Below are 72089 nucleotides of genomic sequence, written 5' to 3' on the forward strand. Positions count from 1 at the left end.
GCTATAAAGTTATTAGTAAAAGAAATAGTGTGATTTGGGGCCAGCAAATGTATTTGAAATAAAGAAAGATAAATTTGAAAGGAATATAGAAACTAGTAATGAAAGTTTTAAATTATTTAAAACAATGATTGAATAGATTAAAACTGTACTGAGTGTGTTTATATTTATCACACAAAATTGGCTATGTCTAAACCACAATATATTTTATCTGCAATTCAGATTATGTTTATTAGGTAGAGTCTAAGTAGGTAAGTAAGGGGATCATCTGAAAATTGATACATGTAATGCCCAAGATGTTTTTATAAAAAGCAGCATAGTTATGGTTTGAAGTCTAAGGTTTCCATAGAAGTAGAGTTTGCAATGAATGTTTTTAGTGAAAATGCTATTACAAGTGAAAATCACTAGCTTATTTTAGAGCTTCTTCTTTAAAATGTGTCATTATTAAAGTCTCTTGGTACATATTCAAATATTTAAAGAAAAAAATAATCTGCAGTGCACCTGGTTGTATATAATTTTCCTTGATTCTAATAGCAAAATTAGCAGAATTGCTCTTTAAAGACGTTCACATTATAGTCACTGATCTTCTTGCTATTAATAGTTTTAAGCAGTTATATAGCACTTTTATGGTGGCCTGCTTAAAAATATATATTTGAAAGTTGCATATGTTTTACATTATGAATTAGAGACTTGTAGAATTAGACATGTTATAAAGATAGTTTCACTTATTTGCTTGTTCAATTATAAATTATTTTTTATTTAGTTGTGTTCACCTCCATCCTCCCTTAGTCATTATATACTGTACAAAGCTCCTTCCTACTATAAAGCTGTAGCAAGCTCTGAGGCTAATATACTCTTGTTTAGGTCAAAGTAAATGTGTAAAGACATGCTAGTAGGTCAAGATGGGTACTTCCATACACCTCCCAATGGCTGGCTAGTTTTCTCATCTCTGTTTTACTTCTGAGTTGAATGATGGTAATGTGTGGTGGAGGTGCAGCAGGAGCAGGATGGATAACAAATTAGAAGGTGAAGCAGGTGGTAGCCAGAGTAACTATGTAAAGTAGGGGTGAGGAGTAGGGAGCATCGGGTGTCACCTCTCAATTTGTCCACAGGACCCTGATAGAAATATGTTCCCATAGCATCTAGTTTTATTATTCAGATATAATTGAGTTATAACAGTATATAAGTTTAAGGTGTACAACAAGTTAATATGATGCATTTATATATTGCAAAATGATCTCCACCAATAGCATTAGTTTGTACCTCCAACCTGTCACATAATTACCATTTCTTTCTTTCTTTTGGTGAAAACATTTAAGACTTACTCCCTTAGCAACTTGCAAGTATATAATACAGTATTAAAGATTAATAAATATTATTAACTTTAATCTCCATGCTATACATTAGATCGCCAAAACTTATTCATCTTCTGAATGGAAGTTTGAATCCTTTGATCAATATTATCTCCACTTCCCATATTCCTTAGCCCTGGTAATCACCACTGTATTTTGTTTCTATGAGTTTGGCTTTTTAAGATTCCACATGTGATACATACAAGTATTTGTCTTTCTCTATCTGACTTAGTTTACTTAGCATAATGTCTTCAAATTTCATCCATGTTGTTGCAAATGGCAGAAATACCTTCTTTCTCATGGCTGAATAATATTCCAGTGGGGTGTGTGTGTGTGTGTGTATTTATTCATATCTTCTTCATTCATTCATCTACTGATGGATACTTAGGTTGTTTCCATGTCTTGGCTATTTTGCAATGAGCATGGGAGTGCAGACATCTGTCCTAGATAGTGATTTCATTTCCTTTGGATATATACCCAGAAGTGGGATTGCTGTTATAATATCCATATTACCCAAAGTCATCTATATATTCAATGTAATCCTTATCAAAATGGCATTTTTCATAGAAATAGAAAAGGCCGTCCTAAAATTTGTGAGGAACCCCAAAAGCCAAAGCAATCCTGAGAGAGAACAAAGCCAGAGGCATAACACTTCCTGATTTCAAACCTTATTAAAAAGCTATAGTAATCAAAACAGTAATGTACTGGAATAAAAATGGACCCATAGAACAATGAACCATAATCAAGAGCCCAGAAATAAATACCACATGTATGATAAGCTAATATTTGACAAGGCAGTCAAAAATATGCAAGGGGGAAAGAAGAGTCTCTTCAATAAATGGTGTCGAAGGAAAACTGGATAACCTATTTTATACCACTCACAAAAAATTAACTTGAAATGGATTAAATAATTAAACATAAAACCTGAAACCATAAAACATATGGGGAAAAACTACTTGACATTGCTCATTGCAATGATTTTTTGAATATGACCAAAAGCACAAGCAACAAAGGCAAAAATAAACTAGTGGGACTACATCAAACTAAAAGTTTCTGCACAGCAAAGGAAACACCAACAAAATAAAAAGGCAACTTATGGAAAGGGAAATAAATATTTACAAATTGTATATCTGATAAGGAATTAATATCCACAATATGCAAGGAACTTATAAAATTCAATAGCAAAAAACCCAAATAATTTGATTAAAAAATGGTAGAGAAACTGAAGAGACATTTTTCCAAAGAAGACATACAAATGCTTAACAGGTATATGAAAAGATACTCAGTATCATTAATCATCTGGAAAATGCAAAAAGCAACCATGATGAGGTATCACCTCACATCTGTTAGAATGGTTATCATCAAAAAGACAAGAGATAACAAGTGTTGGTGAGGATGTGGAGAAAGGGAACTTTGGTGGGAATGTAAATTGATGCAGCCACTGTGGGAAATGGTATGGAGTTTCTTCAAAAAAGTTTTAAAAAGCACCCAGTTTTAGTTGCTGTGAAAAGAACAGTAATTTGTCAATAACCTTGTATCCTTTGAAATTTTTGTCCTGTAACTTGAAGAACTCTTATCAAACCATTTCATGCACCATTCATATTATCCTGACAGATATGGCACAATGAACTCTATTAACTGGAAGATAATCAAAAGAACTAGAAGACCATCTGGTTATCTCTGTTATTTCAACTAACTAGTTATTTGACAGTTCATTTCGCCAGTCAGAACCATTTGGCCATTAATTAAGTTTACTGCTGTGAGGAAGTCATTCAGCTTCTTTTGGCCTCAGTTTTCTTTTCTGTTAAATGACGGTTTTGTATTTTAGTTGAAATGTTTTTTAAAATACCTTCAAGATCCCAGATCATATGGATGATTTTTTTCCTTGCAAGTTTCCAAGAACCTTCTCTCATTAGCCCAGACTTGGTGGAGACTATTGCTGGGTTAGTGGCATTGTATCTTCAGTGATTCTTTTTAAAATACAGAATTCTAGAGATTCTTAACTGGTAGGTGTAGAGCAAGACTATTTGAAATAGCCCCGATATATTAAGATATATTTAAAAATAATACTCCAGGTAAGTGTGAGACATATCTGAATTTGGGAAACAACTGAACCATTATAAGTTGTGCCATGCATTTGACAGACCTGAGTGATGTCACAGCAGCTTCCCTGAACTGATAGGGCTGCAGAGAATGCTTTGGAGAGTTATGTGTAATCAGTTCAACTTATCCTAGAGCCTTCAAGTATTCAACTAGTAAATTCACATTATATCATTTTTTAAAAGGAAAGTATATTCCCCACATGACTTAACTAGTTTAAATATCAATCCAGGTTTGAAAAAAGAATCAATTATATGACCGTAGCTTTAAGGATGGAGAAATAGAGTGGTAGCTGGTAATTTAATATCCGAGGAGACTAAATGGGTTAGAGCTGATTTAAAATCGGCAAAGGCAGCAGGGACAGATGGCTTCAGCACCACATTTTATGTGTTTTTAAAGGGAAAAATGTTCTATATCTACATGAGACATTTTAATTTTCTTTTCAAAATGCAGAGCTACTTCCTACAACATAATGACACATTCCAGAACAGCATAGATGTATTAGTCCCCAAGAAATGAGGTTCGTTCTTCATCTATGGGACAAATACAGGCCCAGCAGCCACAAGTCAAACTTTCCCCAAGGTCCCATTAACATCATTCAAAACAAACTTGAAGAAGGGAAAGGGCATTTCACTTTTGTGACAATTTAAATCAAACTTCACTTCTAGAATGGTCAGCAAGAACCGGGTGAGGAAGAATTTGTGTGTGTGTGTGTATGTATGTGTCTGTGTGTGTGTGTGTGTGATGAGAGTGTTTCCAAATGAGATCACATTTGTGGTTACCAGAAGTGGGGGGTGGGGGAAGGAGAAGTTGGATGAAGGTGGTCAAAAGGTACAAACTTCTAGTTATAAATAAGTACTAGGGATGTAATGTACAACATGATAAATATAATCAACACTGCTCTATATTACATATGAAAGTTTTTAAGAGAGTAAATCCTGAGTTCTCATCACAAGAAAACATTTTTTTTCTGTTTTTAAAATTTTGTATCTATATGAGATGATGGATGTTCACTAAATTTATTGTGATAATCGTTTCATGATACCTGTAAGTCAAATCATTATGCTGTACACCTTAAACTTATACAGTGTTGTATGTCAATTATATCTCAATAAAACTGGAAGAAAAAATACAAATAAATAAGTGAAATATTTTAGAGAGAAAAAGGATTTACTTGGAAATGAACAAACCTCCCTTCAAGGGGCTCTGCCCTCAGTAATTATAAACGGAAAGTACTGACCTGCTTTAGAGGGTCCTGGCTCTCCTTAACTTAAAATACTGGTAATTATTTAAAAATTTAAAAATACCCTAATTTTCACTAACACAAGTATATTTATAATGTGTTTTAAGAAATATTTGATATTTTAGTGTTACTCTTGAAAAGAACACTTTAACTCCTGTCTAAACCTTATTTTCTCCTTCTGAGTCTAAACTTTTTCAACTATTTCTTTAACAACATTCTCTCTGTCTTCAGCTCTCTTCTCTACCTGATTTAAGTCACTAGTGGCCCCTTAATTGAAAAGTCTACAGAAGGCCTTAGGTTCTCATATTATGTGGCCTATCACAGTATTCAATGATGCAAACAAGCCTTTGTTCCTAAAAGTTTCTCCTCCTTTGACATTTCTTCAATGACTCTCTCCATTCCTCTCTGAATGAAACTCTTCAGTTTCATTTGTTTCTTTTTCTCTATTCATTCTTTAGAGCTCATCTCTCCTAAGTTTGACTTTCATTGCTCACATCATATATTCCCCCTGAACAATCTTATCTGCCCTCTACCAAAAGTGTACAGGTAGTGTTTTCCCTTATGGCCTCCCAGCTGTAAAAGTATGTGGACCCCTTTTTTTGGCAAATGTTGCTGCCAGTGCACTGTAAATGCTCTTTGAGCTAGGCTGTGGTCACTTCTTTTGGACTACCTCTCAAGAAGGTCAACAACATTGATTCTAACTTGGATCTATAAGAGTTTTATTTTTGCTAATGAGTGCACAGGCATTTTTGACCCTGCTTTTGGATGAGAGAGGATGAGGAACAGTGTTGGAAGCCTGTTTGATATTGTAGGGAGTGAGACTGAACTCTGTTGGGTATGGCTGCTGGGAATAATGGTTCCTGATCATCATAAGCCAGTGGGACACTTTTAATATTGGTATTCATCACCCAGGCTAGCAGCTGGCACTTGTGAAATTTCTGGTTCCAGACTGAGAAATTCCAGAGTTGTTCCCCATCTCCTGTGTCACAGAGCTACAAAACTCTTCAGATTTGGGATTTTTATTAATCAACAAAGTTAGAATGAGGGTTAGTTGTGAACCACTGGGATCATCAGTCATCTCACTCTTTTTTACCATGTCTAACCATAGTTTTATATTTGCTTCCAGTAGCTGACCTTATAAATCTTAATTAAAGGCTTTCTCAGACACTGAGTTTAAGCTGTCACCTATTATAGCTTCCTTGAAATGTCCATATCCATTAAAACCTTATCAAGATGCAACATCTATTACCTTTGTAGCTCATGTTGCATTTATCTCTACAAGTGTAATGTGGGGAGGGTGGATATACACCACCAGCATAAATTTCCCTGACAGGTGGTGGTGAGCAACAATGGCTGGCTTTTTCCTCTCCACAGCCTTAGTTTTATCTTATAATGTCCTAGAACTGTGGTTTGCTAGGTACAGGATATCTAGAATAGGTCAAAAGAGACAAACTTTTGTTCTCATTCTGAGTCATGAAGGGATATTTTTCTTAGATATTTCATGATATTTTTCTTAGATCATTCACATTTTAAGAGGCAAACGGAAATAATAAGTTTAATTTATTGGCATGATCTAGCTAAGAATTTGCAAGTTTAAGAAAAAAATGCTTATCTAAATTCATGAACAAAAGCAATGTGTAGGAATGTGTGCTGATTCTAAATTGTGCTTCTGGTATTTTCTTTTAGAAACAGATGTAACTTAAATCCAGTATGTCTGCCTTGGCTTTATTGCACAGTGTTTTAGGTATTTGCTTTCTATAACTGGATTGACTAGGAAATGAACCCGAGAAGGTGAGAATTTCAGATGAAGATCTAAAAGTATGACTAAGTGAGAGATTTAAAAGTAGAGAGCTCAAAATTATGTAAGATAAACTTTCAGAATACTGCAACATCAAATATTACCACTTCAGTGACACCAATAAAAAACATTGTCAAGTTCTTTAGTCATGGGAAATAAAAGGATCAGATAGAGTACTCAGATGTAAATCAGTGACATGTTCCAACAATAAACAATTTAGATACTATTAAAGTTTCCTGGTTGCTGCCAGGCAAGTTGCAGTAAGGGTTAAAACACTTACCGGTTATGACAGTCTGTCTTGATAACCTTGTTAATCCTTCAGAGGCACTAGAGGAAATAGCTAACAACTGAGAACAAGTTATAACTAATATGGATGTGTTTCATCCAGTTGCAATCCCTTCTCAATTATTCAAGGAGCTTTTTCAACTAAAATCTTTCAGATCCTCTTGTGTATCATTCATCTGCAAAAGTGTTGGCTGTATTTCTGCTGATTCCAAGGGGGCAGCAGGTAAATATCAATTCCTCCTCTCCTCTTCTGTCCAACTATAATCAGAAGCACTTCCAGCACGGGGCTTTCTTGTTCACTTGCTTCACCTACATGACTAGTACGAGGCACAGGGCCCTACACAGAGGGATTTGTAAATACAGTTGATAATATTGGTGGAAATATTTCTGAGGACACATTTGTGAATGAGGGAGTAAGAAGACTTCTTTTTCATTCTTTGGAAAGAGTATGATCTTAAGGCTTAAATATGTATTACCTAATCTAATACATCTATCTTTTAGTGATGTTTTTAACAGAAAGAAGGCTGCCATATTTCTCTGAAATCATGTTGTTTATGCTGGTAGAAAATACATAAATTGTACTGTTTCTCATAAATTTCAGAGTAATTGCTATATTTTAATAGTTATTTCACTGTTTTCAAAACATTTTTAAAGAGATCTTTACATAATGCTAGGAGAGATGTCTATACAGAGGCAGTAAATACATACAATGTATTATGCTATCTTTATGTAATAGAGCTATGTTAGTTTTATTTAAAGAATAATTACTGTATAAATACTACTGTTACCTCATTCATTTATTCATTCATTCAGTGAACAAGGATTCATTCTAAGTTTTGGGTGTAGCAGTGAATAAAAGTGCTCCTTTCCTTCATAGAATTAATATGCTAGTGGGTAGGAAACACATGATAACCAAAATAAATAAAACATATAGAATGTAAATTATGGTAATTTCTGAGGAAAATATAAAGCAGATGAGGGTGATAGGGAGCTTCAGGTACAGTAGTTTTACACAGGGTAGTCAAAAAAGGCTTTATGGAGAAGATGACATTTGATTCAAGACCTGAAGGAGGTGAGGAATCTCACCATTCAGCTCTCTGGGGGACGAACATCCTGGGCTGTGGACCACGAAGCACTGAGAGGTAAGAGCTATTTGACAACTAGCAGAGACAACCAGCAGAGGCTGGTGTGGCTGGAGCTGAGTGAGAAGGTGGAGAGTAGAAGAGGTAAGGTCAGATAGGCAAGGAAGGTGGTTGTGTAACACCATGTTGTCCATTTCAAGAACTTTTTTCTTTTATTCCAAATGAGGTAGGAAGCCACTGGATGGTTCTGAATGTAGGTTATATAGGTTGAAAATATGGTACATTTTAATAATTCAGAATAACTAAATATAGTAGCTTATTAAGTCAACAGAGTTATTAAGGAAGGGAAGATTGTTTAGAACCAAAACCTTAATTCTTTGGAATTCTTGGGTATGATGCTTTATTATAAACTTCCCCTGGTATTACTATCAGAAATAGATTATATAGAATCTCTTATATATTTTATGCACAACTTAGATGTAATAAAATTTTAAAGGCCTGCCATATACAGATAATATTGTTATTTTTTCCTTTATTTTAATAGGCATAATGTGGATCAAAATATGGAGGGTCCTAAATGGAGTGCAGTAGATGATCTAAAACAGGGGAGCCTCACAGACTCAAGTATAATAGAAGCCCATTTTCTTTCCTGGGTGCTGGCTTAGACATTAGCACCAGCAGCCCCCTTTGGAAAGGATTGCTAATGATTTGATAACAGCAACTGAAAAGTGTGGCCAGTAGTCAATCCAGAAGTTTTACATTTTGAAGGGAAGAACTTTGGAATCATAGGAATCTATATTCTTGTATTCACTAAGTCTGTGACAATGAGTGAATTCCTTAACTTTCTTGAACTATAGTTTTCTCCTTTCTAAAAAATGGAAATAATAATTTATTTCATTATGTTGTGAAGATTCAAAAAAATAATGTAAATGAAAGCTCCCTGCACAGTACTGGCACTGCAAAGCAAACAACAGATTTCAGTTTATTTATTCTTCTCATTCTGACCATCTTTAAAAAATTTTTGTTTTAAAGTTTTGTTTATTGATGTATAATTAACATACAACATTCCATTAGTTTCAAGTATACAACAATGATTCAAATTTGTATACAAATTTGCAAGATGGTGACATAGTAAATCTTCTTATCATCTGTTATCATAAAACATTATGGAAATTTTTCTCTTGTGATGAGAGAAACTTTCATATTTGTAATACAATATTATGGTTTATAGTGACCATGCTCTATATTACATCCAATGACTTATTATTTTAAAACTGTAAATTTATACCTCTTGATCCTACCCCCCTCCTATCTGACAACCACCAATCTGTTCTTTGTATCTATAAATTTTATTTTACTTTTGTTCATTTGTTTTATTTTTAAAATTCCATATATGAGTAAAATCTTACAGTACTTGTCTTTCTTCCTGACTTATTTCACTCAACATAAAACTCTCAAGATCCATCCATGTTGTCCCAAATGGCAAGATTTCATTCTTTTTGTTGGCCAGTAGTATTCATATATATATATGCATGCCACATCTTTTTTATCCATTTATCTGCTGATGGGCACTTAGGTTCTTCTGTACCTTGGCTATTGTAAATAATGCTGCTATGAATATTGGTGTGCATGTAACTTTTCAAGCTAGTGTTTTTGATTTCTTCAGATATATACCTGGAAGTGGAATTCCTGGATAATGTGGTAGGTCTATTTTTAGTTTTTTTAGGAAACTTCATAATGCTTTCTATAGTGACTGTACCATATACATTCCCACCAACAGTGAACTAGTCTTCCCTTTTCTCTACATCCTTGCTAACATTTGTTATTTGTTGTCTTTCTGATGATGGCCATTCTGACATGTAGGAGGTAATATCTCATTGTGCTTTTGATTTGCATTTCCCTGATGATTAGTGATGTTGAGCATTTTTTCATGTGTCTGTTGGCCATCTGTATGTCTTCTTTGAAAAAATGTATATTCAGATCCTCTGCCCATTTTTATATCATATTGATTGGATTTTTTGTTATTGAGTTGTATGAGTCCTTCATATATTTTGGATATTAATCCCTTATCAGATATATGATTTGCAAATATCTTCTCTCATTAAGTAGGTTGTCTTTATATTTTGTTGATGGTTTCTTTCACTGTGTGGAAACTTTTTAATTTGATGTCCTAGTTTTTATTTTAGTCTTCATTGCCATTGTCTTTTGGGGCCAGATTCAAAAAAATATCACCAAGTGTGATGTCAAGCAGCTTCCTGCCTGTTTTCTTTCAGGAGTTTTATGGTTTCTGCTCTTAAATTCAAGTCTTTAGTCAATTTTGAGTTTATTTTATATATAGTGTAAGATAATGGTTCAGTTTCATTCTTCTGTATGTGGCTGTCCAGTTTTTCCAACATCATTTATTGAAGAAACTGTCCTTTCTCCATTGTATACTCTTGTCTCCTTTGTCATAAATTAATTGGCCATATATGTGTTGGGTTTTTTTCTGGGCCATCTATCCTGTTCCATTAATCCATGTGTCTGTTTTTATGACAGTACCATACTATTTTGATTATTGTAGCTTTGTAATATAGCTTGAAAACTGGGAGCATGTTGCCTCCAGTTTTGTTCTTCTTTCTCAAGATTGCTTTGGCTATTTGGGATCTTTTGTGGTTCCATACACATTTTAGGATTGTCTATTCTATTTTTGTGAAAAATATCATTGGAATTTTGATAGAGATTGCATTGGATCTGTAGATTGCTTTGGGTAATACGGACATTTTTTTTCAATGCTAATTCTTCTATCCATGAGTACTGAATATTTTCCTATTCATTTGTGTTTTCCTCATGTTCTTTCATCAATGTCTTATACAGGTCATTCACCTCCTTGGTTAAGTTTATTCTTAGAAACTTTTTTTGGGATGAAATTGTAAAGGGCATTGTTTTCTTAATTGTGGTCAGAAAATATGTTGGATATGATTTTCATCTTCTTAAATTTATTGAGACTTGCTTGTGGCCTAGCATGCAATCTATCCTGGAGAATGTTCCATGTGCACTTGAAAAAATGTGTATTCTGCTGTTTTTGGATATAATGCCCTATATAGTCCAACTGGTCTAATATCTCATTTGACTACTGTTTCCTTACTGATTTTCTGACTGGATGATCTGTCCATTGATATAAGTAAGGTGTTAAAGTCCCCTACTATTATTTTGTTGTGTCAATTTCCCCCTTTATTTCTGCTATTATTTGCTCCTGTATTGGATGCATATATGTTAATGAGTATAATATTCTTTTCTTGTATTGATACCTTTATCATTATGGAATATTCTTCTTTGTCTTTTGTTATAAACTTTGTTTTAAAGTCTACTTTGTCTGATATGAGTATTGCTACCTGAACTTTCTTGTCATTCCCATTTATGTGAAATATCTTTTTCCATCCCCCCACTTTCAGTCTGTATGTGTCTTTAGCTCTGAAGTGAATCTCTTGTAAGTGGCATGTAGATGAGTCTTGTTTTTTTATTCAATCAGCTACCCTATGTCTTTTGGTTGGAGCATTTAGTCCATTAACATTTAAAGTGATTATTGATAGTTATGTACTAATTGCCATTTTGTTACTTGTTTCCTGGTTGTTTTTGTAGTTCTTCTCTGTTCATTTCTTCTTTTAGTTTCTTCTCTTGTGGTTTAATGATTTTCTTTAGTTTGATGTTTATATTTCTTTCTCTCCATGTTTTTCGCTTCACTGTTTATGTAGTTAGAGTTAATTTTACAATTTTTTTTTATCTTTTAATCTTTGTACTAGCTTATTTAAGTGGTTGATACACAGGCTTTGCTATATATTTGCCTTTACTAGTGGGATTTTTCCTTTCCTCTATATTCTTGTTTCTTGTTGTAGCTCTTTGTTTTCCACTTACAGAATACCTTTAGCATTTCTTATAAGATCAGTTAAGTATGAATGAACTCTTAGTTTTTCTTGTCACAGAAACTCTTGATCTCTCCTTCAATTCTAAATGATAATCTTGATGGATAGATTATGCTGCGTTTCAGGTTTTTCCCTTTCAGCACTTTAAATATATCATGTCACACCCTTCTGGCCTGCAAAATTTCTGCTGAAAAATCAGCTGAGAGCCTTATTGGAGTTCCCTTGTTATGACTCTGTTTTTCTCTTGCTAATTTAGAATTCTGTCTTTATCTTTAAGGTTTGCTATTTTAATTATGATATGTCTTGATGCTGATCTGTTTAGGTTCATCTTGTTTGAAACCATCTGTGCTTCTGTACCTGGGTATCTGTTGCCTTCTTCAGGTTCAGGAAATTTTCAGCCATAATTTAATCAAATACATTTTGACCTCTTTCTCTCTCTTCTCCTTCTAGTACCCCTATAATGTGAATTTTGTATGCTTGATGTTGTCCCAGAGGTCCCTTAAACAGTTTCACTTTTTAAAATTTATCTTTTTGATGTTCTGATTGTGTGTTTCATGTTATTCCATTTTCCATATTACTTATGCATTCTTCTCTATCACCTAGTATGCTGTTCATTCCTTCTAGTGTGTTTTTCATTTCAGTTATTGTATCCTTTAGTTCTGACTGGCTCTTTTTTATATTTTCTTGTTCCCTCAGTGTTCATCTATTCTTTTTCCTGATTCAGTTAGTATTTTCATTTCTAATGCTTTGAACTCTTTACCTGGTCCATAATTTACTTCTATTTTATTAGTTGTTTCTCAGGCTTTTTTTTTCCTTTTATTTGAAATAAATTCATCTGCCTTCTCATTTTGCTTAACTTTCTCTGTGTATATGAAATTAAGTGAAACAATTACCTATTGCAGTCTTGAAAGGATCTTCTTGTGTAGGAGTGTCCCTATACAGTCTGTGCCCAGTGGCTTTAATGGGAGAGCTGGATCTAAGGTGAGCACAAGTCACATCTTCCCCCATACTGTGCTGACAGCTATCACCTTGATAGGAGTTGGAGCTGGAGATGGAGGGACTAAAGCCAGACCCAAGTGTGAGCTGTGGCTTCTCTTCTGTTCAGTGGCCAACAGCACTCTATTGGGGGAAGGGGTGGGTCACAAGTTGCTAAAGAAGAAACCCTAAGGGTTGGGTTTGAGCTGTCTCCATTTCCTCTAAGTGTATGCTCTGCTCACCCTCCCGGCACTGGAAACTTCACCCTAGAGGGGAGCAATGCTGGAGCAAGAGGGGCTGGAGCGAGCACTCAGAATGGATCAGGTGTGACTCTGGTGGTTCTGGCACCAGTCAGAGTTCCATATTACTCCTGATCCATTGCCTCCATAGGCACCAGCAGTGACCACCCTGGCCCTGTTCAGATGCTGTTCCCGGTCTGAGCTGGCTCTTTACTTCACAGCTGTGCACTCCCCTCAGCTACAGCAGCCCTTGCCCTAGTATGGAGCTTCACTGTGGAGCAAGAGGGGCTGGAGAGGGCCCTTGCCTCAGGCTGGAGTGTGTGCCAAGGTAGTCACAGCAAATTTCAATCTGCTTCCTCTGGCTTGTTCCCAGGAGTAAGCAAGCAAGTGGACACTCTTCATGAGCAGAGTCTTGGTATCTTACAGGTCCTTTGTCAGTCTCAGTTCAAACCAACAAAGGGGAGTCAAAGCCCTGGTGTTGGACCCCAGGGCTAGGGAGACCATGGTTCAAACAGCTACTCCTCAGGGAAGATCTATGAGTCCATGTAATCCCCCTGTTCTTCTGTGTTCCCTCCCAGGGGTGCAAGTCCCAACATGATAGCTTCTCTTCCCTTCCTACCCAATTCTGTGTGGATCTTTCTTATAGCCTTGGCTGTGTAAGAGTCTTTCTGCCAGTCTCCAGTTTGTTTTCAGTGAAAATTCTCCATATGTAGATATATTTTTTGTTGTGATCATGGGAGAAGATGAGCTCCACATTCTCCTACTACATTTTCTTTATTCCATCCCAGGCTGATGTTTCTTTATTTATTTTCTGTCTGGATGATATATTCATTGATGTAATTTGGGTATTAAAATCTACTATTGTATTACTGGAAATTTCTCCCTTTAGGTCTGCTAATATATGCTTTATGTAATTAGGTGCTCCTAGGTTGGGTGCATATATATTAACAAATGTTATATCTTTTTGTTGGATTGACTCTTTATCATTATGTATTCTCCATCTTTTTCTTTTTTTAGTCTATTTGCAGTGTATTTTTTTCCAAGATAAGTATAGCTACACCAACTTTCTCTTGGTTTCCATTTGCATGAAATATGTTTTTTCCATCCATTCACTTTCAGTCTGTGTGTATCCTTATATCTGAGGTAAGCCTCTTATAGGGAGAATATAGATGGGTCTTTGAAAATTTAACCCATTTAAGGGAGGAGCTTCAAGATGGTAGAAGAGTAAGACATAGAGATCACCTTCCTCCCCACAAATACATCAGAAATACACCTACATGTGGAACACCTACTGAATGCTGGCAAAAGACTTCAGACCTGCCCAAAGACAAGACACTCCCCACGTACCTGGGTACAGCAAAAGAAAAAAGAAAAGACAGAGACAAAAGAATAGAGACAGGACGTGCACCAGTGGGAGGGAGCTGTGTAGGGGGAAAGATTTCCACACACTAAGAAGCCCCTTTGTGGGTGGAGAATGTGGGTGGTGGAGGGGGAAGCTTCGGAGCCATGGAGGACAGTGCAGCAACAGGGGTGTGGAGGGAAAAATGGAGAAATTCCTGCACAGAGGATTGGTGCTGACCAGTGCTCACCAGCCCGAGAGTCTTGTCTGCTCACCCGCCAGGGAGAGTGGGGTCTGGGAGCTGAGGCTCCAGCTTCAGGGGATCCCAGGGAGAGGATTGGGGTTGGCTGCATGAACCCAGCCTGAAGGGGACTACTGCACAACAGCTAGCCGGGAGGGAGTCCAGGGAAATGTCTGGAGCTACCAAAGAGACAAGAGAATTTTTCTTGCCTCTTTGTTTCCTGGTGTGCGAGGAGATGGGATTAAGAGCACAGCTTAAATGAGCTCCAGAGATGGGCACGAGCTGTGGCAATCAGTGCAGACCACAGAGATGGTCATAAGATTCTAAGGCTGCTGTTGCAGCCAGCAAGAAGCCTGTGTGCAAGCACAGGTCACTATCCACACCTCCCCTCCTGGGAGCCTGTGTAGCCCACCACTTCCAGGGTCCCGTGATCCAGGGACAGCTTCCCCAAGAGAACACAAAGTGCACCTCAGGCTGTGGCAACGTCATGCCAGCCTCTGCTGCTGCAGCATAGCTCCACACTCCATACCACTCCTTCAACCCAGCCTGAGTGAGCCAGAGCTCCTGAAGCAGCTGCTCCATTAACCCCACCCTGTCTGAACAGGGAACAGACACCCTCAGATGACCTACATGCAGAGACAGGGACATATCCAAAACTGAAACCTGGGAGCTGTGAGAACGAAGAAGAGAAAGAGAAATTTCTCCCAGCAGCCTAAGAAGCAGTGGATTAAATCTTCAAAACCAACTTAATGTACCCTGCTTCTGTGGAATACCAGAATAGACAAAGAATCATCGCAAATTGAGGAGGTGGACTTTGGGAGCAATGATATCTCTATATCTATATCTATATCTATCTATGTATATCTATCATCTATCTATCTATCTATCTATCTATCTATCTGTATATATATATATTTCCCTTTTTCTCTTTTTGTGAGTGTGTATGTGTATGATTCTCTGTGTGATTTTCTCTGTATAGTTTTTTTTTTTTTTTTTTTTTACCATTTGTCCTAGGGTTCTGTCTGTCTGGTTTTTCTTGTTTTGTTTTGTTTTTTTTTTTTTAGCATGGTTTTTAGCACTTGTTATCATTGGTGGATTTGTTTTTTGGTTTGGTTGCTCTCTTCTTTCTTTTTTCTTTCTGAATTACTCTTTAAATAATTATTCTTTATTTTAATAACTATTTATCTTGTTTTATTTCATTTTATTTCATTTTGTTTTATTTTATCTTCTTTCATTCTTTCTTTTTTTCTCCTATTTTTTTCTGAGCTGTTTGGATGACAGGCTCCTGGTGCTCCAGGCATGTGTCAGAGCTGTGCCTCTGAGGTGGGAGAGCCAAGTTCAGGACATCGGTCTACCAGAGACTTCCCAGCTCCATGTAATATCAAATGGTGAAAATCTCCCAGAGATCTCCATCTCAACGCCAAGACCCAGCTCCATTAAATGACCAGCAAGCTACAGTGCTGGACACCTTATGCCAAACAACTAGCAAGACAGGAACACAACCCCACCAATTAGCACAGAGGCTGCCTACAATCATAATAAGGTCACAGACACCACAAAACACACCACCAGATGTGGACCTGCCCACCAGAAAGACAAGATCCAGCCTCATCCACCAGAACACAGGCACTAGTCCCCTCCACTAGGAAGTGTAAACAACTCACTGAACCAACTTTAGCCACTGGGGGCAGACACCAAAGACAATGGGAACTAGGAACCTGCAGCCTGCGAAAAGGAGACCTAAAAAACAGTAAGTTAAGCAAAATGAGAAGACAGAGAAACACACAGCAGATGAAGGAGCAAGCTAAAAACCCACCAGACCTAACAAATGAAGTAGAAATAGGCAGTCTACCTGAAAAATAATTCAGAATAATGATAGTAAAGATGATCCAAAATCTTGGAAAGAGAATGGAAAACATACAAGAAACGTTTAACAAGGAACTAGAAGAACTAAAGAGCAAACAAACAGAGATGAAAAACACAATAAATGAAATTAGAAATTCCCTAGAAGGAATCAATAACAGAATAACCGAGGCAGAATAATGGATAAGTGACCTGGCAGATAAAATAGTGGAAATAACTATTGCATAGCAGAATAAAGAAAACAGAATGAAAAGAATTGAGGACAGTCTCAGAGACCTCTGGGACAATATTAAACATACCAACATTTGAATTATAATGGTCCCAGAAGAAGAAGAGAAAAAGAAGGGGACTGAGAAAATAATTGAAGAGATTATAGTTGAAAACATACCTAATATGGGAAAGGAAATAGTTAAGCAAGTCCAGAAAGCACAGAGAGTCCCATACAGGATAAATCCAAAAAGAAATATGCCAAGACACATAATAATAAAACTTTCAAAAATTAAACACAAAGAAAAAAATATTAAAAGCAGCAAGGGAAAAACAACAAATAACATACAAGGGAATCCCTATAAGGTTAACAGCTGATATTTCAGCAGAAATTCTGCAAGCCGGAAGGGAGTAGCAGGACATATTTAAAGTCATGAAAGGGAAAAAACTACAACCAAGATTACTCTACCCAGCAAGGATCTCATTCAGATTTGATGGAGAAATTAAGACCTTTACAGACAAGCAAAAACTAAGAGAATTCAGCACCACCAAACCAGCTTTACAAAAAATCCTAAATGAACTTGTCTAGGCAGGAAACACATGAGAAGGATAAGACCTACAAAAACAAACCCTAAGCAACTAAGAAAATGGTAATAGGAACATACATATGGATAATTACCTTAAATTTAAATAGATTAAATACTCCCACCAAAAGACATAGACTAGCTGAAAGAATACTAAAACAAGATCCATATATATGCTGTCTACAGGAGACCCACTTCAGACATAGGGACATATACAGACTGAAAGCGAGGGAATGGAAAAAGATATTCCATGCAAATGGAAATCAAAAGAAAGCTGGAATAGCAATACTCATATCAGAGAAAATAGACTTTAAAACAAAGACTGTTACAAGAGACACAGAAGGACACTACATAATGATCGAGGGATCAATCCAAGAAGAAGATATAACAATTGTAAATATTTATGCATGCAACATAGGAGCACCTCAATATGTAAGACAAATATGAACAACCATAAAAGGGGAAATCGACAGTAACACAATCATAGTAGGGGACTTTAACACCCCACTTTCACCAATGGACAGATCATCCAAAATGAAAATAAATAAGGAAACACAAACTTTAAATGATACACTAAACAAGATGGACTTAATTGATATTTATAGGACATTCCATCCAAAAACAACAGAACACAATTTCTTCTCAAGTGCTTATGGAACATTCTCCAGGATAGATCATATCTTGGGTCACAATCAACACTTGGTAAATTTAGGAAAATTGAAATTGTATCAGATATCTTTTCTGACCACAGCACTATGACACTAGATATCAATTAAAGGGAAAAATCTGTAAAAAATACAAACACATGGAGACTAAACAACACAGAACTTAATAACCAAGAGATCACTGAAGAAATCAAAGAGGAAATCAAAAAATACCTAGAAACAAATGACAATGAAAACACAATGATCCAGAACCTATGGGATGCAGCAAAAGTAGTTTTAAGAGGGAATTTTATAGCAATACAATCCTACCTTAAGAAACAAGAAGCATCTCAAATAAACAGCCTAACCTTACACTTACAGAAATTAGAGAAGGAAGAACAAAAAAACCCCAAAGTTGGCCTTCCCTGGTGGTGTAGTGGTTGAGTCTGCCTGCTGATGCAGGGGACATGGGTTCATTGTCCCGGTCTGGCAAGATCCCACATGCTGCAGAGCTGCTGGGTCAATGAGCCATGGCTGCTGAGCTTGCGTATCTGGAGCCTGTGCTCCACAACAGGAGAGACCACAACAGTGAGAGGCCTGCATACTGAAAAAAAAAACCCCAAAAAAACAAACAAACAAACAAACAAAGCAACCCCAACGTTAGCAGAAGGAAAGAAATCATAAAGATCAGATCAGAAATAAATGAAAAAGAAATGAAGGAAACAAGAGCAAAGATCAATAAAACTAAAAGCTGGTTCTTTGAGAAGATAAACAAGATCGATAAACCATGACCCAGACTCATCAGAAAAAAACGAAAAAGATTCAAATAACTAGAATTAGAAATGAAAAGGAGAAGTAACAACTGACTCTGCAGAAATACAAAGGATCATGAGAGATTATTGCAAGCAACTATATGCCAATAAAATGGACAACCTGGATGAAATGGACAAATTCTTAGAAACACACAACCTTCCAAGACTGAACCAGGAAGAAATAGAAAATATGAACAGACTAAACACAAGCACTGAAATTGAAACTGTGATTAAAAATCTTCCAAACAAACAAAAGCCCAGGATCAGATGGCTTCACAAACGAATTCTATCCAACATTTAGAGAAGAGCTAACACCTCTCCTTCTCAAACTCTTCCAAAACATAACAGAGGGAGGAAAACTCCCAAACTCATTCTACGAGGCCACCATCACCATGATGCCAAAATGAGACAAAGATGTCACAAAGAAAGAAAACTACAGGCCAATATCACTGATGAACATAGATGCAAATATCCTCAACAAAATACTAGCAAACAGAATCCAACAGCACATTAAAAGGATCATACACCATGATCAAGTGGGGTTTATTCCAGGAACGCAAGGATTTTTCAGTATATGCAAATCAATCAATGTGATACACCATATTAACAAATTGATGGAGAAAAACCATATGATCATTTCAATACATGCAGAGAAAGCTTTCGACAAAATTCAACACCCATTTATGATAAAAACCCTCCAGAAGGTAGGCAAAGATGGAACTTTCCCCAACATGATAAAGCCCATACATGACAAACCCACAGCCAACATCGTACTCAATGGTGAAAAACTGAAACCGTTTGCACTAAGATCAGGAGCAAGACAAGGTTGCCCACCCTCACCACTATTATTCAACATGGTTTTGCAAGTCTTAGCCACAGCAATCAGAGAAGAAAAAGAAATAAAAGGAATCCAAATCAGAAAAGAAGATGTAAAGCTGTCACTGCTTGCAGATAATATGGTAATGTACCTAGAGAATCCTAATGATGCTACAACAAAACTACAAGAGCTAATCAATGAATTTGGTAAAGTAGCAGGATACAAAATTAATGCACCAAAATCCCTTGCATTCCTATCCACTAATGATGAAAAATCTGAAAGAGAAATTAAGAAAACACTCCCATTTACCATTGCAACAAAAAGAATTAAATACCTAGGAGTAAACCTACCTAAGGTGACAAAAGACCTGTATGCAGAAAATTATAAGACACTGATGAAAGAAATTGAAGATGATACAAATAGATGGAGAGATATACCATGCTCTTGGATTGGAAGAATGAACATTGTGAAAATAACTATAGTACCCAAAGAAATCTACAGATTCAATGCAATTTCTATCAAATTAGCAATGGCATTTTTCACAGAACTAGAACAAAATATTTCACAATTTGTATGGAAACACAAAAGACCCCGGATAGCCAATGCAATCTTGAGAAAGAAAAACAGAGCTGGAGGAATCAGGCTTCTGACGTCAGACTATACTACGAAGCCACAGTAATCAAGACAATATTGTACTGGCATGGAAACAGAAATATAAATCAATGGAATAGGATGGAAAGCCCAGAGATAAACCCAAACATATATGGTCACCTTATCTTTGATAAAGGAGGCAAGAATATACAATGGAGAAAAGACAGCCTCTTCAATAAGTGGTGCTGGGAAAACTGGACAGCTACATGTAAAATAATGACATTAGAGCACTCCCTAACACCATGCACAAAAATAAACTCAAAATGGATTAAAGACCTAAATATAAGACCAGCCACTATAAAACTCTTAGAGGAAAACATAGGCAGAACATTCTATGACATAAATCACAGAAAGATCCTTTGTGACCCACCTTCTTTTTTTTTTTTTTTTTTTTTTTAGAATCCTACAATGAACAACACATACCTCATCTACACTACGGAGATGTAGTAGCTGGGAAGAAAATACTTATCTCTGCTCTAGGAAGAGAGGAAAAATGATACAAATCTTGTGTGGTCTACAGAAGAACAAATCTCTTTAGATCCTGTGTCTAGTATATATAAAGGTGGGTTTTATACACAAGTTTTTTGTTTATTTGTTTGTTTTTAGGACACCAAAACACTGAGGGATCATGGGAGGAGGAGTCCTTCAAAAAAGCTTTGTATCACCAATTGTCCATGTCTTTTGTATGTTCTTCTAAAGATCTTTTATTTTTTTAATTTTTTAATTTTTTGCTTTATAACAAATTTAATCAGTTATACATATACATATGTTCCCATATCCCCTCCCTTTTGTGTCTCCCTCCCACCCTCCCTATCCCACCCCTCCAGGCGGTCACAAAGCACCGAGCTGATCTCCCTGTGCTATGCGGCTGCTTCCCACTAGCTATCTACCTTACGTTTGGTAGTGTATATATGTCCATGCTGCTCTTTCACTTTGTCACAGCTTACCCTTCCCCCTCCCCATATCATCAAGTCCATTCTATAGTAGGTCTGTGTCTTTATTCCTGTCTTACCCCTATGTTCTTCATGACATTTTTTTCTTAAATTCCATATATATGTGTTAGCATACAGTATTTGTCTTTCTCTTTCTGACTTACTTCACTCTGTATGACAGACTCTAGGTCCATCCACCTCATTACAAATAGCTCAATTTCATTTCTTTTTATGGCTGAGTAATATTCCATTGTATATATGTGCCACATCTTCTTTACCCATTCATCCGATGATGGACACTTAGGTTGTTTCCATCTCCGGGCTATTGTAAATAGGGCTGCTATGAACATTTTGGTACATGTCTCTTTTTGAATTATGCTTTTCTCAGGGTATATGCCCAGTAGTGGGATTGCTGGGTCATATGGTAATTCTATTTGTAGTTTATTAAGGAACCTCCATACCGTTCTCCATAGTGGCTGTACCAATTCACATTCCCACCAGCAGTGCAAGAGTGTTCCCTTTTTTCCACACCCTCTCCAGCATTTATTGTTTCTAGATTTTTTGATGATGGCCATTCTGACTGGTGTGAGATGATATCTCATTGTAGTTTTGATTTGCATTTCTCTAATGAGTAAAGATGTTGAACATCCTCTCATGTGTTTGTTGGCAGTCTGTATATCTTCTGTGGAGAAATGTCTATTTAGGTCTTCTGCCCATTTTTGGATTGGGTTGTTTGTTGTTTTGTTATTGAGCTGCATGAGCTGCTTATAAATTTGGGAGATTAATCCTTTGTCAGTTGCTTCATTTGCAAATATTTTCTCCCATTCTGAGGGTTGTCTTTTGGTCTTGTTTATTGTTTCCTTTGTTGTGCAAAAGCTTTTAAGTTTCATTAGGTCCCATGTGTTTATTTTTGTCTTTATTTCCATTTCTCTAGGAGGTGGGTCCAAAAGGATCTTGATGTAATTTATGTCATAGAGTGTTCTGCCTATGTTTTCCTCTAAGAGTTTGATAGTGTCTGGCCTTACATTTAGGTCTTTAATCCATTTTGAGCTTATTTTTGTGTATGGTGTTAGGGAGTGATCTAATCTCATACTTTTACATGTCCCTATCCAGTTTTCCCAGCACCACTTATTGAAGAGACTGTCCTTTCTCCACTGTACATTCCTGCCTCCTTTATCAAAGATAAGGTGACCATATGTCCGTGGGTTTATCTCTGGGCTTTCTATCCTGTTCCATTGATCTATCTTTCTGTTTTTGTGCCAGTACCATACTGTCTTGATTACTGTAGCTTTGTAGTATAGTCTGAAGTCAGGGAGTCTGATTCCTCCAGCTCCATTCTTCGTTCTCAAGATTGCTTTGGCTATTCGGAGTCTTTTGTGTTTCCATACAAATTGTGAAATTTTTTGCTCTAGTTCTGTGAAAAATGCCAGTGGTAGTTTGATAGGGATTGCATTGAACCTGTAGATTGCTTTGGGTAGTAGAGTCATTTTCACAATGTTGTTTCTTCCAATCCAAGAACATGGTACATCTCTCCATCTATTTGTATCATCTTTAATTTCTTTCATCAGTGTCTTATAATTTTCTGCATACAGGTCTTTTGTCTCCTTAGGTAGGTTTATTACTAGATATTTTATTCTTTTTGTTGCAATGGTAAATGGGAGTGTTTTCTTGATTTCACTTTCAGATTTTTCATCATTAGTATATAGGAATGCCAGAGATTTCTGTGCATTAATTTTGTATCCTGCAACTTTACCAAATTCATTGATTAGCTCTATTAGTTTTCTGGTAGCATCTTTAGGATTCTCTTTGTATAGTATCATGTCATCTGCAAACAGTGACAGCTTTACTTCTTCTTTTCCGATTTGGATTCCTTTTATTTCCTTTTCTTCTCTGATTGCTGTGGCTAAAACTTCCAAAACTATGTTGAATAAGAGTGGTGAGAGTGGTGACCCACCTTCTTGAGAAATGGAAATAAAAACAAATTAAACAAATGGGACCTAATGAAACTTAAACACTTTTGCACAACAAAGGAAACCATAAACAAGACCAAAAGACAACCCTCAGAATGGGAGAAAATATTTGCAAATGAAGCAACTGACAAAGGCTTGATCTCCAAAATTTAGAAGCAGCTCATGCAGCTCAATATATTAAAAAAAAAAAAACCCAATCTAAAAATGGGTAGAAGACCTAAATAGACATTTCTCCAAAGAAGATATACAGATTGCCGAGAAACACATAAAAGAATACTCAGCATCATTAATCATTAGAGAAATGCAAGTCAAAACTACAATGTGATATCATCTCACACCGGTCAGAATGGCCATTATCAAAAGATCTACAAACAATAAATGCTGGAGAGGGTGTGGAGAAAATGGAACCCTTTTCCACTGTTGGTGGGAATGTAAATTGATACAGGCACTATGGAGAACAATATGGAGGTTCCTTAGAAAAGTAAAAATAGAACTACCATATGTCCCAGCAATCCCACTACTGAGCATATACCCTGAGAAAACCATAATTCAAAAAGAGTCATGTACCAAAATGTTCATTGCAGATCTATTTACAATAGCCTAGATATGGAAGCAACCTAAGCGTCCATCAGCAGGTGAATGGATATAGAATATTTGACACATATATACAACGGAATATTACTCAGCCATAAAAAGAAACAAAACTGAGTTATCTGTAGTGAGGTGGATGGACCTAGAGTCTGTCATACAGAGTGAAGTAAGTCAGAAAGCAAAAACCAAATACCGTATGCTATCACATATATATGGATTAAAAAAAATGGTCATGAAGAACCTAGGGGCACGATGGGAAGAAAGACACAGACCTACTAGAGAATGGACTTGAGGACATGGGGAGGGGGAATGGTAAGCTGGGACAAAGTGAGAGAGTGGCATGGACATATATACACTGCCAAATGTAAAACTGATAGCTAGTGGGAAGCAGCCGCATAGTACAGGATGATCAGCTCCGTGTTTTGTGACCACCTAGAGTGGTGGGATTGCGAGTGTGGGAGGGAGGGAGAAGCAAGAGAGAGGAGATATGGGAATATATGTATATGTATAGCTGATTCACTTTGCTATAAAGCAGAAACTAACACACCATTGTAAAGCAATTATACTCCAATAAAGGTGTAAAAAAAAAAAGAGGATTGAAGGTAAAAAAGAAAAAAATTAATCCATTTAGCCACTGTATATCTTTGTATTGGAATATTTAGTCCATTAACATTTAAAGTAATTATTGATAGGTATGTCCTTATTACCATTTTGTTCATTGTTTTCTGGCTGTTATGTAGTTCATCTCTATTCCCTTATTATTTTGCTTTTCTGCTTTGTGGTTTGATAATTTTCTGTAGTGTTATGCTTAGATTCCTTTCTCATTGTCTTTTGTGTATTTATTATAGGATTTTGCTTTATGGTTACCATGAAGCTCACATATATGACTCTATTTTAAGTTGATAGCAAGTTAAGTTTGAATGTATTCCAAAACTCAGCATTTTTACTCTCCACTCCCTGTGTTTTATGGTTTTGATGTGACATTTTACATCTTTTTATTTTGTGTATCCCTTAACTAATTCTTATAGTTATAGCTATTTTTACTATTTTTGTTTTTAACTTTTACCTGAATGTCTGTTTCCTTTCCTATGTTACTTTCATTTTCAGCCATTATTTCTTCAAATAAGTTTTCTGCCCCTTTCTCTCTTCTGGGACACCTATAATGCAAATGCTATTCCATTTGATGTTGTCTCATAAGCCCCTTAAGCTAGCTTCACTGTTTTAAACTCTTTTCTCTTTTTGCTGCTCTATTTGGGTGAGTTCCACTGTCCTGTCTTCCAGATCACTGATTCTTTCTTTGCTTTATGCAGTCTGTTTTTGTACACTTCCAGTGTATTTTTCAGTCCTGTTAATGTATTCTTCAGCTCTGTGACTTGTGTTAGATATTTACTTATGTTTTAGTTCTCTTTGCTGAAGTATTCTCTGTGTTCATTCATTCTTCTCCGGAGTTCAGTGAGTATATTTATGGCCATTACTTTAACTCTGTATCAGATAAATTACTTAGTTTAGGATTTTTTCTGGGATTTTAGCTTGTTCTTTCATTTGGAACATATTCTTCTACTTCCCCGTTTTATTGATTCTCTGTGTTTGTTTCTATGTATTAGTCAAGATAGCTATCTCTCCCATTCTTAAAGGAATGGCCTTGTGTAGGACATGAACCTTATTATTTAGCTTTGTCCAGTTTTTGGTTGTCTCTCAAATTGTCTCTCCCATTGTTTAAGACCTATGGGGCCCAGAAATGCAATTTCCCCTTGCCACCACAGCCTGATGCTCAAGGGACATACGCTTTGTTGGTTGCATAAGCCTACCACCTGTGGAGGGACCTCAGAAGCATCTTGGAGGGTGGAGTGCTTGTCCATTACCCTTGGAAGGACCTTGGGAGTAGTGCAGGGAGTGGATCACTCACCTGTCTGCTCTAGCTGGTTATAGTGAGAATGTAAAATTGGTGCCTACCAGCAGTGGTGCTAGCAAGATAGAGGGAGCAGGTAAAATTTCTCCTGCCAACACCTCTGTCCCTGGAGACAGTCCTATATAGGCTTCTTACCCTCTTACAGACACTTTAAGATTAGCCATTGAGTCTCCTTCACACATGATCTAGGTTCTTTTCAAACTGGTGCTTTTGCACAGTATTCCAGGGTGAGTGACTCTGAATGAGCCCTTCAAGAGTCAGATCTTTATTCCCTATAGAGAACAGAGGGCTTTGATGTAGGCACCATTGGTTTTCAAAGTCAGATGGTTAGGGGCTCATCTTTCCAGTGCAGGTCCCAAGGGTTGGGATGCCGTATGTGGAACACAAACCCCTCATCCCTCAGGAAGATGCTCTATATTTGTGAGATCTCTCCCACTTGTTGGTTGCTGTGTCAAGGGTGGGGTTTTGGTAACACTGTATCTCTGCCTCTATTGTCTCAATGTGTCCCTTCCATTCTTTTTTATGGAGTAGCTGTTAGCTAGTTCTAAGGTTCCTTTCAGAGGGAATTGTTCCATATGTAGCTGTAGATATTTTGTGTAAATGGGAGGAGGTGAGTTCAGGATCTTCCTATGCCACCATCTTGAACCACATCTCTCCTTACAACTTTATTTAATCTTGTGATGGGGCATTATTATCTCCTTTTTTTTTCCCACCTTATTAAGATACAATTGACTTAAAATATTGTATAAGTTTAAGATGTACTGTGTAATTATTTTATAGATGTATATGTTGCACAATGATTTTAATAAAGTTAGCTAACGCATATATCACGCCAAGTATTTACAAGTTATTTTGTTTTGGAGAATTTTTAAAATATAGTCTCTTAGTAACTTTCAAATATAAAATGTAGTATTGTGAACCATAGTCACCATGCTACACGTTATATCCTCAAGACTTATTCATCTTATAATTGAAGTTTGTAGGCTTTGACCACCTCAACCCATTTCCCTCACTGTCAACCCCCTGCCTCTGGCAACCACCAATCTGTTCTGAGTTTGGTTTATGTTTCTATTAAATTTTATTGAAATATATTTGATTTACAATGTGTTAATTTGAGATGTACAGCAAAGTGATTCAGTTATATATATATATATATATATATATATATATATATATATATATATATATATATATATATTCTTTTTCTACATTTTCTTCCATTATAAGTTAATACAAGATATTGAGTACAGTTCTCTGTGCTATACAGTAGGTCCTCATTTGTTCTCTATTTTATATATAGTAGTGTATATATTTTAATCCCAAATTCCTAATTTATCCCTCCCCACACTTACCCCTTTGCTAACCATGAGTTTGCTTTCTATATCTATGAGTCTATTTCTGTTTTGTAAAGAAGTTCATTTGTATCATTTTTTTTCTTTTAGATTCCACATATAAGTGATATCATGTGATATTTGTCCTTGTCTGGCTTACTTCACTTAGTATGATAATCTCTAAGTCCACCAATGTTGCTGAAAATGGCATTATTTCATTCTTTTTTACAACTGAGTAATATTCCATTGCCTATATATATACCACATCTTCTTTATATATTCCTCGGTCAATGGGCATTTAGGTTGTTTCAATGTCTTGGCTATTGTAAATAGTGTTGCTATGAACAATGGGGTCCATGCATCTTTTTGAATTATGGTTTTCTCCAGATATATACTCAGGAGTGGAATTGCAGGATCATATGGTAGTTCTATTTTTAGTTTCTTAAGGACTCCATACTGTTCTCCATAGTGGCTACACCAGTTTACATTCCCACCAACAGTGTAGGAGGGTTCCTTTTTCTCCACATCATCTCCAGATTTATTGTTTGGAGACTTTTTGATGATGGTCATTCTGACTGGTATGAGGTGAAACCTCATTGTAATTTTGATTTGCATTTCCGTAATAATTAACAATGTTAAGTAACTTTTCCTATGCCTCTTGGACATCTGTAAGTCTTCTTTGAAGAAATGTGTATTTAGCTCTTCTGCCTATTTTTTAATTGTTTGTTTTTTTGATATTGAGTTGTATGAGCTGTTTGTATGTTTTGGAGATTAATCCCTTGTTGGTTGCATTGTTTGCAAATATTTTTTTCCCATTCTGTAGGTTGTCTTTTTGTTTTGTTTATGGTTTCCTTTACTGTGAAAAAGCTTTTAAGTTTAATTAGGCCTCATTTATTTATTTTTGTTTTTATTTCTGTTACTTTAGGAGACAGATCTAAAAAATATATTGCTGTGATTTATGTCAAAGAGTGTTCTGTCTATGTTTTCCTCTATAAGAGTTTTATTGTATTCAGTTTACATTTAGGTCTTTAATCCATTTGAGTTTAGTTTTCTGTATGGTGGTAGGGAAAGTTCTAATTTCATTCTTTTACGTGTAGCTGTCCAGTTTTCCCAGCACCACTTATTTGAAGAGATTGTATTTTCTCCATTGTATATTCTTACCTGTTCAATCATAGATTAATTGACCATAGGCACATGCATTTATTTCTGGGCTTTCTATTCTGTTCCACTGTGCCATACTGTTTTGATTACTGTAGCTTTCTAGTATAGTGTGAAGTCAGGGAGTCTGATTCCTCCAGCTCTGTTTTTCTTTCTCAGGTTTGCTTTGGTTATGCAGGGTCTTTTGTGTTTCCATACAAATCATAAAGTCTTTTGTTCTAGTTCTGTGAAAAATGTCATTGATAATTTGATAGGAATTGCATTGAATCTGTAGATTGCCTTGGGTAGTATAGTTATTTTGACAAATATTGATTCTTCCAATCCAAGAACATGGTTTATTTCTCCATTTGTTTGTGTCATCTCTGATTACTTTCATCAGTGTCTTAGAGTTTTTGGAGTACAAGTCTTGTCCTCCTTAGGTACGTTTATTCATAGGTATTTTATTCTTTTTGATGCAATGGTAAATGGGATGGTTTCCTTAATTTCTCATTCTGATCTTTCATTGTTAGTGTGTAGAAATGCAACAGATTTCTGTGTATTAATTTTGTATCCTGCAACTTTACTGAATTCACTGATGAACCCTCTTAGTTTTCTGGTAACATCTTTAGAATTTTCCATGTACCCATCAGCAAACAGTGAGAGATATACTTCTTTTCCGATTGGATTCCTTTTATTTCTTTTTCTTCTCTGATTACTGTGGCTAGGACTATGACTTTTGTTTTTAAAGATTCTATATATAAGTGAAATCATACAGTATTTGTCTTTCTTTGTCTGAGTAATTTCTCTTAGCATAATGCCCTCAGAGTTCATCCATGTTGTCACAAATGACAGGATTTCCTTCTTTTTTATGGCTGAAAAATATTCATCTATATCTATACTTATATCTTCCATATTTTCTTTATCCATTCATAGGTTGCCACTTAGCCACTTAGGTTGTTTCCATGTTTTGGCTATTTTAAATAATACTGAAATGAACATAGGGTAAAGATATCTCTCCTTGACAGTGATTTTGTTTCTTTTGGAATTATACCCTGAAGTGGAATTGCTAGGTCATAGGGTGGTTCTATTTTTTAACTTTTTGAGTAATCTCCATATTGTTTTTTATATTGGCTATACAAATTTACATTCCCACCAACACTATTCAAAACTTCCTTTTTTCCCCACATTCTTGTCAGCACTTGTTATTTCCTTTCTTTTTGATAATAGGCATTCTAACAGGTGTGAGGTGATATCTCATTATAGTTTTAATTTGTATTTCTCAAGTGATTAGTGATGTTGAACATCTTTTCATGTATCTGTTAGCAATTGGACATTTTAATATCTTCTTGGGAAAAATGGTTATTGAGGTCATTTGCCCATTTTTAATTGGATTTTTATTATTTTTACTATTGTATTTTATGAGTCATTTATATATTTTAGATATTAACTCCTTACCAGATATTTGGTTTGCAATTATTTTTTCCCATTTCATTCATCCTGATCACATTGATTCTTCACTTTTCATATGCTTTTTGAGAACTATGGCATTTATGTCTGGAAGGAACTATAATGGTCTTCTATTCCAACAATCTGTCTGAAGCTTAGCTGCCAACTAAATTCAAATTATAGTTTTGTCATTTTTGAACAACACCAGAGATTGAGAACTTGACTACTTTTATGAGGTTGTCCATCTCACTTTTGGAAAATTGAGACAGTCCACTTTAGCATTAACTTTGTATTCATTAGGCCAAAGCCTATCTTTTGGGGCCAGTCAGAAAATAAAATCTAGTATCTTTTTTTTTTCTTTTTTGCGGTACGCAGGCCTCTCACTGTTGTGGCCTCTCCCATTGTGGAGCACAGGCTCCGGATGCACAGGCTCAGTGGCCATGGCTCATGGACCCAGCTGCTCCGCAGCACATGGGATCTTCCTGGACCGGGACACGAACCCATATTCCCTACATTGGCAGGCGGACTCTCAACCACTGTGCCACCAGGGAAGCCCTCTAGTATCTTTTAGACACAACAGTCTTACAAAGTTTGAAGGCATCTAAGATATTGGCAGAATTTCCTCTTCTGGCAAGTATCTTCTCCTTCAGCTAATCTTCGTACAACGTGGCTTTGATTCTCTTCATCTTCTTGGTGACTCTCTTTTGAATGTACTGGAGTTTACCTCACTTCTTGAAGTGTGTAGCTTCAATGTGGTTTGTTATAGAGGCATAATAGAATGGAATTATTATTTCCCTGATCTGGACCAAATATTTTATTATTGCAGCCAAGAATTGCATTAGCCCCTTTGGCATCCACTACTCAGTGTTGATTTATATCAAGCTCCCTGTCACTTAATCCTACTGGGACATTTAAATTTATATTCTTGCTAAGTTATGCCTCTGAGAGCCATATGTTTAGTTGATGTTTGGAATAAAGAAAGTGGTTTTACATTTTTTCTAATAAAATTTTATCTAACAAGGGCATTGTTCCATTTTGGGGGGTCTTTCTGAATCTTATTCCATCATCTTTCAGGAATTAATAGCTTTACAACTGAGCTCAAATAGCTAGTAATGTTCTTTTAAGGACTAGTCTTTCATACATTGCCTTCTGAAAATATAAAGAAACTTTAAGTGATGGTTAACTGTAGAGGTTAAAAGAGCAGATCTGGGTAGCAGCCACGCCTGATTTCAAGGCAGTTTCCAGCTGAATTCATTCACTTAGTTAAGAGATTGACCTGTGTAACACACCATCCTAGGGACCTAAGACACATCAGGGAATAAAATAGACAAAAATATTTGTCCTTTAGGAGCTTAGAGCCTAACAGGAGGAGAAACCTTGGAAAAATAAGATATACTCTCCATACCTAAGTTTTCTCAACTGAAAATTGGGGACAAATGTACGATTTCATAAGATGGTATATTTGTAAGGGTTCACCAGAGAAACAGAACCAATAGAATGTATATATAGTTTAGGGTGTATATATATGTATGTATGTATGTATGTGTGTGTGTATATATATATAATATGAGTTTAATATATGTGAATAATTTATTATAAGGAACTAGCTCATGTGATTATGGAAGCTGACTAGTCTCTAGATCAGCAGTCAGCAAGCTGGGGATAGAGAAGATTCAATAGTGTAGTTTCAGTCTAAAAGCTGACAGGTTCAAAACCCAGGAAGAGCCAATGTTTCAGTTTTTATCTGAAATCAGGAAAAAGTTAATGTCCCAATTTGAAGGTAGTCAGGCAAGAGTAATTCTCTCTTACTTGGTGAAAAGTCAGTCTTTCTCTTCTATTTAGGCCTTCAACTGATTGGATGGGGCTCACCCACATGGGGGAGAGCAATTTGCTTTACTCAGTCTACCAATTTAAATGCTAGTATCCAAACACACCCTCACAGAAATATCTACAATTACGTGTGACCAAATATCTGGGCATCCTGTGGTCCAGTCAAGTTGACATATAAAATTAACCATCACAAATAGTAATGAGGATTACAGGAATTACTGTACATAAAGGGTTTAGCATAGTGAGCTCTCAAGAAATGATAGTTATTATGTGCATGAATTATTTTTTCAAACCACCTCTTCAATATTAACAATGGAATCATAGCTCCCTGATGCTGAGACAGTAGTTTTGGCACGCTACTAGAGACTCCATTTGCTCTTTGATATTGGGAAGCAATCAAGTTCATGTAGCATATGGTTGCTAATAGCTATTTCTCTGCTAGTGCACATTTCAAGGAGCTGTGAAAACCTACTCACTGTCTCACGTGTGTGAGGCAAGGAATCAACTACAGACACCTTGCTGCCATCTGGACAAGCCTACAGTGATGAAATAGTAATGAAGATGTCTGGTTCTTTCAATATTTTTTGGCAATATTTCCTTTTTCAAGAAAATATAAGATTTAGAAAGGTTTAAGAAAGACTGGAAAGTAAGATTTTTGCTTTTTTTTAATACCTCTCCTTCAAACTCACTGCAAGAGTAGTTTATTTTACTTACATTTAGCTCAGTAATTAACTATAGTTTCAGGGTAAGACTGGCTCATAATACTGGCAAATAATTCATACATGTAAAAATGGCAGTTGTCTCATTTATTTGCTACGCCAACAGTTGTCAAACTAAGCAATAGATTTCAGCTCTGTTAAATGTTGTTTAAATGTGGGGGATCTAAAATGAAATTGAAGCACCCTGTATCTGATAATAAATCAAATAGGAATTTAATACTTTACTCAAAGGTAGCATGGTTAGTAAAGCTTGAAAGTAGAAATGACAGATTTTATGCTTTGACAGTGATGAGGGTTTAATTGGAATTCTGATTGTCTTTTAAAGGTTGAGATCTAATGAATTTTAAGAATAACATATGAGAAAAATATTTTGGAGTCAATTACATTGAACAATGTTAATAGTGAAAATATTTTAAAGAAAAATTACTCCTAGGGGAAAAACATGTATTTCCAATTCATAAGCTTTATATTTTGTTTTAATTTTTATTACAAAAAATTTCAACCTTATCAAGGATAGAAGGAAGAGTGACGTCATATTTCCATTGCCTATATTAAAATAAAGAAATATATAAAAGTATTTTGCAATATTTGCCTTATATATTTTTTTGAACTTCAGTTTTAAACTTCTGTCTGCATTTTTAAGGCATATCTTAATTAGGTATAAAAGAAATCCTACCTTTACTCAGTGGATTTCTGTAAGTGTGGAACTATTAAAGGCAAAAAATATTTTACCTTTTTTTTCCCTAGACACAGGTACACACTCACCACAGTTGAGCAATATATGGAAATTGGTAGACTCTACTGCCATTTTTTAATGATTACTGAGGAACTAGACGGTTTCTACAGTTTTCTCTGGATGTTTTCTCTAATTTCCTACCCATAAACATACATTCTTCCCAAATAGGTGAGTGTGCGTAATAAGACTCTTAATAAGCAGAAGCAAGATATAATGCTAATCTAGGAAAGAATTTGACAAAGATATTTCCTGTGTACAGAAAGCAAATGAGATCTAGCTGACTGTGAAGATAGGAGAATTTATGGCTTCTAGTGGAGGGTGAGGTAGCATCGCGAGGGCCACACGGATGACATAAATCCTGGGTCTGATTCTTACTAGTCATGAGCCTATGGGCAAATCACAGCTTAGCTAATTAGGTGTCTCCACATGTTTAATACAATTATAATAATGTCTACCTCACAGAATTATTTTCAGGCTTATCTACATAGGTAAAGATTTGTTTTGAATACTCAGTACTAGCAGCTAGTTGAGGTTGTTTTTTGAAACAGTATGACAGGAAGTTCGTTCATGAAGTTTGGAAGACGTGGGGAGGTGGTATAAAAGTCTATCCTGCCCCGTTTACTCCCTGTATGTCCTTGGGCAAGTTCCTTCGTCTCACAAGACCCCCGGTGTCCTTGGCTGGTAACTGGCTCTAATCGTATTCACAGCATTGTTTTGGGATTCAGAATTTCACACTCTACTGGAGTGAGCCAAAACTCTAGATTTAGATAATAATAATGTTGTTTGCATATAGCAGATTATTAATAACCTATTATTGAAAGTCTATTCCTGAAAATCTCTTTAATTGACCAGTTTCAAGCTCTCAAGATAAATTTGCAACTCAATGATATGTGGTTTAGTCTTCTTGGTATATTTTCCATAATTTTGATAAAGATATAAAAGACAAGCATGTCAAATTTAGACCAGAGAGCTAAATTTAGACTAGAAAGTTCTCAGTAGGTTAGAACTATGGGTTAAAAACAGCAAAATAAAATTTACAGAGGAAAAACTGTTCAACATAGTAGATTTAGCTGACTGTAATTTTCTTATGAGTCAAACTTGTGACTGGATATTAAAAAAATAATGTATTCTATTTTAGGCTAATTAATTCAGGTATGCATATGGGTTAAGGAATGTAAAGGTTGCTCTGTATTCAAATTGGTCAGACCACATCTGAAATTTTGTGCTTTTACCAGAATTCCACATTTTACAAAGACATCAAAATGCTAGGCAGGGTTTCTCAACTTTGGAACTATATTGACATTTTGGATCAGATGATTCTTTGTTGCTGTTCTGTGCATTGTAGACATTTAGGAGCATCTCTGACCTCTACCCACTAGATGCCAATAGAATTTCTACCTAAACCCTCCTTCTTGTGTTTAACCCTCTTGTCCTTTCCTTAACTGGATGGAAAATATCACTCATTAACATATGGCTTTCTAGACTTGAACACTGTTAGATCCTTCTTCTTGACTGTAAAGGCCATGAGAAGCTAGAATACATTACTGGGGGAATTTGAATGTGATAAAGTTAACTTTTCTTCAATGTGAAAATCTGTTGGCATTTATTTCAAATCATCATAGTCTCTGATACCAAAGTTATCTTTAAATGAGAAGCATTTATTCATGCTATATCCCTTCCATATAGACTTTTTAAATGTGGGGATTAATTTGAAATTCATGCTATTTTCCCAAGGATGAGCAAAAAAAAAATCAATTTTAAATATTTATTAAACACAAAGATCATGGGGCTAATTATTTAGGGAGGTCAGAGAAGGCCTAAAGAGATCCATGTGGGTACTGATGGGTTTCTTTTGGTGACTTAGGTGTTTATCTTTACTCTTCATCTTTTAAGTAGAGTTGCCAGATTTAGTTAATAAAAATACTGGATGTACAGTTAAATATGAACTTCATATAAACAGAGAATAATTTTTAGTATAAATATATCCCAAAAACTGTACATGTATAATAAAATATTATTTGTTGTTTATATGAAATTTAAATTTAACTGGACATCCTATATTTTATCTGGCAATCCTAGTTATAATGGGAGCACACGTGGATTAACCCTGAAGTTAATGTAGCTTAAGTTTTTAGGGCTCCTCACTTGAAGGCTTTTTAAAAAATCTAATGTTGTATTTGTAATTTGCAGTTTTTTCTTTAAAGAGTCTTCTCCCTAATTATATAAACCTTAGGCTCCACAAAATCTTGATCTGCTCCTGAAGGGCAGTAAACAAGAGAGAGTGCAGACAAGGTGAAGGAACAAATACATTTAGTAGGTTTGAGAGGATGATTGATGCCCTTGTCACATTTGGAAATTATTTTCCAGGAGACAATTAAACAATCACTGGGCCTTAAGACATCTTTGTAGTTGAAACTTCACTGTTACCATGTAGGCAAGAGACAGAGGAATACGTTTTATACTGTGTTGATATAGGCTCAGAGTGAGTAATCTAAATCATCTGAGAAATTTAGTGAAACTTATTTTTCCATGGATACAGTCAGCAAGTAAAGAATCAACAGTTTCTTTTTGATTCACCAAACTAATTCACCTCTTCAGATATTGTAGACTTTCATGCTTAAAGGAAATTTCAAAACAAAAATGAGAAAAGTGAAAGAGAAGTGGCCTCTAGAGGAGCATATCTAGCTTGGTGTTCAGATCCATCTACAGGAAAGGCAGAGCTCAACTTTTGTCTCTCTTGTTGATGTAATGTGCTGCTTTGTGTGATAAATTACAGAAGAAATGACTGAACTTTGGTGTGTTTAAGAGACCATGAGGGTGATAATCCTTTTTAGTCACTCCAGACATTGCCTGGTTCTCAGAGCCTACAGTATGGGGTCACTGAAGGGTTCTTGACAGGCTTTTCAGATCAAATTTGTGGCTTCAGGGAGGACACAAAGTGTGTAGAGAATCCCCGCTCAGTGTCTGATATCCATTAAGTAATTGTGTAAGGAAGTTCTCAACTCCTCTTTATTGAAGAAATTACTTCAGTAAATGTTGGTTGTGTGTCTCCTGTATGCCAGACACTGTGCTAGGAATAGGATTACTTTGAGTTTTCAGTATTCACCTGTGAACTGATTGAGTTAGCCAGTGCTTTTAAAGTATTTACTTAGGCTTTTAGACTATGTAAGTGAACAACACATATTTAGAAAAATAGAGCTCCCTCTACTCTATGAGTAATATGGTACCAGATGATTGTTCTTGATTTTTCATTCCTTTGTCTGTGCCATGTTCATGCCTCCCACTACTATATGTGAAATATATACCACAGACCTATTGACTGGGCTTGACCCTGTGACCTGCCTTGGCCACTGGAATGTCAGTGGGCATGATGCAGCAGAAGCTTCAGATGTGTTTGTGTGGTTTGTCTTGCCTTGTTGTACTACTGGTCATAGAAGAATGATGAAAACACACATGAGAGAAAAATCAGTGGTTGTGGTTGTAAGACTTTGGGACTTAGAGTTGTTTTTTATGCAGCACTAGAATGGTGATAGTTGATTAATACAGGCAGTAAGACAGATATACACATAATGTAACACAAGTTAGGTTGAGATATTTTTAGGAAGAGATACAGAATACAACATGATTTTCAGTGGTGGGAAATCATACCTTTGACTGGTATCAGCAAATGCTTAGGAGAATCAGTGTCTGAGCCAGGCCTTGAACAATTTCAACAGGCAAAAATGTCATGGGGATTAATGAATTGTTCAAGTAATCTGCATCTGTGGATGGTGCAGAATTGGTTCATCTATCAAAGATCTTTCTGTCCCAAGAAACTGAATATGGTGTGACATCCCGGGGAAGCTGTAAAACGTGCCTGAGTATGTTAGGAGTCCCTATTTGACTCAAGCCTCCAAAGCTATCTCAGAGTCTCTCCAAGATCTTCCATTTATTCATGGATGGGGGCTGGCAGGAAGTATCAAATAGCTCAATGCTGTTTGCTCATATACCCCAGCAGTCTGCGGCCAGCCAACAGAGCTGTCAAAAACTTCCTTGGCCCATTCTGCTCCATCTAAAGAACCACCAGTTCTCTCAGATGCAACAATCATTTATTCAATGCTTCTGTCCTGCTGTTTCTTCTTCATATAGTTTCTTCCTTATTCTGAACAGAGACCTTTTGACATCAGTGCTATCATTTCTATTTTACTAGTGATGGAACCAAGAACCAGAGAGGTTAAATGACATGTCACACATCAACTGAATGACTGGGTTACACCAGATCATTAGTTACCCAGTCTTTAATAGTAACCTGGTCTTATTCAAGATCATTATGGAAATTGTCTAGAAACAACTTCAAAGTATACAGGATGTTTCAATCACCTTTATACATAAAAATAGTAATTATGAAAACTAGATTTGTTAAGTAAACTTAGATTTTCCAAGGAAAGCTCCAGAAATGAGTGGAGTAATATTATCCTGAGCTAATCTGTGCTCACTGGTTTTGCTTCCAAAAATTCTAGCCCACATAAGTCTCAATTCACCTACTAAATTATTGGACTTGGCCTAAAATTTGATTAGTTTTCAAATCATTTTTACAATTAGAGAGTAAAGAAAATTATTCACCAATTGATCTGCTGACTTATTCATTCCTAGAGTCATCAATCTGTTCTATTTATTTGCTCCCAGTCACAGTGCAAGAGTTTCATTCATTATATTCTATAATGTTTTATCTTCTTCACCTCAAATAATATCTCTCCCTATGCAGGCTGCTGTAAGCATTATCTGTTAAAGCCTACCTTAAAATAGAAATTCAGAGCCTGGAAGCAGGGGGTCCTTTATAGGTAGCCTAGGACTTTGAAATTAGTTTTTCCCTATGATTCAACAAGCCTTCAATCTTGCAACCTTGATTTAATGTTTATTGAGCTCCCACAAAGTGCTAAGCCTTCAGAATGCTGGATAAATTCTATATTTTGGATTAAGTTTTCACCTGATTTAATTTGTCTTGTTTATATTTATTGAAGTACCAGCAATATTGTTGCAGGTATACTGATAGATCCATTTCACATGCAGCAGGGTCAAGTAACGACTGAAAAGAAAAACCCACACACACTCATGCACACAACTATGAATGTTCTGCAGAAACATTGACTTGCCCATTGATTCCATAGAACCTACAGCTCACCTTTTTCCTTCTACTGGGAAGACTATAAGAGACTGATGATGCTTTGGTGTCCAATTTTATTCTAGAAGGTTAATAACGACAGTTGAGACTACACAGATTTCCTATTATTATGCTAATCAACAAAACTACTTTAAGTCCATTTTGAAAATGACAGGTGACAGGTACTTCTCTAGATGCTGGGGATAAAGTAGTGAACAAAGATAAACAGCATCTTTATTATGCTTAAATTCTGAAAGATACAGAAAAACAAGTATATAATAAAAGATAGGTATAAATTTTTTTCACAAAATTCTGATTAACTAATGTGATAAAGTGACTGTGTGGTTAAATTAGGTGGCAAAAATAAAATCTAAAAGAAGAGAAGGAACCAGTCCTACAAAGACCTCAGGTAAGAGCATTCCAGGTAGAGAAAACAGCTAAGTCCAAGCACTAAAGCAAAAATAAACTGGTTGTGTTTAAGGAATAGTAAGAGGCTGGAGCACAGTGAGAGAGACAGAACCATGGAGCAAGATGAGATAGACTGGTAGGCAGGGTCCAGGCTGCATAGGGTGGACCAACCAGGTGAAGAAATTTACTTTTTGTTCTGGTGCAATGGGAATTCCTTGAAGAGTTCTAAATGGAATTATGATACGTTTTGAATGAAGTTATTGTATTTTAAAAATCACTCTGCTCCTTTGGCAGGTGGATTATAGTGAAGCAAGTAATGGAACATAGAAACCAGTTAAGAGGGTCTTTTAATGGTTCATTCAATAGACAATAATGGCTTGAATTTTGATATTTGTGGAAACGAGAGAGTATACACATGGGCTCTGAATATGCCTTTGAGGTTGAATTGATAGGATTTGTCAGTGTATTACATGGTTGAGCATGTGTGTATGTGCACATGCTGATGCACACGCATATGAGAGCATTCACACTTCGAGATGGACACAGTTAAGGGTGCACAAAGATGATTCCTAAACTTTCAGCCAGAACAATTGTGGGACAGGTAGTGAAGTGCAAAGAAAACCGAAAGACACTAGCATCACAGCATCCAAAATGTCAATGCATTTCGGGGCCAAATATGTCCCAAACTGTGGAGGTCAAATAAATTTAAAAGGAAGTTAATATAAGTTGGAGATGGAGGTCATTGCAGACCTTGATGTAAAAAAAAAAAAAAAAGTCTTCAAGGAATGTTGGAGGCAATGCCCTCCTTCTCTACTTCCTCATTTGTCTTGTAGAATGTAGTTAAAACCAAGTGTAGAGGGGGAATTTATAGTCTTAAAAGCACATATTAGAGAAGAAGCTAAAAGTGATTAGTCGAGCATCCATTTAAAGAATTTAGGAAAAAAAGCAAGGAAACAAGTCTAAGGAAAGCAAAGGAAGGAAATGATAAAAGAACAGAAATTAAAGAAATCAAAAGGCAACTTGCAGCAGAAAGAATAAACAAAGGTAAAAGTCGTTCCTTAAAGCTAAAGACATTGACAAACTTACAGTGAGACTGACAAAGGAAAAAAAAAAACAAAAACAAAGGAACGAGTGACCAATATTAGGAATGAAAATATATTGCAGAAACACTAAAAAGAGAAGGAAGGTATTTTGAACACCTCTGTTTTGTAAACTTGAATACTTTGATGAAATAAATAAATTTATAGACATAAGTATAGAAAAATTAATGTTCCTTAACTATTGAAGAAACCAAATATTTGAAAACTAATGTGCAAATAAAACTTTACAGATGATGAAATAATGAACTGTCTCACTGAGTTTAGGAACATGGCAATGATGCACACTTTCACTGTTTTTAACTATAACTCTGTTCAGTCTTATTTAGTACAGTATTAAGAAACAACCATAACTAAGGATTGGGATGGAAGAAATAAAACTTTCATTAATATAGATTAAATGATTGTATACACAGAAATTTCAAAATAATTCATAAGTAAATTATGAGAAACAATAAGGGAATTTATCAAGATTGCAGGTCCAAGGCCAATAGTCACAAATATATTCTGAAAACCAGAAGCAAACAGAGGCAACCATGGGGAATATTAAAACTTCACAAAAGCAGCCGAGGAGATGTTGTCAACACCCCAGCCAGGGCAGAAGTAGGAGATACTGAGTCAATGAAAATGGAGACGAAGCTCTGAGTTAGTGGGGCCACCATTTTCAAACCAAAAAAAGTGATTCAGCTGCCAGGAGCTGAGATTAAGTCAAGGTTTGGGCGAACTTCTCTGAAGAGGACCCATCTGCTGAGTAGCCCATTTTAAACTTTCTCAAAATTATTCAGAGATGGTTCCTGATTCTAGTGCAGTTGTCAATATGCAGATTTTCTCATCTCTTTCTTGCTGACTATATCAAATTCATTAAGATGCCTTGATTGTAAGACAAGGTACTCCATTATTTTATGCACTAATAATAGTGATACATGCTAATTAAGCAATGTCACATGTTCTATTTTCAAAGTAGAATTTTGTTGTTTACTCATTGAAGGAGTTCTCTTAGATTTATTTGGTCACAAATTTTTTTTAAAAAAATATATCACTCTTGTGCATATCTAAAACCAAAAGTTACAAGTAAAGAAAATTGGTAAATATTCCTAAAACTTGCTCACATTTGGAGGCCAACTCTTTTGTATCACATTTCAACTCATCAGTGTCCTCTGTATTCTTGCACATGGTTTTATAACATATGCTATTAAGAGCACTGTAGCTTTTCTCAAAAGCACTTTGAAGTTTTCTTCCAAGTTACTAACATAACTTCTGAGGCTGGTATTTTTTTATTTGACTAATTTATAGCTTTATTTTATCTTCACTGAATCATATATCACTAGGTGTTAAACAGCTTCTGTTCAAAATCAGCATTAAATTTCTGACAAACTGATGTTTTCTGTCTTAATGATCCTTTTACATGATTGGTTGATATCAGTCATACCAGCCCTTGGTTGTTTTGAAATGTCTTTCATTGATTTTGATGAATTTTGCACTTTGTCTTGCCTTCAGTTGTATTGCTTGGCCTATAGTACCAACAGTATACAATTCATTTGAATGTATGGCAATACATACTACTATGACCTAGTTTGCATGCACATACATAGACAATGGCAATTTGTAACGATTCTGCCTGGTCCACACAGTTATAAACTCCATTGGTCTCAGAAATGTTAGAATGTTAAAAGTTGTATTTTTCAATCCATACCAGATGTATTTACTGCTTCTGTTCTAGCTCCCTTTGCATAGGAAGAGTTCCACATGTAACAACATATTTATTGCTTTGCAATGATATTATTGCCTTATTTACTAAACATGTATTAGCTATTTTATGTTACAGAAACACATAGCAAAGCAGGATCTGTTAACTTTCCCAGTTTTCCTTACAACTAGTAATTGGCCATGTGACAATTCTGTCCAATGAGATATAAATGGATTTCTGCTCATGTTTTCTGGGAAAGGTTTTGCATTCCAAAGTGACATATGAAGCTGGTACAGCACCTACCCCACTTATCTGGCTTTGAATATAGACAAGTTGTCTGGAGCTTCTGTGTCATCTTTCAACCACTGGGAAACATGTATGTGAATAAGAGACAATACAAGATTGTAGAGCAGAATGAAAATATACTGGGGTCAAGGTAGTTTCAATGAACAGACAAAGTAAACCCAACAACTGCCCACCTCTGTTTTTATGTGAGAAAAAGAAACTTTTCTTTGTTTAAGCCTCTATTAGTTGTAGTATCAGTTATCCATAGTTAACTGTTCTGCTAATACAACTTGTCTTTTGAACATGTTCAAAGCACTGGGTTTCTGCCTTGGTTTCCACTCTTAAATATAACCATGTGCTGTGCCTTGTTCCTCCTTCTTCCTTGGACCTGTTCTTCCTGAATTACTCTTATAACTCCTCTTCTTTGGGAGGTTTTTCCATACCAAATTGCTAGTCTTAGGCTCTCCAGGTCTTGCCTGCCGTAGTAACCCAAGTCCTGTGGATTGACAGAAAGCTCAATTCCCTGTCACACTGATCCATTCATCTGATTGGAAGCATTGGGATTAACCATTTCCAGAGTTGTTTTATACTCCTCAACTTCACTGCATATCGTTTTCTTACTTGTAAGGAATAATCTCTCATGAAATTTATTTCAACTGACCAATGTGCAATCTGTTTTGCCTTCTCTGGAATACTGAGTGAGCAAGATGCCCCCAAATAAGATTGTAGTGGAGAGTCTTAGATTCAATACAGAAAGAATTTCTTCAGGTAAGGTTGAAATAAAAGTCTCTAAGGTGGACCACTAAGGTGGCTATTCCTGGGAGAAACACCAGAAAGCAGAGAAGATTGAGATTCTGGTGTGAGCAAAATAAATTTCATTGCCTTCAGGTCAGAGTGGATCAACATTCACGGTGGGCTTTATTATTGTTCCATGACCTGGGACAAGTTCTTGGTGTGTAACTCTTCCAATGAAACCTCTCAGGCAATAGGTAAATGCACAATGGTAACTTCTTACATTTGCTGACTAAAATTGGAATTTTACAGTTTTAAATTTAATTTCACAGAACTTATGTTGAGATATTTATTTCAGTTTTCTCCTAATAAAATCAAAATTCTCTTGACATTTTTCTAATTTTCTTCTGTTAATAAAGAGGAAAAATTGAGAAAATAATATAACTCAGAATTATTTTATTATTTACATTTATCTCCAAGTAGATCTAGATCACAGTAATAATAATAAGGTTTTAAGAACTTAAATTTGTCTACACAGTTTTAAAGACCATAAGTAAAATGGAAAAATAATACTAAGTTTGGACATTGCTGTACTTGTCAACATGGAAGAGCTCTGGGCTACTAGAATATCTAAACAATGTATATACATTTAGAATATTAAAAGTCCTGGGGTTTCTTCAGTTGCATGGCTACTTGAGAAACTCTGGAATTCTGGAATGACCGATCTCTTTGATCAGAGACCTCTTGGGTGAGAGAATGAAGAGAACTGTGGCATTCTTTGTTGGGCTTTGTAACACAGGGATTAAAATAATTGAAGTACAAGAATGAATGATGGCTAAAGGATCAAAAGACTTGAATCACAAGGAGGAATGATGACTGACGCTAAAGAAGGAGGGCTGCATTGAGCCTATCCTGCCTGAAGAGAGTTGACATGTCTAGTTCAATGTCTGTTAAGAGAACAAAGTTTGTAATTAACAGAGTAGGACACTGAGGTGCCAATCAGCTCTACTCTAACCGAACTCCAGGCAATCCCTGATCAATTATTTAATGTAAGTGGCTGGAAAACAATCGAAATATTAAGAGTATCCTTTGGGTTTGTAAGTCTAAGGGGAATGAACTCTTTTCCATCTTACTAAGTAGAAAGAAGTCAATGTTAGCAACAATGGAAGAACAGGTAAAATATCACCAAGAATAAAATATATAAGCCATTGGCTCCCTCCCAGGAAAAGGAAGGGCCCCTGTGAAGCTTGGAGGGGTTTACTTGGAATGGAGGAAGAAATCAAACATGGTTCAAATTAACAGCATTCTGGTTTCATCTCCACGTTGTCTGGGGAATTAAAAACAACTTTTAACTCTTTGTTAGAATAAAGTGTACCTCTAAGAGAACATTTATCTCTCTTTAAAAAAATCTATTTCTTGCCTACATGTTATATATAATATCTATTTTATATTACCATCTTAATATATTACTATTTTAATCATGTTGGCCAATAATTAATTTTTTTCTTTTCAAAAGATAGAAAAAGAACCTCCAGTTTAGGAGAGGTAGTCGAGGTAGGAGACTGCTTTTCAAAGTCAACTTTTGCCCCTGAAGAGACCCTTTTAGTCTCTGAAGCACACCACCTGTGACAGTATTAGACTGCCCCAAGAGAATAACAAAAGGGAGATTGTTTTGAGAAGTAAACACCAAGATCCTCCCAATCAACTTTACTCTCATAATTTACTGACATTTTATTGAAAGGGAATTGGATTTTAAGAAACAAATGCACCATTTTGGAGGGCGCTACATCCTTTCCTTATTCAGTTATATAGCAAAGCAATTTTGATAAAGGCAAATATAGAATAATCTCATTAATATCTTAATATCAAAGGATAAGTTTCTGATCTACTTTTTATGAAATGAAAATGTATTTCAGTTAATACATAATCAGCTTCCTGACAATGTAAACTAGGTATCTTACTGTATATATATATCTTACAAAAGTTAATTTTTATCCTTCAAGCTGATGGCACCGATTTGACAGCATTCAGCAGTTTTTGTTTTAGTATCTGACAATAATAGCTGACTTAGTAATTTAGGGGACTTAAATACTCATAGTACACTTCTCACAGTTTATTCATGGTAACTGTGGGCTCAAGACATTCTTTTCATATAGATTATTTCTCTGGAACACTATTTGAACCAAAAGAAAAAAATGTCTGCTCTTTAATTTATCACCACAGTATAATATTTTTAAATGAAAAGATATTGGTAGAGCCTAAGGAAATTTTACTTGAAAAGCAAACTAGACAATCATAAGATAAATATTTTAGACGAGGTGTAAGGAATCCATTCCACCCTTCAATTTAATTTACTCTTCAGTATTAATTTGCCAGGGTTTGTTTATATACGTAATTTTATAAAAGAAATCTTACGAATATAAAGTTAAATAAGAGTGAGCACTTTCTAGTTCTGTAAATGACTTAATGATGTGTACATTTTATTGTACTTCAATTGTTGAATTTTCTGGGAAATATTTTAGTAGAACATTAACAGATTGTAGTCTGGCTTTACCTCTTCTCCACCTAAGCAGACCAGAAGGCTAGATATACTGTCTCTTGTTTCCATAAAGAAAATCAGAGAAATAAAGCAGTGTAAGATTATTCGACACACTTTCTCCTCCTCTTTTTTAAAAGTAGGAATTCTATTGAATCCACTGAGAGGTTGTAGAATCAGTGATCATAGCCAATGATAAATAGAGGTGTGGAGACATTTTTCCTACTTGTTTTGTACTGTTTGTACAAAAGATATCAAATTAATCTATATTGATGACTAGCATGTTGTTTACTTATCTTTGTAAGTCTTTAAACATATCCCTATATTTTGTAGATTTTTATCTCTCCTTAACTTTTTTAAACTGTAATGCTGTCTAATTTTAAACACTTGACAAATCATGCCAGACTTAAAAAAGTGCTACAAAATTTTATAAATAGTGATCTGAGTAGTGAGTACAAATACTTATAAACTCTCATAACTAATTTCACAAAGAGTTTCTGTAAAAGAGTGCTAGGCACTGATTACCCCACATTTAAAAAGGAATATCTATCTATTTTAATTTCAGCCTACTACTTTCTGGATCAAATGTTTACCTATTAGTTTTGACAACCATAAATGATTTTCTAACTTCATCAATCCTTCATATTCATTAGTTAATATTTTGCTGTAAAGAAGCATTTTTCCATTAATTAATTAATATCTCCATGGACTCATAGATTCTTATTTCATCACATATATTGGAATGCATTATATCATTATGTATCTTGATGCTCACATTTTTATAAATTTGTCCTACATCTGAAAATAATCAAGAGAGTAGTTACTTTTTCTAGTGATTATATAAAGAAATGGTTATGGCAATTGAAAAGAATTAAATATAAGTAGGCTTTCTTATGACCCTAGAACTTCTAATTTTCCTAAAACCAATAACAACCCATTAAGAAAACTTCAGCAAGTAAGGAATATTCCATAAGGGTTCATCCTCATTTAAGCCTCAGCAGTTTACATATTTATAGTCATTATGTCTTACTTGACTCAACACTTAAGTAAGATGTTTTCTCTTGCTTTTTTTCTTCACCAAAATGTTCTAAATTCCTTTATGTTATATTACTTTTAAAAACATGAATCCTGGGGAATATAATGCTGCAGAAGTTTCAGCCCCTCAGTAAACTCCTCATGGATACTTTGTACATAGGTATTGACCCTCATATTGAGAAATATGATTTTAAGAGACAATTATTTTTACATGTTCATTTGTCTGTGTCTGAAAAGATAGACAAGTTATTAATAGTCCCTCCCACCCTGTGTACATGTAGATTTTATTTGGTTTATTATTGCAGTTACTTTCAGTAGAAAAATCAACTTTTGATAGGTAAGTGAAAAAAATGATTTGTGGTCTCAATAGTTAACATCAAAATGGTTCTGGAATGTTAAAAAATTCATCCTCATTTTTAACACCCCATCTCCTTAAATTTAACATTTAGGCATTGGTAAAATTATTAGAGAGCTGTAAAAATGCAAATGTTCCTGAGTGTAATATTCTTTAAGATTTTTCTCCAGCATGAACATTCTAGAGCGAATGTGATATGGAACTGCTTTCTATGTGTTGATAATTGAAATTAAAGAATGCAAGATATGGGCTAGGAGATCATTTTTTGATAGGTGTTGGGGGTAAATTTTGATATTCCTTAAATTTTCCAGGTAGAAAAGATAAAGTGGAATGAGGGTAAGAATTGACCTGAGGATATTAGAAGAAACCAAATGCATATTTTAGGATTGATCGCCTAAAGCAGAAATAAGGTTGGGGCAAAACATCAGGAGAAACAAATGAGGTACAGAAGGCTGAAACTGAAGAAACCTTCACCCACCCCATAGTTTTGCCTAGGGCTGATCTTGTTCTTTTCATATTTGACTTCATGATGTGCTTGAAGTCTTTGCTTCAGTAGAACTACTCCATCTCTGGTTGCTGTGTGCAAAGTTATTGGCCTGGTTTATTGTTCCTAATCTGTGTACTGCTCTGATAAATAGTTCAAGTTGTGATTGAGTCCTTAAATCATTCCTTTACCAGCTGTTTCACTGCAATTATTAGTGGATCCCTTACTTCAACCTTATCATGGTGCATGTTCTGTCTAAAAAAAAAGTATTGTTATTATTACTGTCATATATTTGAAAGTTGCTGAGAGTAGATATCAAAAATTCTCATCACAAGACAAAAATTGTAACTGCGTTATCATGATAAACAGTAACTAGACTTATAGTAGTGATCATTTCTCAGTGTATACAAATACTGAGTCATTACATTGTACACCTAAAATTAATATAATGTTACATGTCAACTTTCTCACAATAAAAAATAGAAAATGTATTATCAGGGATGTTAGACTGGTTATATTTTAGGACCTCAGTCATCATCCTCAATTTTTAAGAAAAATGTTAATATGACTTATCAACATGGTAAGAATGGATGAATTAATAACTGTCCAAGCTGATAAATATACTACAGAGAATTCCAACTGAATTTTTATTTGAGCTTTACAGATTGTTGTGAAACTGTCTTAACTAAATGTGATAAATTTGGGGGAGGGTTGATGTTTGCAATCAGAAGATGGTTTTCAATCTAGAACCATTGTTTAATAAATGAAATCTTTTGGTGACAGATTTTGTAACCACTTTCCTAGCTTGGTGCCTAGTGCTCACTAATTTGCTGAGGAGGAAAATAAAATAATTAGTACAAGAGTTGAGTAGCTTTTAGCTTTAGTCACTGTAAAGAAAAATGATTACTATTTTAAAGATATTATGCTGAATTTCAAAAAGCACTTTTAGGAATATAAATTAAGTACAAAATAAAATGCTGATGGTTTAGCAACAGAAAGGGATAAAAAGTTTGTTTGAAATTAATAATGCTTTGTGTTAACTGCAAAGTAGCTACTTTTCAGTTACATACATTAAAATTATTTTTATTTTTAAATGAATTTGAAAGGAAACAGATTTAACAATATGCAGATATATTTTTGTCTTTGGAAATGGCATTTTTTGCTAAAAAGTAAAGGACTGAAAAGACTTGTTAGAGGTTGGGCAAAGTACCAAGTTATTAGGATTTTAATGTTTCTTAGAACAAGAAAGACTGTGTTCATATCTGTATTATTTTCATTGTTTAGCATAAGCAAAATCAAGCAAGTTAGCTATTCCTTTCAATTATATACTCTTTTGATATTTTGGTGAAGTTACTTACATTTAATAAGACCAGCATATTGTATTTTCCTTGAAAATCATACAACATTAATAAAGATGATATTTATAATATGTTTTAATTACATGACATTAGGATTTTATTGGATTGTATATGACCAAATTGTTAAGTTTGGACTTCTAAGTTTATATAGGTAACTCTGAGATAAAATGTGTGGATAATCTGTAAAGAACAAAATTGCCTTCAACTCTACTTCATCCCATTTCTGTATAGACAGAATCACAGAATTAAAACTAAAAAGCAACAATCTTTTAGACATTTATTCAATTAATAAACATTTGTTGAAAGCCTCCCAAGAGTTAGCCATCTTAATCATATTTTAACTCTGGAATGATCATATTTATCCCTCACTGGTACTATAGGGTATTGCTATTTTTAATTTGAGTATTATAGTCCTCCAACCCCACCCCAGGAATGCAGTGTAATTTTAGTGATCAGAATTTGGTGATTGTAGATAGATTCTAATATATTTGAGACCCTATCGCCTTTGTATCCTAATATACCACATTTTAGCTTCACATGTGTAGTTAAGATAAAACATTATTTTCCTATGTTTAACCATCGTCTGCATGTATGTATGACCTGATTCTCATCTTTTTCAGTACGTGTAGCAATGGCAAGTAAAGCATAAGCATTCACTGATTGGCCACTGTATCAATTTCTATGGAGAATTCCAAAGGATGCATGTATTAGTACTGATAGACAACAAAGGCACAATAAACACAAATGAGCAAACAGATGGACACATCTCTGTAAACTGAGTACATGCATGCAAGAATTGCAGCTGTACAGAGATGATATTCCTGAATACCAAATGATTCTTGGAGTGCTTATTATAGGTGACCTTGAGGCTTGTTAGGGTGTGTTAAGAAAACTTGTATGAAAGAGATAAATACTTTAAGAGAGCTGTAAAATAAAGGGACTGAGAATCATAATGGATGAATTGAGCACATAAATCAACACAGATTGTTAATTCAGTTAATGATGCAGATTTGCTTGACAATAGTGGAGACTACAAAATCCACATAAATACACAAGAGCAGGGCAATTTGGGGAAAGAATAATTTATGAGTAAACAATGACTGAAAACTAAGCTGGAATTCTGCAATGGAGAATGACGATATCAAGAGGCCTTAGAGAAAGTGATTTTTGTTCTTCGTTTATTTAGGCTTGGAAAAGAGAGTCTGGAAACATAGAAGGCAGTTAATTTGGATGCAACAGGGGCTATGGAATTGGACAGACCTTGGTCCAAATCCCAGGCTGTTTACTACCTAAAGGCTTATGGGGAAGGGACAACAATTTCCATGTGTTTCAGTATCTCAATTTGTTAAATTAAGGATTATGTATACTTTTTAAGATGAGGTTTAGAACTTAACATGTATATGATGCTCTTTGTGAGCATCTCTTTTGTGATTAAAATCAGATCAGCTCATGATTTATTTTATGGCTTTGGAAATGATAGAAAGGTAAACATTTGAGAAAGTTATGAACCATGAAATAAGGGGTTAAAACACCCAAATATGGGGGCCTCCCTGGTGGCGCAGTGGTTGAGAGTCCGCCTGCCGATGCAGGGGATACGGGTTCGTGCCCCGGTCTGGGAGGATCCCATATGCCGCGGAGCGGCTGGGCCCGTGAGCCATGGCCGCTGGGCCTGCGCATCCGGAGCCTGTGCTCTGCAACGGGAGAGGCCACAACAGTGAGAGGCCCGCATACCGCAAAAAAAAAAAAAAAACCAACACCCAAATATGGCAATAGTATTATCCTGTGTAAATGGAGTAACCCTGTAGCAGTAAGCATATCAGGCAAATTGGAACAAATTGTTAGATGATAAAACAATGGTTTATATCCCATAGTTTATAAATATAGATTTAATTGATATGTAAGACTGAAACATAATTGCTCCTGGAGGCCTCCAAAGGCTTTGTGTGTATAGTGGAATCATTGAGCTCTCAGGAATGAGTAAGTCCACTGTTATGTTCTAGCATCTCCGAATCTCTTCAAAGTGTTAAAGAGTTTTTATTTAATAAGTTTCTATATCAATTCTCTTCATTTTGCATGTATTTGATATTTAAGCTATATTAGATCTGTGAGTTATGAATGGTTTGTATAATTAATTTGAGTTTTAATTTACACACTCCTAACTATTGAGTATTTTCCTGAATTCTTTTGGCAAAATGTATTTTTGTATAGATTGCAAGTGTGTTGTGCTGTTTGCTGTTTTACTGATAAGGCAATTTGTTGCCTTATAGCTTCTGCTCAGGCTAAAAATCAGTACTCATAGATATCATTGAACTGTTGCAATATTCTTTTCCTTTTTTTATTATTGAAGATAGTTGATTTATAATGTTCTTAGTTTCAGGTGTACAGCATAGTGATTTGATATTTTTATAGATTATACTCCATTTAAAGTTATTATAAAGTATTGGTTATACTCCTTGTGTTGTACATTGCATCCTTGTACCTTATTTATTATATACCTCTTAATCCCCTTCCCGTATCTTGCCCTTCCCTCTATTTCTCCCCACTGGTAACTACAAGTTTGTTCTCTGTATCTATGAGTCTGCTTCTCTTTTGTTATATTTCTTTTTTTAATTTTTCAGATTCCACATATAAGTGAAAAGATACAGTATTTGTCTTTTTCTGTCATCAATAAGCATAATACCCTCCAGGTCCATCCATGTTGTTGCAAACTGCAAAATTTAATTTTTTTATGGCTGAGTAATATTCAATTATATACATATCTTCTTTATCCATTCATCTGTTGATGCACACTTAGTCTTCTTCTATATTATGGCTATTGTAAATAATGCTGCAAATAACATTGGTGTGCATATATCTACTTTAATTAGTGTTTTTATTTTCTTCAGTTATATACATGAAAGTGGAACTGTTGGATCATATGGTAGTTTTATTTTTAAGTTTTTGAGGAACTTTCATAATGTTTGCCATAGTGGCTGCACCAGTTTACATTCCCACTAACAGTAAACTAGTTTCTCTTTTCTCCTCATCCTTGCCAATGATTATGTCTTTTTGACAATAACCTTTCTGACAGGTGTGAGGTGATATATTGTTCTGGATTTGATTTTCATTTCCCTGATACTTAGTGATGTTGAGCATGTGTTCATGCGTCTGCTGGTTACCTGCATGTCTTCTTTGAAAAAATGTCTATTTAAGTCTTCTGTCCATTTTTAAAATTAGATTGTTTGTTTTTTTGATATTTAGTTGTATGAGTTCTCTGTATATTTTGGATATAAACCCCTTATCAGACATATTAATTACAAATATCTTCTTGTATTCAGTAGGTTGTTTTCTTGTTGATGGTTCCCTTTGCACTGCAAAAGTTTCTTAAGTTTAATTAGGTCTTATTTGTTTATTTTTGCATTTGTTTCCTTGCCTGAGGAGAAAGATCCAAAAAAATATTGCTAAGACTTAGATCAAAGAGCATTCTACCTATGTTTCCTTCTAGAAATTTTATGGCTTCTGGTCTTACATTTATGTCTTTAATCCATTTTGTGTTTATTTTATTGCACAATGTGAGAAAATGTTCTAATTTCACTGTTTACATGCAGCTGTTCAGTTTTCCCAACATCATTTATTTATTTATTTATTTATTTTTTTTACTAGCCATGTCCCTTTATTTTATTTTTTTTTAAATTTTTTGCCTTATAACAAATTTGATCAGTTATACATATACATATGTTTCCATATCCCCTCCCTTTTGCGTCTCCCTCCCACCCTCCCTATCCCACCCCTCCAGGCGGTCACAAAGCACCAAGCTGATCTCCCTGTGCTATGCGGCTGCTTCCCACTAGCTATCTACCTTACGTTTGGTAGTGTATATATGTCCATGCTGCTCTTTCACTTTGTCACAGCTTACCCTTCCCCCTCCCCATATCCTCAAGTCCATTCTCTAGTAGGTCTGTGTCTTTATTCCTGTCTTACTCCTATGTTCTTCATGACATTTTTTTTCTTAAATTCCATATATATGTGTTAGCATACAGTATTTTCTTTCTCTTTCTGACTTACTTCACTCTGTATGACAGACTCTAGGTCCATCCACCTCATTACAAATAGCTCCATTTCATTTCTTTTTATGGCTGAGTAATATTCCATTGTATATATGTGCCACATCTTCTTTATCCATTCATCCGATGATGGACACTTAGGTTGTTTCCATCTCCGGGCTATTGTAAATAGGGCTGCTATGAACATTTTGGTACATATCTCTTTTTGAATTATGGTTTTCTCGGGGTATATGCCCAGTAGTGGGATTGCTGGGTCATATGGTAGTTCTATTTGTAGTTTTTTAAGGAACCTCCATACCGTTCTCCATAGCGGCTGTACCAATTCACATTCCCACCAGCAGTGCAAGAGTGTTCCCTTTTCTCCACACCCTCTCCAGCATTTATTGTTTCTAGATTTCTTGATGATGGCCATTCTGACTGGTGTGAGATGATATCTCATTTTAGTTTTGATTTGCATTTCTCTAATGAGTAAAGATGTTGAGCATCCTTTCATGTGTTTGTTGGCAGTCTGTATATCTTCTTTGGAGAAATGTCTATTTAGGTCTTCTGCCCATTTTTGGATTGGGTTGTTTGTTTTTTTGTTATTGAGCTGCCTGAGCTGCTTATAAATTTTGGAGATTAATCCTTTGTCAGTTGCTTCATTTGCAAATATTTTCTCCCATTCTGAGGGTTGTCTTTTGGTCTTGTTTATGGTTTCCTTTGCTGTGCAAAAGCTTTTAAGTTTCATTAGGTCCCATGTGTTTATTTTTGTCTTTATTTCCATTTCTCTAGGAGGTGGGTCAAAAAGGATCTTGCTGTGATTTATGTCATAGAGTGTTCTGCCTATGTTTTCCTCTAAGAGTTTGATAGTGTCTGGCCTTACATTTAGGTCTTTAATCCATTTTGAGCTTATTTTTGTGTATGGTGTTAGGGAGTGATCTAATCTCATACTTTTACATGTCCCTATCCAGTTTTCCCAGCACCACTTATTGAAGAGACTGTCCTTTCTCCACTGTACATTCCTGCCTCCTTTATCAAAGATAAGGTGACCATATGTCCGTGGGTTTAACTCTGGGCTTTCTATCCTGTTCCATTGATCTATCTTTCTGTTTTTGTGCCAGTACCATACTGTCTTGATTACTGTAGCTTTGTAGTATAGTCTGAAGTCAGGGAGCATGATAGCTCCAGTTTTGTTCTTATTCAAGGTTGGTTTGGCGATTTGGGGTCTTTTGTGGTTCCATACAAATTTTAGGATTGTTTTTTCCATTTCTGTGAAAAATGTCATTGGAATTTTGATAGGGCTTGCATTAAGCTTGTAGATTGCTTTGGTATTATAGATATTTTAAAAATATTAATTCTTCAAGTCGATGAACATGATATATTTTTCCATTTATTTGTATTACCTTCAACTTCCTTCATCAATGTCTTATAATTTTTAGAGTATAGGTTTTCACCTCTTGGTTAAGTTTATTCCTAGGTATTTTATTCTTTTTTTTTTTTTTTTTTGCAGTATGCAGGCCTTTCACTGTTGTGGCCTCTCCCATTGTGGAGCACAGGCTCCAGATGCGCAGGGTCAGAGGCCATGGCTCACAGGTCCAGCCGCTCTGTGGCATGTGGGATCTTCCTGGACCGGGGCACGAACCAGTGTCCCCTGCATCAGCAGGCAGACTCTCAACCACTGCACCACCAGGAAAGCCCGGTATTTTATTCTTTTTGATGTGGTTGTAAATTAAATTGTTTTCTTGTTTTTTCTGATAGTTTATTATTAGGTTATAGAAAAGCAACAGATTTCCATGTATTAATATTTTATGCTGCTACTTTACTGAATTCACTTACTAGTTCTAATAGTTTTTTTGGTGGAGTCCTTAGGGTTTTCTATATATACTAGTATGACATTTGCAGATAGTGACAGTTTTAATTTTTTCCTTTCCAATTTGGATGCATTTTATTTCTTTTTCTTGTCTGATTGCTGTGACTAAGACTTTCAATACTATGTTATATAAATATAGAAAGAGTAGGTATCCTCGTCTTTTTCCTAATTTCAGAGGAAAAGCTTGCAGTTTTTTTTTTTTTTTTTTACCACTGAGTATGATGTTAGCTGTGGGTTTGTCATAAATGGTCTTTATTGTGTTGAGATATGTGCCCTCTATGCAAACTTTGTTGAGATTTTTCATCAGGAATTGACAATGCATTTTGTCAAATGCTTTTTCTGCATCTATGAAAATGATCATGTGATTTTTATCATTCATTTTGATAATATAATATATTACATTGATTGATTTGCAGATATTGAACCATGCTTGCATTCCTGGAGTAAATCCCATTTGATCAAGGTGTATTATCATATTTATATATTGATGAATTTAATTTCTTAATATTTTATTGAGGATTTTATATATTCATATATATATATTTATATATATATATTCATACATTCATTTGTAGAGTCTTTGTCTGGCTTTGGTATCTGGGTAATAGTGGCCTCATAGAATGAATTTGGGAATATTCCTTCTCTTCAATTCTTTGAAGTAGTTTGAGAAGAATAAATATTGACTCTTCTTTATATGTTTGTTAGAATTCCCCTGTGAAGCTGTCTGGTCCTGGACTTTTGTTTGCTGGGTGTTTTTTGATTACTAATTCAATTTCTTTACTAGTTACTAGTCTGTTCAGATTATCTATTTCTTCCTGATTCAGTCTTGGAAGGCAGCTGTGCTCACCACTATGCAATCAACCCTGCACTACCTGATTCAGTCTTGGAAGACTGTAAGAATTTATGAAATACTTTCAGATAAATCTGATAAAAGTTGTGCAGAAACTACAAAATATTGCCAAAAGAAATTAAAGTAGATCTAATTAATGTAGTGGCATCCCTTGTGGTTGACTGGAGGAAAAGGGGGTTTTCAAAGAGGAACATGAGGAATTTTCAGGAGGTGATGGATATATTGAATGTTTGATTATAATGATGGTTTCATAGGTTTATACATACATGAAAAGATCAAGTTGTATAGTTCAAATATGGGTAGTTTATCCTATGCCAGTTATACCTTAATAAAGTTATTATTATTATTAATTACAATCAGATTTCTTCATTGAAAGACTTGCCTTAATCACTGGAGACCAGAATTCAAAACACTGAAAATATCCACCATTTACTGCCAACTTCTGACACTACTGAGACTCTTTCAAAGTAGCCTTTGGTGCCATGAGTAAGTGGTAAACTCAGCTTTGGATAGTTGACAATTTATTCTGGTGGTCATTTTGAATAACAACCTTTTTTCTATTATGTACATTGCAAATATTTTCTTCTAGACCAGGGGCTACGAATATTTTAGGGATTGTGGGCTATGTGGGTTTGGTCACAATACTCAAGTCTATCCTTGTTGAAAGCAGCCATCGACAATATGTAAATGATCAGGTGTGGCTGTGTTCCAAAAAATCTTTATTTACAAAAATTGACAGCCAGTCCATGGGCCATAGTTTGCCAACCTGTCCTAGAATATTGTTTTTCTTTTAACTTTATTTATGGTGCATTTTATCATATAGTTCTTTAAAATTTTGTGGTTGAACCTGCTTGTTTTTTTTTAATCATCCTAGGTTTAGTATCTTTCCACCTATAAGACTATGTAAATATTTTTCTATAATTTTCAGCATTTTATATATATTTTACATTGAAATTTTTGATATGGTTATAATTTACTTGAAACTATTTTTTCCCCAATGATCCAACAATGTTTATTAACCATATATTAAACATATATCTCCATATTAATTTAAAATTTCACATTTCATATAATATATTCTATATATGTGGATTTATTATTGGAATCACTATTCACGTTCATTATCTGTCTATCCATTTTTATGTTTTTCATTCTAATGGGCTATTTGAGGTTTATGAAAGAGCTACTGATGTCTATTCTAAAAAGATTAAACATGACAAACTCTCTTAGATGTTTTATCAGTTAATTAATCATTTTACAGGATTTTTTTTTTAGGTTGACAATAGTATCATCTACAAATATTGAGAGTTTTGTCACCTCTGTAGATAATTACAGCTTCTGTCACATCTTCTCCTTTTTTATGTATTGCTTTGACCAGAATATTTCAACAGTAGTGGTGATAGCAGCCTTGCTTTTTTCTATTTGTTATAATTCCTTTAATATTTCTCTACTAAGAATGCTATTGGATTTTAGCGAGCTCATAATAATTTTAAGAAAAATTCCTTCTCTTTCTATCCTAATAAAGATTTTAAAAATAACTATGGTTGATATTAAGCCTTAAAAATTTATTGAAATATTTATTTAATAATATTTATGGAGATAATTATGTATTTTTGAAAAGCTTTGACCTATTGATAACATATGTTCTCTGAATTGATTTCTTAATTTTGAGCCATCTATCTATATTTTCAAATCTTTTATATTTGGTTATGTTTTGTTATCTACTTAATAAACTGTCACATTAGATTTGTATGATCTTTTATCAGGCACTTGTGTCTGTATATTTTAATGAAATTGCTCCACAGTTTTCTTTCTTGTGCTATATTTGCCAAGTTTGAGTATCAAAGGTATGTTAATTTTATAACATGATATGGGAAGTTTTCTACTTATTATTACTGAGTAAAATAATTTTAGTATATTATTTGTAGTTTCTGTCTCTGGGTAACATGTATACATCAGAGGAAGACTGTTTTGTTTTTTCTCTTGAGAGTGAAGATTAATTATTTTGACATTGAAATTGAAAGTCTATTTGACTTGGGGAGTGCCTAAGGGATTAACATTTTACCTGGACTTTTGTTTTTAACCCTTTTTTTCTATAATTTTAGACCTTGAGAAATAACTGTCCTCTTGATGGTGAGGGTAATTTCAGTATTTAAGAGTCAGATGAAATGTTAAATATTCATTGAAATATCTTTTGCTAACTCATGGAAATCCTTAGTTGAAATGCTTACATAGGCGTTGGTCAAAGTTGACTCAGTGGGCTTCCCTGGTGGCACAAGTTGTTGGGGGTCCGCCTGCCGATACAGGGGATTCAGGTTCATGCCCCGGTCCGGGAGGATCCCACATGCCATGGAGAGGCTGGGCCTGTGAGCCATGGCCTCTGGGCCTGTGCGTCCAGAGCCTGTGCTCTGCAGGGGGAGAGGCCGCAACAGTGAGAGGCCCGCATACCGAAAAAAAAAAAAAGTTGACTCAGTCATTTTACTTAAGCCACTTTAAAATGTTGGTATTTTGACTCATTTCAGAGATACAGGCCTAACTCCTCTTTTGAACTGGCATTACCTATTTTATTGGAAGGCATGAGTGTACCCATACATGTTATACTTAAATGTGTTTTGATTCTTTGACCTTTGTAGTTAAGTTTTGTTTTGGGTTGTACATTTCAGACCTACAAACCTTCTATATTATCTTGAGAAAAAAAATTAAGGTGTTAACTGTGAGATAATATTGTGAGATATAAGATACAGGAATTAAATTTATAAAATTAACATTTACTGTACATGCATAACATAATTAAAGAATTATAATGTGGTTAATACATGTAATTAACTATACTTGTATGAAAATAATTTAAAGGGACCTACATCCATCTTTCCCTATTATAAATTTTATATATGTAAGAAGTAATGAGAGTTTCCTTATCAAAGGGCAAATTTTAGATATCATTAAGTTTTCAAGAGAAACTTTATTTATGATTTTAAAATTTCACACATCAATATATGCAAAATAAAATATTTCTTGAAATACAAAATGATTTGAAAAGCAAATATCTTAGTATGCTTCTGTGGCTGCTTTTACTTTGCTGTGATTCCCGAAAAGAAACCAGCAGGAGTTCATCGACGTCTTAGATTTTCGGATATGAATTTTGTCACAGTTGTTGATCTCCAAATTTATCGTTTGATTTGTACTACTCAGTGAAAAATATTTCAGAATAAAACAGCCTTTTCATGAAGGAGCTAACTATCTCTGTTCCAGTTCCAATTCTCAGTCTTATCTCCAATGATTGCCAAGGTATAAGTAGCAACAAAAAATCAGCATTAGGTACTAAGTACTTTGCTACACAGTAACTCTATCTTCACTTTACAATAGCAACTGACAAATGCTCCATTACTGTCATAAGGGAAAGTTTTAAAATCATTTCTTAACTACATTCATTGAGGATTTTGAAGGTAATCAGAAGAGATTTATTTTTCTATTCTGTTTAGTCCTTAATCTATAGTCTTTAGGGATGTGCCAATTATAATTTATCTACTAACTGTTGTGAAACCTGGATAACAAGATAATACAAGCAATTAGCAAGGTTTGTACGCTACAGAAAGATATTATGTTTCCTGACATGTTTAAGCTAATAGAGTGAAGTTACACTGATAAGATTCTATTTCTGTTTCATCCCTGAGGATGATAAGTATTCTTTTCTAATCCTGTTTAGATCAGGATGAAGTTCACTAGTTTATCCCAAACATTTATATATACAAATGAAATGGAGCTTGGTTTGGATTAGCTCTCCAAAGACTGAGGTTTTCATTGTAGAGAAGAGCTTTGTGAAGAGAAAATCTCCCTCTGTCTACCAAATCATTTTCTTGTCTCCCCACTTTTTTTTCAGTATAATTGCTTTTTCTTTCTGTTCATCAATCCAAACAGAATAGAATAAAATTTATTTTCTATTACTCAGTGTTTGGACTAAAACAAGATCGAATTATATAGAACCATAAATAAATTTTCCAATTTCTCTTTTTCATGAATCTAAATCTAGAATACACTTTTATTCTTCTTAAGATAAGGAATAGCCTGTTCTTAAAAAGAGAAGCAATATCAAAAGTTTTTGAATAAAGTGAATTTAGTTAGTCAAAATAGTCCTTAAGATGATTCTGCACTTCAGTGTAACTAGAGTTATTCAGTGTTCAGAATAAGTTGTGGTGCAGAAAGAACTTGAGAGCTTTGTAGTCATCCAGGCCAGGGGTTGGGGTCAATGCTTTCCCTTCTGTGGTAGCTTTGATGTCCTTTGTCTCTGAACCTAATATGACATCAACTGTGGATTTATTTTTTCTTCTCTTTCACATAGTAGGAAAAATGAATAAATAATAATAAAAGTATGAAAGGCAACTTGCTTACGAATTTTTCAACATTTTAGTTTCTCTAAGGAGATTTTGATTCTTGCAAATAAATGGTACCCAGTAATACACTTGTCCTTATACCAGTGTGTCCTCAAATAGGGAGGGAAAAGAAAATATTTTGTTTTTAGTTAGAAAATAATCTACCCATACACAGCATGTTAAAATGAAACTAATTTACATCTTCAATACTTTTGGGTTATTGTATATATTCCATCTTAACATCTTCTTCCCTAGTATCTTTCTTCCTTTTTAAATTTTATGGAGGTTAGACTTTGCTTTACTACATTTTTTACTTAAATAATATAGACAACCCTCCACTCATAGATTTAACAAGGGCTTATAAGGTCAATATTTTAACCTTAGTAACTTTGCAAATTACCAACTGTTTTAAAGTCAACGTGGCTGCCTCTTTCTTCCCGGGCAAAGAAAATTAGTGATATTTAGACTTTCTGGCAATACATCACTTGAGTGAACTCCATGTGTTTCCTTTTTCAAGGAAAAAGGTCACCTCATGAAAAATTATTTCTTTATAAATAGAGTTAATGGTAATTTCTAGGATTTTTAAAAACTTTTTTTTCATATTTAATGCTGGTTCAATCCTCCATTGCTGTTTGCTTCTGAACTTGATGAGGTAGTTTCTATATGATTTGACAAAAATCAGGAGAGATTTAGTTGAGTTTACAAATGCATGTTGCATGAATTTCTGTTTTATTTACTATCAGTGTGGGGTAAGAAAAATAATTTTACCTCTATCCTTCAAAGTTCTTGGTTGAGACCCTTCCCCTGTAATAAAAAGTCATCCTTCTCTTCCTGGTACAGAGAGGGAAACACCCTTACAAATGGAAATGTCCCTTTTAAATGGAAATGTCTCTTACAAAAGTGTAACTTCTACCTGAATTTCAGAGTTTCTCCCATAGCATCTGATTTTTGTTTGTTTGTTTGTTTTGTTTTTGTTTCTTAATAACAGGCTCAAAGTAATCCTTTTGACCAAGATATATAATCTGGGGTTGCAAATTCAGCTCCCCTTTTCTAGCTCATTTGACAGAGCTGATACATCTGAACAAAGCCCTTGTTTCTTGATTTGAACAACACAATAAACAGTTTCACAAATGAGAATCAGAGGCACAGATTTATCTGTTTGGTAAACCCAAACTCACTTGAAAAACTTTGATCCATGAGATATGGAATCTTTCCTTACTTGATGTAATAAATGTTAACAAGATGTCATAGGATACAGTGTTAAATAAAAAATCACTACTGTCAATTTCTATTTATGAATGCTTTTTTCATTCTAAAGGTAAATTGCTTTATATATATACACACATGCACACCCATGCAAGCACAGGCATCTTATGTTATTTATTATATTATTTTTATATTACTATTGTAAGTCAATAATCTTATATTTTGGTTAATTGTAATGCTTGGAAACTCCTCTGTGCAAGAGGACTTTGAAGAAAACTCAACATTTAAATGGAACAAAAATTGTGAAATCCCAATATGGTAAGACAAGTTGATATAAAAAATAAATGAAGATGACTCAAATGGATCTGATAGGGTCAATATTTTTATTTCTACATAAACAGTTTAAGAGGGTAGGTGGTTAAGGGATGATAATGACAACTGAGTACAAGCGCTTTAACATTCTCCCCAGGTTGACTAAATTTTAGACAGGACTCTGACCTCCTTTTTCTTAGAGGATTTACTTTAGAAAACTTGTAATTATAAATACATTCTCTGGCCATTTTAGGTATATGTAAGGTTTCTTAAAAGATTCTTGCTAATTTTACAACCCAGAAATGCCTTTCCCAAGGACCTAGGAGACGTCCATTTAAAATGTAATCATCGAGAAAATAGCACCCCTAATCTCCCTGTCTACCTTCAATGGGAGCAAATTAGCAAGCACAGATGGATTAATCAAAGAGGTTTGAAAATTCTGGAATAACTCAACCTGTTTAACACATTCCATTGATCAACCTTCCCCTCCTAACATCCTCCAGTACTTTTCTCCTAGTTACCCCAGCACTTAAAAACCCTCCCCCTTTTGTTTTAATGAAGTTAAGTTCAGGCCAAATTCTGTCCTCTTTCCTCTATTACAATAGCCTTTTATCTTAGTCAGTTCATGCCATCCTAACAAAATAGACTAGGTGGTTTACACAGTAGAAATTTATTTCTCATTGTTCTGGGGTCTGGGAAGCCCAAGATGAAGGTTCCAGCAAGTGGGCTCTTGTTCTGGCTTGCAGATGGCTGCCTTCTTCCTGTGTCCTCACATGGCAGAGAGAAAGAGCAAGCAAGCTCTCTGATGTCTCTTCTTAAAGGGCACCAATTCCTTTATTAGGGCCCCACCCTCATGACCTCATCTAAACTTAATTACTTCCCAAAGGACCCATCTCTACATACTGTCACACTGGGGATTAAAGTTTCAAATATGAATTTTGGGTACATTGAATAAAATTCAGTTCATTGTATCTTTTCTTTTTTTTTGGTACACAGGCCTCCCACCGCTGTGACCCTTCCCATTGCAGAGCACAGGCTCCAGACACGCAGGCTCAGTGGCCATGGCTCACGGGTCCAGCCACTCCGCGACCTGTGGGATCCTCCTGGACCGGGGCACGAAACTGTGTCCCCTGCATTGGCAGGTGGACACTCAACCACTGCGCCACCAGGGAAGCCCAGTTCATTGTATCTTAAATAAAATCTTCCCTACTGTTTAACTTTGTCCAGTTCAATTTTTGCTTTGATACAACCAACTGGCAGAATAGAGCAATTTTTTCATAGATGAAAATAATCATTCACTACCTGTTCTTGGCATCACATTGAGAAGGGAGTAAGCAAGGGAAAGAGATGCATTGTGCTTTTCTCAGGTATTTTATATTTTCCATAGGTAGGGTAATTCTTGAGTAAAATTATGAAGAAGAAAATTTTCTTTGGTGACCATTCATCTCTCCTCTTTCATTCTACTCTTCTCTTGTATTCACTCCAGTGGGAGGGAGGTGAGAAGTCAGGAATCAAAAATAAATAAATAAATAAATAAATAAATAAATAAATAAATAAATAAATAAATAGATTTATTAAAAAACAAAACCCAAAAATTCTGGAGCCTTTTAATATTCTGATTGGATCTTATCCTCTCAGACCATAGAACATGAAAATAACAGAATACACAGAAAAATACACCACAGATTTTCTTATCATCTCTCTCTTTCTGTTTTTCTCTTTCATGCTCTCCCTTGTTTTACCACATGATTCTCTCTATCTCTCCTAGACCAGAAATAACAAAAATTCTCTCTCTCTCAACTTACCTATAGAGCAGTGGTTCCCAACCTTGGCTGCACTAAAATCAATAGGGAGGTTAAAAAATTCCCTACCTGTACTCTAGGCCAGTTCTATCAGAATCTGGGTGGGAATCAAATGCCCCAGGATCTGAATAAGCAACTAAGATTGAGAAACACTGCTTAGAGATTAGCCAAATCTAGTAATCCTCCAGCCCTCACTCCTTTAAGAATTTACCTGAGAGAGCATGTAGGGAGTGGAAGTTAACCCAGTTCCCATTTTAATAGGATGTAGCCTTTTGATAAGTAGCAGCAAAGACACTTTCATTTATTCTTCTCAGTGGTTGTTGGAAACCCATGTCCCCCCTCTAGAAAAAGTCTTTAGTGACAAAATAACAACTGTATATTGACTTTAACTACTAATTATACCAGTTGTCCACTTTAAAAAGCTCTTCTCTTATGCTTACATAGTATCATACTCTAAATTTTTTAAACAATCATGTCTTCATTTCACATTGGGATAAAGTGAGTTTTTGAAACCTGCAAAAAACAAACAAACAAACAAAAAATTGCTCCCTTCTGTAGCTTCTTTATCAGCAAAGTCATTTGTAGTCCACGTGTTTGCTTTAAAGTTTTGCTTATGATCCAACTTTCATGTCCCCATAAAGCACAGAATTCTCTTATTATCTTTCTCTTGAATGTTTAGCTGAGTATGTATTTATGTCATTACTTCGGTATTCACAGAAGGCTATGATGAGTAGGTAAAAACCATGCTTAATGTATAAATGTTGACAAAGCTAATGGATAGGTATTATAATACTTGAATACATTTTCAAACATTTATTAATCTTTTTGAAAATATAATTAGGATGTCTATAGCCTGAATTGTTTCCTATGTGTCATCTCTTTTAATATTAATATGGAGTATAGAAGCATTTATAAGTAAAATGTACATTTCTTAGTGTTTATTTCTTCAAAGAATTTAATGTGTTCTTGAGTATTTACTTATCTAGCAAAAGTTTGATAATATTAAGAATTATAAAAATTCCTGAATCAGGTTTAAGAATTTGGAGAAATGACTGAAGAATAGTCAAGTAACACCACAATGGAACAGAAAGATAGTCAAAGGCTCTTGGAAAATATAAGAATGGTTAGAAATGGAACAAATAATGAATACCTTAACACTAATCAAATAGAAGTACAGTATGTGAACCATCAATAAGCTGCAATACAATTGGAAATGCATAATCTAAGAAATATATTTTAAATTGCTAGTACTGTACATAGAATAAATATTTTACTAATAAAAACTCTTAATATATGCTAGAATGAAGTATTTCTCATCTGGTACCAGTTGCTTTTTATGAATTTTTCTCCTGCACTCCTTATCTTTTCTACAAGAGTTACTGATTTGTGATGTGAAGTTGTTGCTATTCTATTCTAAAATGAACACCATTTTGCTTTTTGATTGCTCTTTGTTGTGCCTATTTTCTATCCTCCTGATCTTTGCTAGCCACCCTGTTTTTTATCCCTTATTGTCATTTTCTTTCTCTTTAGGCAAAACTACTGTGGCCTTGGACTGGAATTACAAATTCTCCAATGATTCTTGGAGGAAGTATGCGATGTAAGAGAGTTCTCCTCTCCTTTTTATGAGAAAACTCCTGGCTATTCTATGTACTCTCCTGTTTGTTACAGTATGATACCAACTTTGTGAAAAAAATCAAATAAGCTTTCTCTTATTGGACATACATTATATGCTAAGCAGAGTTACACCCATATATGAGGTAAGGGAGAAGGTTATGGGTAGAGAAAGCTACAAATTTGGTTGTAGCTAGTTTTAGCTATCAGTAGATCATAGAACATTCAGTGCTGCTCTCACAACATCTTCTCCATTAGTAATCTTTGAAAAATTTTAATATAATGTGGAATAATTTGCAAGAAAAGTCAATGTTACTTTAAAAAACAGTGAATAACTTAGTATTTAGTACTTGCTTCTGGTTAAGTGAAAGTATCTCAGAGAAAATACAGACACTCAATTGTTAAAGAAGAAGATGATATGAACATAATATTTATTTATGTCAACTATTGAAGTATAGTTGATTTACAATGTTGTGTTCGTTTCAGGTGCACAGAAAAGTGATTCAGATATATATGTGTGTGTGTGTGTGTGTGTGTGTGTGTGTGTGTACACACATGCAGGATCATATGGTAACTCTAGTTTTATATTTTTAAGTAACCTCCACAATATTCTCCATAGTGGCTATACCAATTTACCTTCCCACCAACAGTGTAGGAGAGTTCCTTTTTCTCCACACCCTCTCCAGCATTTATTATTTGTAATCTTTTTGATGATGGCCATTCTGACCAGTGTGAAGTGATATGTCATTGTAGGTCTGATTTGCATTTTTATAATAATTAGCTATGTTGAGCTTCTTTTCATGTGCCTCTTGTCCATCTGTATATCTTCTTTGCAGAAGTGTATATTTAGGTCTTCTGCCCATTTTTTGATTGGGTTGTTTATTTTTTTTGATATTTAGCTGTATGATCTGTTTGTATATTCTGGAAATTAATCATTTGTTGGCCACATCATTTGCAAATACTTTTCCCCATTCTGTAGGGTGTCTTTTTGTTTTGCTTATGGTTTCCTTTGTTGTGCAAAAGCTTTTAAGTTTAATTAGGTCTCATTTGTTTACTTTTGTTTTTATTTTCATTAATCTAGGAGGTGGATCAAAAAAGATCTCACTGCAATTTATGTCAAAGAGTGTTCTGCCTATGTTTTCCTCTAGGAGTTTTCTAGTATCCAGTCTTATTCCATTTAGGTCTTTAATTCATTTTGAGTATATTTTTATGTATGGTGTTAGAGAATGTTCTGATTTCAGTTTTTTACATGCAGCTGTCCAGTTTTCCCAGTGCTACTTATTGAAGAAACTGTACTTTCTCCATTGTATATCCTTACCTCCTTGGTCATAGATTAATTGGCCATACGTGCATGGGTTTATTTCTGGGCTTTCTCTTCTGCTCCATTGATCTATTTTCTGCTTTTGTGTCAGTACCATACTGTTTTGATGACTGTAGCTTTGTTGTATAGTCTGAAGTCAGAGAGCCTGATTCAAACATAAAATTTAGAAAGGAGAGGTATTTATGGATTTAAGTCATATTTTTTTACAAGAATAAATAGATTCAAAGTTATCAAAAGCAACAATAGTGCTTTAATGTTGTAGATGGGGTTGCTACATTCCTTTAAGTTGTGAAACAGATTATTTTTTAAAACTTGATTTTTATTTATGTAAGTTTTCAACTATTTTCTACTCAGTTAGGCCATAGAACAAGTCTCATTAAATATGAAAGGATTGAAATCACATAAATTATGTCCTCCAAGTATAATTGAGTGAAATCAATAAAGATATTTGGTAAATTAAGAAATTTGTGGAAATTAAACAATACACTCCTTCATGACCAATGAGTCAAAAAGGAAATCACCAGGGAAATTAGAAATACCTTGAGATAAATGACTACAAAACACAATATGCCACAACTTATGGGATTCAATGAAAGCAGTACTAAGAGGGAAATTTAACACCTATATTAAAGAAAGAAGAAAAATCTAAAATCAATAGCCTTACCTTTCACATCAAGAAACTAGGCATATTTAAAATAGACAACCAACAAGCACCTACTGTATAGCACAGGGATCTCTGCTCAATATTCTGTAACAATCTGAATGGGAAAAGAATTTCAAAAAGAATAGATACATATATATGTATAACTGAATCACTTTGCTGGACACCTGAAACTAACACAATATTGTTAATCAACTATATTTCAATATAAAATAATTTTTTTTAAAAAAAGAGCGAACTAAATCCAGTCATGTGGAAGGGAAAAAGTAATAAATATTAGAAGGGAAATAAATGAAATAGAGAATATAAAAATAATAGAGGAGATTAAAAAAATAGAAGTTGATTTCTTAAAAAGATCAACAACATTATCAAATTTTTGGCTAAATTGACCAAGAGAATAAGAGAAAAAACTCAAATGACCAAAATCAGGATGATAAGACATCACTACTGGCCTTACAGAAATAAAATGGTTTATAAGGGAATATTGTGAATAATAACATTAATAAATTAGATAACTTAAATAAAATGGGCAAATTTCTAGAAAAAAACACAAATTACTGAAACCAACTCTAGAAGGTGATTTTGGAGTTTTCCCAACTCATTCCATGAGGTCAATATTATCCTGACACCAAAGCCAGGCAAAGCCGTAACAAGAAAAGTACAGGACAATATCCCTTATGAATAAAGACACTGTCAGGGAGAAAGAAATTTTCCTCTACTCTTCCAGGTTCTTCTGGCTAGTCTAAGTATTAAGTTGACATGAAATAGATTAAAAGGAGAAAATCAAACAAAAGTTTAATAACATGTATCCATGGGAGAGACCTAGGAAAACTGAGTAACTTGCCAAAATGGCCAACCCCCTTACCATAAATACCATCTTTAGCTAAAGACAAAATGAGAATGTTAGGGGTAATGGTTTGAGACTTCAAAGGCAATTTTCGTGAAGATGAAAAAAGCAAGTGTTTGGTTAACAAATATTTACCATGCAATGAACATGGGACACAGAGTGGAGTCTGATTCTCCCCTGCCCACTCTACCCCAGCCCTAATTCTTTGCAGATATCTCTGGTGCTAGTTCTATTTGAGAAGCAGGCCTTTTATCTAAATTCTTTTAGGCAGTTAAAGGAGAGGTAACAAGAAAAACTTCCTGAGTCTTCTGTTTCTTAAAAATAATCAGGCTAAGTTAATCCTCATGCCAAAGAGATACATTTTAGGGTGGCAAATTTTGCTCCCCCACTACACAAAAATATTCAACAAAATACTAGCAAACATAATCCAGCAACATATGAAAATGATAATACACCATAAACAAGAGAGAAATGCAAGAGTGGTTTAATATCTGATAATCAGTTTAATACATCATATTAATAGAAAAAAAGGACAAAAATCAAATGATCATCTCTCGGCCTGAAGAAGAGTCATTTGACAAAATCCAACATCCTTATGTGAAAAAAAAATTCTACAAACTAGAAATGGTAGGGAATTTCCTCAATATGATAAATAGTATCTACAAAACCCCACAGCTAACACTATACTTAATGATAAAACACTGGATATTTTCCTCTTGAGAGCAGGTACAAGATAACGATGTCCTCTCTAGTCACTTATACTCAATATTGTACTGGAGGTTCTAGCCAGAGAAAATACATGAGAAACAGAAATAAAAGTTATCCAGATAGTAAAGAAAGAACTAAAATTATCTCCATTCACAGATGATGTAATCTTATATACAGAAAATCATAAGGAATTCACTAAACCCATTTAGAACTAATAAGTGAATTCATCATGCTGCAGGATACAAGATGAATATACACATATAAATTGTATGTTTACACACTGCAGTGAACAAGTTGAAAATGAAATTGAGAATATAATTTTATTTACAATAAGCCTCAAAAATAGCAAAATACTTAGGAACAAATTTAACAAAAGGAGCACAAGGCTTGTACACTGAAAAATACTATGTTGTTGAAAGAAATTTTTTAAAAGTTCTAAATACACTTATATCCCATGTTCATGAATCAGAAGAGTTAATATTTTAAAATGAAAATATTCCCCAAATTGATCTAGAGATTGAACAGCATACCTATCAAAATTCCAGCTACCATATTTTTATTTGCAGAAATTGACAAGCTAATCTTAAAATTCATATGGAAACTCAAGGGACCCAAATAACCAGAATAATCTTGGGGGAAAAAAACCCCAACAAAACTGGAGTATTCACATTTCCTGGTTGCAAAACTTAGTACAAAGCTACAGTAATTAATACAGTCATGTGGTAATGGAATAAAGATAGACATGTAGATCAATAGAATAGAACTGAGAGTCCAGAAATGAGTCTTTACATTTATGCTCAATTGAATTTTGACAAGAGTTCATAGACAATACAATGAAAATAAAGTCTTTTCAACAAATAGGGCTGGGATAACTGGGTATCAGCATGCAAAAAATAAAGTTGGACCCCTTCGTTATACTGTACCAACAAAACAGAACAAAAGCTTAAGATAAATAATAAACCTAATGTAAGAACTAAACTATTAAACTCTTAGAAGAAAACATAGGAGTAAATATTTGTGACCAAATATTAGACAATAGTTTCTTAGATATGACACCAAAGGTACAAGCAGCAAAGGAAAAAAATAGATAAACCGGACTATATCAAAATTAAAAATTGTTGTGTTGCAAATAATACCTCCAAGAAAGTAAATATACAATCTGCAGAATAAGAGAAAATATTTGCAAATTATATATCTGATAAATAGCTGGTGTTCAGAATATATAAAGCACTCTTACAACTAAATAATGAGAGAGCCCAATTTAAAGAATGAGACAAGGACCTGAATTTCTCCAAAAAAGGTATACAAATAGCCAATAAGCACACAAAAAGTGTGTCATCATCATTAGTCATTGCAGACATGCAAAGTGAACTATAATGAAATATCACTTCACACCTACTGGGATAGAAACAATCAAAAAGATAGAAAGTAGGTGAAGAAATTGGAATCCTTACACTGCTGATGAAATTAAAAATGGTACAGTGCTTTGGAAAATGGCTTGGCAGTTTCTCAAAAGATAAAGAATACAGTTAATTGTATGCCCAGCAATTCCTCTCATAGGTATATTTCAAGTTAAATAAAAACATATATCTACACAAAATTTGCACTTTAGTGTTAACAGTATCATTATTCATAATAAGCGAGATAAGGAAACAACCCAAATGTCCATCAACTGATGAACAGATAAACAAACTGTGTTATATCCATACAAAAGAATATTAGTTATTAATAAAAGGAGTGAATTACTGATACATGCTACATAATAGATGAACTTTGAAAACATACTAAGTGAAAGAAGCCAATTACAAAAAAATCATATGCTGTATGATTCCATTTACATGAAAAGTCCAGATAAGTCAAATTAATGGAGACAAAAAGTAGATATAGTGCCTAGGGTTGGGGCAGGTATGGGAAGGGACTGTAATGGATAAAGGGTAGTGGGGTGATGAAAATATTCTAAATTTAGATTTTGGTGGTGATTGCACTATTGAATTTAAATTTTCAATGAGTGAACTTTATAAATTATACCTTAATAAAGGTGTTAAATATGTCCCTACTGCATAAATGCCTTATATTTAAAAGTTCATTACTCTTAATTTCAAAAAAGTTTATTCTTCATAATTTTTCCAATTCTATTGAGATATAATTGACATACATCACTGTATAAGTTTGTGTACAGCATAATGAGTTGGCTTACATATATCATGGAATGATTGCTGCAATAAGTTTAGTTAACATCCATAATCTCACATAGATACAAAAAAAAAAGTATTTTTCTCCTCGTGATGAGAAATCTTAGGATTTACACCTTTAACACATTTCCTATATACCATACAGCCATGTTAGCTATAGCCATCATGTTGTGTATTATATCCTTCTTATTCACTTATCTTATAACTGGAAATTTGTACATTTTGGCCACCTTCCTCCAGTTCCCCCTCCCCCCACTCCAGCCTCCCTTAACCACAAATCTGATCTCTTTTTCTATGAGTTTTTTTCCAAAAAATATATTTTTTAATGATTTGACTATGAGAAAAATTTAAAGGTAGTATTCTGGCATATTCAGCTTGCAAAGTGTAACTCTCTTCAATCATCATTTTATGTCTGATGAATTTTTCAGTTACTGCTAGTTCAGTAGGAGGGATTTGGCAATTCAAATATATCATTGGTGAGAGTTATGGAAATGACTACTTTGAAATATAGCAAAAAATAAATACTTTTACAGGTTGCTATTCAAACTCAAATTCATTTTCATGTATAAATATCTTCCTGATAGCTTCCATACATAGCTTCCTTTTTTCTGTTCAGACTGGCAAATCTGAATCAAATGATCTGTCCACATTTGTAAATTATAGCATAGATTAAAAAAACAAGTTTTTTGACAACATGTAATGAAAGCTCTATTTATACTTCATAATTAACATAGTTATGTCAGTCTTGTAGTTCCATTAAAGTATGTGGATAAAAGAGTATTTTTTCCCTTTTCTTAACAGCTAATCATTTAAGCAAGTGAGTTTAATGAGAAAATTAAGATGAAGAAAAGAAGTTTGGGAGGCTTTATGATAAAAGTGTCAAGTTAAAAGTTTAATTCTTCCTTCACAGAAATGACTGTAAGTGAAGATGCAAATGAAAATTAATTTATGGATCTTTGAAAAGGAATTAAAATTACATAGCTAGACATAAAAGAAAAGTGGCATTTGAAAGAATGTGTGACAAGGAAGGGATCATAGAAATATAACTGGAAGGTTAAATTGTGCAGATAAAGGATGGTAAGTTTTAAAGATGGATTTCATTAAATTTTGAAACACATTATTATCAGTGAAATTAACAGTTAGAAATGTGCTGATCAGATTTCTTAGCAGAACATCCAAGTCCTCTGTGACTTGATCCTTGCTTACCTCTTCAACTTTATTTCCTCTTTTCCTTATACTAACAACAACAACAGTCATGATGACAGTGTTGACCATAATGACCATTTGAAATTACAGGGTATTTTCCATACTCCAGGAACTGTGGCAAGACTCTATAGAAGGCCATTTTTTTTTTTTCATTCTTAAAAAAACCTGAAGTGAATACCATTATTTTCATTTTTCAAATTGAAAAAACTGAAATGTTGAAAATTTAAGTGACTTGATCTAAGTTACACAGAGAGTAAACATCAGAGCTAAGTTCAAATCCAGCTTTTCTGATGCCAAAATCTGTGGCCTCTGGGACTCTCTAAGTATGTAGAACTATTTACAGTTCCCTGAACAAGCCTCATTATTTCATTCCTTTGCACAAACTTTTATTTTGCCTGTAATGCTCTTCCTTATCATTCCCCTGATAGACTCTGAGACTTTCATCCTGCAAGACCATCTCATGTGTGTTCTCCTCTATTAAGCTTTCCTTCATTCAACCAAGCAGAATTGATGATACTTTCCTTTCTACTTGCCTGGTCCTGGTCCAAACTGCCAAAGTGCCCTTACCCACTACAGGGTAATTATTTATATACACACCTGTCTAGAGCACAGTGGACTTTTAAAATCGAGTGAAGGGATGAATGAACAAATGCTCTTCCACCAGGAAACGTCATGCTACTGTGACTAGAAACATGAAATTACCACAGCACTCAATGAAAACCTGTTAATTTTCATTTAGCTATAAGGTTTTAGGACAGGTAAAATAGGGTCACAGAAAGAATTTATAGTTTTGATAGAAGAATTCTAGCGCTCAGACTGATCACAATAGGCTCCCCATTGTCCTAGGTAGACTGAGGGTGGTAAATACAACCTGAAGAGACTATTTCATTAAAATGCTCAGACTGGTATTTGAAGTACATGGCAGACATTTAATGAGAGCCAAGTGCTGTAGTAACAAAAAGATGAGAGAGAGGAAGAAAGAGAGAGACCCAGAGATTCCCTCTTCTTTGGTGGAAAGCACGACAGTTTTTTCTGTTGTTCTTATTGTTTTTGACATTTCAAGGGCTTCTAATACAATCACACTGCTGGAGCAACCAGGTGTATCATAAGGATGCAGAGTACCTGGTGGAGGAAGTAGCAGTAGAGTTAGTGGACTTTTGTGGACATAGGACATAGTGGACCTCAAGATCTTAATGAGATTCAAGCTTTCATTTTCTGTGAAAGTTAAAGCAGTTGGTGTGCATGCAACTCTAGGCTTCATTTGG

Source organism: Mesoplodon mirus, assembly GCF_964341445.2.
Source record: "Mesoplodon mirus genome assembly, chromosome: 17".
Lineage (NCBI taxonomy): Eukaryota > Metazoa > Chordata > Mammalia > Artiodactyla > Ziphiidae > Mesoplodon > Mesoplodon mirus.